Source organism: Lolium rigidum, chromosome 5, assembly GCF_022539505.1.
Source record: "Lolium rigidum isolate FL_2022 chromosome 5, APGP_CSIRO_Lrig_0.1, whole genome shotgun sequence".
NCBI classification, from domain to species: Eukaryota; Viridiplantae; Streptophyta; class Magnoliopsida; order Poales; family Poaceae; genus Lolium; species Lolium rigidum.
This window is the reverse complement of record NC_061512.1, coordinates 32,723,459-32,794,564: the sequence shown is the minus strand read 5'-3', so window position 1 is coordinate 32,794,564 and position 71,106 is coordinate 32,723,459. Positions and strand designations below refer to the sequence as shown.

Below are 71,106 nucleotides of genomic sequence, written 5' to 3'. Positions count from 1 at the left end.
TCACTTCTCTGCACGATTTGTATTTTGGCACCACATCCTCGGAAACTGTTCAAGCATTGAATCTCCAATATATCTCCTTTTATTTAACCGCATCGAACAGTTCACCTCTTCATCCCCTTGTTCCAAACCAGCCGTCAGCCAAAAACCCTCTTCCACTGTAGCCATGTCTTCCTCCTCCTCCCAATCCTCTTCCTCGAGTGAACTAGAGCCGGAAGTCAATCAGATGGCCATCTACGATGTTCTTGCGCCTGAGTATTGGGACGCGAGAGACTGGGACTTCACCATCAAGTCGGAAGACGACGAGCCCCGCACCGTCGGGGAAGAAGACCTCCGGTTCCTCGTTGATGGGGAGCTGGAAGCGGCGTGCGAGGACGACCTCCTCTCATGGGAGGCGGATCTTTCCTCCGACGAAGAGGAAGAAGAAGCGGAGGAGTCTGAGGAAGAAGACTCCTCCTCCGCCGGGTATCCGCCGGCCAAGCGCCTCCGAGGCTGGGCCTGGTCAGACGGCGACGACGACGACGAGGAAGATGAAGACGCTACTGGCGGCTTCATCAGCAGCGGCGAAGAGCCCATCGGTAGCAGCGCCGACGACGGCGACGACGAGGGCAGTGACGGCCCTTAGATTAGGGGGTAGTATAGGGTAAGCAGCAGTGCATTAGGCACTCAGATGACCCCTTTTTGAGAGCAATTAGCTCTTCGTTGTAAAATCCCCTCTGAATTAATGAAAATGCTCTTCCAATTGAACTTCCAATCATCCAATTTCAAAGGTGGTCAACGCCCCCAAGAGCCGATAGCATCGTATCGGCTTTTTACCATCAGACGCCGATAAAGCCAATCTGATAACCAACTAGGCAAGCTCAAGCAACAATCCTCAGATTTAGGCAACAACTTAAAACTTGACCATGGTGCTTTGTTCCTCTAAAGTCGATGACCGTGCATCGGCTGTTTTTATTCTAAAGTCGATGACTGCGCATCGGCTGTTTCCCAAGTATCCCAAGAATTGAAAAAAAAAATTTACTGGCCGAATTCATGTATCGGCCTCCATATCTTACTACTCATCATCCCACATGCTTGGGAAGTACTTCTTGAGATGCTGGCCATTGACAGCCACTGGGAACTTCACACCATCCAACTGTTCTAGCATGTATGCATTACCCTTCAAAACTTGGTCGACTTTGTATGGGCCATGCCAATTTGGAGACCATTTTCCATACACTTTATCCTTAGTCTCCAACGGCAATACAGCTTCCCATACCAGATCACCAACCTGGAACTCCTTTGGCTTCAATTTCTTATTATATGCACGAGCCACCTTGGCTTTATTCTCCTTGATTTTCACAAGTGACCAAAGTCTAAGTTCCGTTGCATCCTCAATACTGTCGCTCATCAAAGCTGCATATTCTTCAGTAGTTAGATCATTCTGAAACGTAACCCTTCTCGACCCAGCTTTGATTTCCCAGGGTAATACAGCTTCTTGCCCATAGACCAGATGGTACGGCGAGGTTTTTATTGCTCCATGACACGACATGCGATAAGCCCACAAAGCTTCTGACAACACTTCGTGCCAACGTCTAGGATTCTCGTCGATCTTCCTCTTAATCAACTTGATCAAACTTTTGTTGGACGCTTCAGCCTGTCCATTCGCTTGGGCGTAGTATGGGGATGATTGATACGTCTCCAACGTATCGATAATTTCTTATGTTCCATGCTACTTTATTGATGATACCTACATGTTTTATGCACATTATATGCCATATTTATGCATTTTCTGGAACTAACCTATTAACAAGATGCCGAAGAGCCAGTTGTTGTTTTCTGCTGTTTTTGGTTTCAGAAATCCTAGTAAAGAAATATTCTCGGAATTGGACGAAACTTTCGCCCAGGGTCCTATTTTTGCACGAAGCTTCCGGAAGACCGAAGACCTAACGAAGTGGGGCCACGAGGTGGCCGGGAGGGAGGCCGGCGCGGCCCAAGCCCCGGCCGCGCCGACCTATCCCCTGGGCCCCTCGTGTGGCCCCTCGCGTTGACCCTCCGCCTACTTAAAGCTTCCGTCGCGAAACCCCGATACCGAGAGCCACGATACGGAAAACCTTACGGAGACGCCGCCGCCGCGAATCCCATCTCGGGGGATTCCGGAGATCGCCTCCGGCACCCCGCCGGAGAGGGGATTCATCTCCCGGAGGACTCTACACCGCCATGGTCGCCTCCGGAGTGATGAGTGAGTAGTTCACCCCTGGACCATGGGTCCATAGCGGTAGCTAGATGGTCGTCTTCTCCTTGTTGTGCTTCATTGTTGGATCTTGTGAGCTGCCTAACATGATCAAGATCATCTATCCGTAATACTATATGTTGTGTTTGTCGGGATCCGATGGATAGAGAGTACTATGATTATGGTGATTATCAATCTATTGTTTATGTGTTGTTTATGATCTTGCATGCTCTCCGTTATTAGTAGAGGCTCGGCCAAGTTTTTACTCTTAACTCCAAGAGGGAGTATTTATGCTCGATAGTGGGTTCATGCCTGCATTTACACCAGGACGATGACGGAAAGTTCTAAGGTTGTGTTGTCTTGTTGCCACTAGGGATAAAACGTTGATGCTATGTCTAAGGATGTAGTTGTTGATTACATTACGCACCATACTTAATGCAATTGTCATGTTGCTTTGCAACTTAATGCGGAGGGGTTCGGATGATAACCTGAAGGTGGACTTTTTAGGCATAGATGCAGTTGGATGGCGGTCTATGTACTTTGTCGTAATGCCCAATTAAATCTCACTATATTTATCATATCATGTATATGCATTGTTATGCCTTTCTCTATTTGTCAATTGCCCGACTGTAATTTGTTCACCCAACATGCTTTTATCTTATGGGAGAGACACCTCTAGTGAACTGTGGATCCCGGTCCTATTCTTTACATAGCATTCAATCTACTGCAATTGTGTTTTTTGTTTTCTTTGCAAACATCTTCCACTCGATACGCTTAATCCTTTGTTACAGCAAGCCGGTGAGATTGACAACCTCACTTGTTTCGTTGGGGCAAAGTACTTTGGTTGTGTTGTGCAGGTTCCGCGTTGGCGCCGGAATCCCTGGTGTTGCGCCGCATCACATTTCGCGACCATCAACCTTCAACGTGCTTCTTGGCTCCTCCTGGTTCGATTAAACCTTGGTTTCTTTCTGAGGGAAAACTTGCCACTCGTGCGCATCATACCTTCCTCTTGGGGTTCCCAACGGACGTGTACATTTACGCGCATCAAGCACTCGTTTTCTGGCGCCGTTGCCGGGGAGATCAAGACACGCTGCAAGGGGAGTCTCCACTTCTCAATCTCTTTACTTTGTTTTTGTCTTGCTTTATTTTATTTACTACTTTGTTTGCTGCACTAAATCAAAACACAAAAAAAAATTAGTTGCTAGTTTTACTTTATTTACTGTCTTGCTCTCTATATCAAAAACACAAAAAAATTAGTTACCTGTCTTTACTTTATTTGTCTAGTTTACTTTTTGCTTCTTGCATCATGTTTCCTTTTAATTTCACCACAAAAGACATACCGGTAGGACGTGGGTCCATAGTTGGGAGAAATAATATAGAAGAATTTTTCAATCATGTTAGTATCACTTGAAGATTTTGAAGATAGACACTTGGTAGAACTTGCACCTACCTATGAAATTGCTGCTGCTGCTTTAGTTCGCATGTTGGAAACTAAATTTGTTAATCTCAATCCTATAATCCAACACATGTTTCTTACACTTGGCGATATGGAAGAAGGGGAAAAGAAAGATTTTGTTTTAGAAACCCTTCTTAGAGAATTTGGTGGTCTAGCAAGAGAGGCTAGAAAGGTTTTTGCTAAGTTTAATATGCTAGGTTCTCATACCAATTTTATTGGTCTCCTTGAAAAAATGGACATGGATAGAATAATGTACACTAATAACATTAATGATGGTGGGGAAATCAAAGCACCAATACCATGTAAACTCCTAGCTATGAATGATGCATTAGAAAATAACTATGCTTGGCTTGTTCCTGAAAATTTGTTCGATGAGAGTAGCAAGCCTAAGACTAATGAAAAGGGAGACGCTAAAACTTATATATCAAATATACTATGCTTGGTTGAGAAAACTCCCAACACCCCTGGTAATGATGTTGATGCTTCTACTCGATGTTACTTGATTTGCACTTTCTGCGCCTAGCTGAAAGGCGTTAAAGAAAAGCGCTTATGGGAGACAACCCATGTTTTTACCTACAGCAATTTTTTTGTTTTGTTGAGTCTTGGAAGTTGTTCACTACTGTAGCAACCTCTCCTTATCATGTTTTTGTGCCAAGTAAAGTTTCTATGTCAAAGTTGATGTTATATTTGGGATTACTGCGCAGAAACAGCATTGCTGTCTGTCACGAATCTGGGCACAGTTCCCTGTAGAAAATTCGAAAAAATCTGCCAATTTACGAGCGTGATCCTCAGATATGTACGCAACTTTCATTAGTTTTGAGTTTTTCCATTTGAGCAAGTCTGGTGCCATCTTTAAATTCGTCTTTACGGACTGTTCTGTTTTTGACAGATTCTGCCTTTTATTTCGCATTGCCTCTTTTGCTATATTGGATTTATTTCTTTGATCCACTAATGTCCAGTAGCATTATGCAATGTCCAGAAGTGAAAATAATGATTGTGTCACCTCTGAATATGTGAATTATTAATTGTGCACTAACCCTCTAATGAGTTTGCTTGAAGTTTGGTGTGAAGGAAGTTTTCAAGGGTCAAGAGAGGAGTATGATATACTATGATCAAGAGGAGTGAAAGCTCTAAGCTTGGGGATGCCCCGTGGTTCACCCCTGCATATTTTAAGAAGACTCAAGCGTCTAAGCTTGGGGATGCCCAAGGCATCCCCTTCTTCATCGACAACATCATCAGGTTCCTCCCCTGAAACTATATTTTTATTCAATCACATCTTGTGTTCTTTACTTGGAGCGTCGGTTTGTTTTCGTTTTTGTTTTTGTTTGAATAAGATGGATCCTAGCATTCACTTTGTGGGAGAGAGACACGCTCCGCTGTTGCATATGGACACATGTGTCCTTAGGCTTTACTCATAATGTTCATGGCGAAGTTTCTTCTTCGTTAAATTGTTATATGGTTGGAATTGGAAAATGCTACATGTAGTAATTCTAAAATGTCTTGGATAATGTGATACTTGGTAATTGTTGTGCTCATGTTTAAGCTCTTGCATCATATACTTTGCACCCATTAATGAAGAAATACATAGAGCTTGCTAAAATTTGGTTTGCATATTTGGTTTCTCTAAGGTCTAGATAATATCTAGTATTGAGTTTTGAACAACAAGGAAGACAGTGTAGAGTCTTATAATGTTTACAATATGTCTTTTATGTGAGTTTTGCTGCACTTGTTCATCCTTGAGTTTGCTTCAAATAACCTTGCTAGCCTAAACCTTGTATCGAGAGGGAATACTTCTCATGCATCCAAAATCCTTGAGCCAACTACTATGCCATTTGTGTCCACCATAACTACCTACTACATGGTATTTCTCCGCCATTCCAAAGTAAATTGCTTGAGTGCTACCTTTAAAATTCCATCATTCACCTATGCAATATATAGCTCATGGGACAAAATAGCCTTAAAAACTATCGTAGTATTGAATATGTACTTATGCACTTTATATTTTATTAAGTTGCTTGTTGCGCGATAACCATGCTTCAGGGAACGCCATCAACTATTGTTGAATATCATGTGAGTTGCTATGCATGTCCGTCTTGTCTGAAGGTCTATCATTTTAGTGGTTGGAGCATGCAAAATTGTTAGAGAAGAACATTGGGCCGCTAACTAAAGCCATGAACCATGGTTGAAGTTTCAGTGTTGGACATATATCCTCAATCTCATATGAGAATAATAATTGTTGCTACATGCTTATGCATTTAAGAGGAGTCCATTATCTGTTGTCCATGTTGTCCCGGTATGGATGTCTAAGTTGAGAATAATCAAAAGCGAGAAATCCGAAATGCGAGCATTCTCCTTAGACCTTTGTACGAGCGGCATGGAGGTACCCCTTTGTGACACTTGGTTGAAACATGGCATGCGAAGATCCGGTAGTCCAAGTTAAGTAGGACGAGGTGCGGGCACTATTAGTATACTATGCATGAGGCTTGCAACTTGTAAGATATAATTTTCATAACTCATATGCTTTATTACTACCGTTGACAAAATTGTTTCATGTTTTCAAAATAAAAGCTCTAGCACAAATACAGCAATCGATGCTTTCCTCTTTGAAGGACCATTCTTTTACTTTTATTGTTGAGTCAGTTTACCTATCTCCTTCCACCTTAAGAAGCAAACACTTGTGTGAACTGTGTATTGATTCCTACATATTTGCATATTGCACTTATTATATTACTTTATGTTGACAATATCCCTGAGATATACATGTTATAAGTCGAAAGCAACCGCTGAAACTTAATCTTCCTATGTGTTGCTTCAACACCTTTACTTTGATTTATTGCTTTATGAGTTAACTCTTATGCAAGACTTATTGATGCTTGTCTTGAAGTACTATTCATGAAAAGTCTTTGTCATATGATTCAGTTGTTTACTCATGTCATTACCTTTGCTTTGATCGCTGCATTCATTTCATATGTTTACAAATAGTATGATCAAGATTATGATGGCATGTCACTTCAGAAATTATCTTTGTTATCGTTTTACTGCTCGGGACGAGCAGAACTAAGCTTGGGGATGCTGATACGTCTCCAACGTATCGATAATTTCTTATGTTCCATGCTACTTTATTGATGATACCTACATGTTTTATGCACATTATATGCCATATTTATGCATTTTCCGGAACTAACCTATTAACAAGATGCCGAAGAGCCGATTCGTTGTTTTTCTGCTGTTTTTGGTTTCAGAAATCCTAGTAAAGAAATATTCTCGGAATTGGACGAAACTTTCGCCCAGGGTCCTATTTTTGCACGAAGCTTCCAGAAGACCGAAGACCTAACGAAGTGGGGCCACGAGGTGGCCAGGAGGGAGGCCGGCGCGGCCCAAGCCCTGGCCGCGCCGACCTATCCCCTGGGCCCCTCGTGTGGCCCCCTCGCGTTGACCCTCCGCCTACTTAAAGCTTCCGTCGCGAAAACCCCAGTACCGAGAGCCACGATACGGAAAACCTTACGGAGACGCCGCCGCCGCGAATCCCATCTCGGGGGATTCGGAGATCGCCTCCGGCACCCTGCCGGAGAGGGGATTCATCTCCCGGAGGACTCTACACCGCCATGGTCGCCTCCGGAGTGATGAGTGAGTAGTTCACCCCTGGACCATGGGTCCATAGCAGTAGCTAGATGGTCGTCTTCTCCTTGTTGTGCTTCATTGTTGGATCTTGTGAGCTGCCTAACATGATCAAGATCATCTATCCGTAATACTATATGTTGTGTTTGTCGGGATCCGATGGATAGAGAGTACTATGATTATGGTGATTATCAATCTATTGTTTATGTGTTGTTTATGATCTTGCATGCTCTCCGTTATTAGTAGAGGCTCTGGCCAAGTTTTTACTCTTAACTCCAAGAGGGAGTATTTATGCTCGATAGTGGGTTCATGCCCGCATTTACACTGGGACGATGACGAGAAAGTTCTAAGGTTGTGTTGTGCTGTTGCCACTAGGGATAAAACATTGATGCTATGTCTAAGGATGTAGTTGTTGATTACATTACGCACCATACTTAATGCAATTGTCCGTTGCTTTGCAACTTAATACTCGGAGGGGTTCGGATGATAACTCTGAAGGTGGACTTTTTAGGCATAGATGCAGTTGGATGGCGGTCTATGTACTTTGTCGTAATGCCCAATTAAATCTCACTATATTTATCATATCATGTATATGCATTGTTATGCCTTTCTCTATTTGTCAATTGCCCGACTGTAATTTGTTCACCCAACATGCTTTTATCTTATGGGAGAGACACCTCTAGTGAACTGTGGATCCCGGTCCTATTCTTTACATAGCATTCAATCTACTGCAATTGTGTTTACTGTTTTCTTTGCAAACATCTTCCACTCGATACGCTTAATCCTTTGTTACAGCAAGCCGGTGAGATTGACAACCTCACTGTTTCGTTGGGGCAAAGTACTTTGGTTGTGTTGTGCAGGTTCCGCGTTGGCGCCGGAATCCCTGGTGTTGCGCCGCATCACATTTCGCGACCATCAACCTTCAACGTGCTTCTTGGCTCCTCCTGGTTCGATTAAACCTTGGTTTCTTTCTGAGGGAAAACTTGCCACTGTGCGCATCATACCTTCCTCTTGGGGTTCCCAACGGACGTGTACATTTACGCGCATCAATGATCTGATCGACTTGATTCCCATTTCCTCGCAGAATTTTCTAAACTCCTTAGAAACAAAAACCGAACCTCCATCGGTCGTAATAGTCTGGGGAATTCCAAACCTGTGGATAACATGCTCCTTCACAAAATCAACAACATCTGACGCGTTTACTGCTTTCATAGGGACGGCCTCTACCCATTTGGTAAAATAATCTGTAATGGCCAGAACCCATACATGACCTTTGCTTGAAGGAGGATGTATCTTGCCGATCATATCCATGCATACTTCGTGGTACTTTCTCTGTGTGTCTGCCCCCCGAGCCGAATCCTTCAAGTGATTGAAGATATCGGCTTGTCAGCCAATTCAAGCTTGTCTCGCAACTCACCATGCTAAATAGCACATCAGTGAACACGTGTGGTGCGAATAATTTTAGCCGATTGCTGGAATCGGCTCCCCTTGCAGTTGGTGATCCGACTACTTGCTGATAAATGTTGGTCGTGGCTTATCCCCAGGACCAATGTCGATCTCTTCTAGTCCATCAGCTGCTGCAAACCCATACCTCAGCTTTCCATCGCCTGCTAAATCGATGATGAACACAGGCAGAAGGCACGTTGAGACTATTTGTGGCCGATTGCTAGCATCGGCCTCCTTTTCCATTGCAATGCTTAACGAGGGTTTACAACTTCTTGGTTCTCTACTATAGCGACGTGGCCTGCTTGAAGGGAGATCCTTGTTTCTTATTTTTTTGGGCCGATCGCAGGGATCGGCCTTGCCACGTACGTCCATAGACTTGGATCTTGCTACTCTGTCAGGCCAGTGGATAAGACCAGCCTCACCCCATTTTTTGTAGCTTCGATGCGCTCATAGCCGTCCAGGTTTATTCCAGAGAGCGGCTCTTGGTCATTTGCTTCCCAGATGTTCATGGCAGCCAAAGAGATATCGATCGAATCATCTGCATGAACAACCTCCACGTCATCTCCATCCCACTGTATGATGCACTGATGCATTGTGGATGGAATGCAACAGTTAGCGTGGATCCAATCCCTTCCTAGCAGAACAGCATAAATGCTCTTGCTGTCGACGATGAAGAAGGATGTAGGGATGGTCTTTCGGCCGACAGTTAAGTCCACGTTCAGAACACCCTTGGCTTCTGACGGTTGGCCATTGAAATCGCTTAGCGTGACGTTGGTCTTGATCAGATCTTCATTGGAACGTCCCAAACGTCGTAACATGGAGTATGGCATTATGTTGACCGCTGCTCCCTGATGTCTACGGGAGCTTCTATTCTTGTAGACAGTGTTGGGCCTCCAAGAGCAGAGGTTTGTAGAACAACAGCAAGTTTCCCTTAAGTGGATTACCCAAGGTTTATCGAACTCAGGGAGGAAGAGGTCAAAGATATCCCTCTCATGCAACCCTGCAACCACAAAGCAAGAAGTCTCTTGTGTCCCCAACACACCTAATAGGTGCACTAGTTCGGCGAAGAGATAGTGAAATACAGGTGGTATGAATAAGTATGAGCAGTGAGTACGGCGCCGGAAAATAGCTTATCGGCGTGCAGTTGATGGTAGTAATATTGTAGGAAGTAAACATGCGAGTAGTACCACAGCCAGTAGTAACGCAATAAAACAAGTAACAAGCAGCGATAGCGATATTTAGGAACAAGGCCTAGGGATTAGACTTTCACTAGTGGACACTCTCAACTTTGATCACATAACGTGAATAGATAAATGCATACTCTACACTCTCTTGTTGGATGATGAACACACTCGCGTAGGATTACACGAACCCTCAATGCCGGAGTTAACAAGCTCCACAATTAATGTTCATATTTTAGTAACCTTATAGTGTAAGATAGATCAAAAGACTAAACCAAGTACTAACATAGCATGCACACTGTCACCTTCATGCATATGTAGGAGGAATAGATCACATTAATATTATCATAGCAATAGTTAACTTCGCAATCTACAAGAGATCATGATCATAGCATAAACCAAGTACTAACACGGTGCACACACTGTCACCTTTACACACGTGCAGGAGGAATAAAACTACTTTAATAACATTGCTAGAGTAGCACATAGATAAATTGTGATACAAACTCATATGAATCTCAATCATGTAAGGCAGCTCATGAGATTATTGTATTGAGGTACATAGGAGAGAGATGAACCACATAGCTACCGGTACAGCCCCGAGCCTCGATGGAGAACTACTCCCTCTTCATGGGAGCAGCAGCGTTGATGAAGATGGCGGTGGAGATGGCAGCGGTGTCGATGGAGAAGCCTTCCGGGGCACTTCCCCGCTCCGGCAGGGTGCCGGAACGGAGACTCCTGTCCCCGGATCTTGGCTTCGCGATGGCGGCGGCTCTGGAACTTTTCTCGTACCGTGGCTTCCTCCGTAAGGGTTTTCGATGCAGGGGCTTTAAATAGGCGAAGAGGCGGCGCAGGAGGGTCGAAGGGGTGGCGACACCATAAGGCGGCGCGGCCAGGGCCTGGGCCGCGCCGGCCTATGGTCTGGGGGCCCAGTGCCCCCCCCTCTGGTCCTTCTCGGGTGTTCTGGAAGCTTCGTGGAAAAATAGGAACCTGGGAGGTGATTTCGTCCGATTCCGAGAATATTTCGTTACTAGGATTTCCGAAACCAAAAACAGCAGAAAACAGGAACTGGCACTTCGGCATCTTGTTAATAGGTTAGTTCCAGAAAATGCATAAATATGACATATAATGTGCATAAAACATGTAGATATCATCAATAATGTGGAATGGAACATAAGAAATTATCGATACGTTGGAGACGTATCAGCATCCCCAAGCTTAGTTACGCTCCGTCCCGAGCGGTAAAACGATAACAAAGATAATTTCTGAAGTGACATGCCGTCATAAACTTGATCATATTGTAAACATATGTAATGAATGCAGCGATCAAAACAATGGTAATGACATGAGTAAACAACTGAATCATAAAGCAATGACTTTTCATGAATAGCACTTTCAAGACAAGCATCAATAAGTCTTGCATAAGAGTTAACTCATAAAGCAATAAATCAAAGTAAAGGTATTGAAGCAACACAAAGGGAGATTAAGTTTCAGCGGTTGCTTTCAACTTATAACATGTATATCTCATGGATATTGTCAACATAGAGTAATATAACAAGTGCAATATGCAAGTATGTAGGAATCAATGCACAGTTCACACAAGTGTTTGCTTCTTGAGGTGGAAGGAAATGGGTAAACTGACTCAACATAAAAAAGTAAAAGAATGGTCCTTCAAAGAGGAAAGCATTGATTGCTATATTTGTGCTAGAGCTTTGGTTTTGAAAACATATAGAGAGCATAAAAAGTAAAATTTTGAGAGGTGTTTGTTGTTATCAACGAATGGTAGCGGGTACTCTAACCCCCTTGCCAGACAAACCTTCAAAGAGCGGCTCCCATTTTATTTTATTTTTGGGTGGCACTCCTTCCAACCTTTCTTTCACAAACCATGGCTAACCGAATCCTCGAGTGCCTGCCAACAATCTCATACCATGAAGGAGTGCCTTTTTATTTTAGTTTTATTATGATGACACTCCTCCCCACCTTTGCTTTCTCAAGCCATGGCTAACCGAATCCTTCGGGTGCCGTCCAACAATCACATACCATGGAGGAGTGTCTATTTTTGTTAATTAATTTGGGACTCAGGAATCCCATTGCCAGCTCTTTTTGCAAAATTATTGGATAAGCGGATGAAGCCACTAGTCCATTGGTGAAAGTTGCCCAACAAGATTGAAAGATAAACACCACATACTTCATCATGAGCTATAAAACATTGACACAAATAAGAGGTAATAACTTTTGAATTTGTTTAAAGGTAGCACTCAAGCAATTTACTTTGGAATGGCGGAGAAATACCATGTAGTAGGTAGGTATGGTGGACACAAATGGCATAGTGGTTGGCTCAAGGATTTTGGATGCATGAGAAGTATCCCCTCTCGATACAAGGTTTAGGCTAGCAAGGTTATTTGAAGCAAACTCAAGGATGAACCGGTGCAGCAAAACTCACATAAAAGACATATTGTAAACATTATAAGACTCTACACCGTCTTCCTTGTTGTTCAAAACTCAATACTAGAAATATCCAGACCTTAGAGAGACCAAATATGCAAACCAAATTTTAGCATGCTCTATGTATTTCTTCACTAATAGGTGCAAAGTATATGATGCAAGAGCTTAAACATGAGCACAACAATTGCCAAGTATCACATTATCCAAGACATTTTAGAATTACTACATGTAGCATTTTCCAATTCCAACCATATAACAATTTAACGATGAGAAAACTTCGCCATGAATAATATGAGCTAAGAACACATGTGTTCATACGAACCAGCGGAGCGTGTCTCTCTCCCACACAAGCATTTATTCAAACAAAAACAAAAACAAAAACATACAGACGCTCCAAGTAAAGTACATAAGATGTGACCGAATAAAAATATAGTTTTAGGGGAGGAACCTGATACTTTGTCGATGAAGAAGGGGATGCCTTGGGCATCCCCAAGCTTAGATGCTTGAGTCTTCTTAGAATATGCAGGGGTGAACCACGGGGGCATCCCCAAGCTTAGAGCTTTCACTCCTCTTGATCATAGTATATCATACTCCTCTCTTGACCCTTGAAAACTTCCTTCACACCAAACTTCAAGCAAACTCATTAGAGAGTTAGTGCATAATCAAAAATTCACATGTTCAGAGGTGACACAATCATTCTTAACACTTCTGGACATTGAACAAAACTTCTGAAAGTTAATGGAACAAAGAAACTCATTCAACATAGCAAAAGCGGCAATGCGAAATAAAAGGCAGAATCTGTCAAAAACAGAATAGTCCGTAAAGACGAATTTTAAAATGGCACCAGACTTGCTCAAACGGAAAAACTCAAAACTAATGAAAGTTGCGTACATATCTGAGGATCACGCTCGTAAATTGGCATATTTTTTCGAATTTTCTACAGAGACTTGTGCCAGAATTCGTGACAGACAGCAATGCTGTTTCTGCGCAGCGATCCCAAATATAACATCAACTTTGACATAGAAACATTACTTGGCACAAAAACATGATAAGGAGAGGTTGCTACAGTAGTAAACAACTTCCAAGACTCAAATATAAAACAAAGTACTGTAGTAAAAAAACACATGGGTTATCTCCCAAGAAGTTCTTTCTTTATAGCCATTAAGATGGGCTCAGCAGTTTTAATGATGCACTCGCAAGAAATAGTATTTGAAGCAAAGAGAGCATCAAGAGGCAAATTCAAAACACATTTAAATCTAACATGCTTCCTATGAAAAGGAATCTTGTAAATAAACAAGTTCATGAAGAGCAAAGTAACAAGCATAGGAAGATAAAACAAGTGTAGTTTCAAAAATTTCAGCACATAGAGAGGTGTTTTAGTAACATGAAATTTTTTACAACCATATTTTCCTCTCTCATAATAACTTTCAGTAGCAACATGAGCAAACTCAACAATAAAACTATCACATAAAGCATTCTTATCATGAGTCTCATGCATAAAATAATTACTACTCCCAACATAAGCATAGTCATTCTTATTAATTGTAGTGGGAGCAAATTCAACAAAGTAGCTATCAAATATAGGAGGTATATTGTAATCATAATCAAATTTATCCTCCATAACAGGTGGTAACAAAAGACTACTATCATTATAATCATCATAAATGGGAGGCAAAGTATCATCAAAGTAAATTTTCTCCTCAATGCTTGGGGGACTAAAAATATCATGCTCATCAAAGCCAGCCTTCCCCAAGCTTAGAATTTTCCATAGCATTAGCAACAATAGTGTTCAAAGCATTCATATTAATGTGTTCCATGGGTTTTTTAATTTTCGCATCAAACCATCCATGTCTTAAATCAGGAAATAGAATAAAAAGGTCATTGTTGTCCATTATGCCTAACTAGTGTAAACAAGAAACCAAATGTCGCAATTGCAGAGTCTAAAGGAAATAGCTTCGAGCACACACACAATGGCGCCGTAAAAGTACTGCTACACTGGAACCGGAGTATGAGTGCCTTTTACCTTTCCTCCCTGGCAACGGCGCCAGAAAAGTGCTTGATGTCTACGAGAGCTTCTATTCTTGTAGACAGTGTTGGGCCTCCAAGAGCAGAGGTTTGTAGAACAGCAGCAAGTTTCCCTTAAGTGGATTACCCAAGGTTTATCGAACTCGAGGAGGAAGAGGTCAAAGATATCCCTCTCATGCAACCCCGCAACCACAAAGCAAGAAGTCTCTTGTGTCCCCAACACACCTAATAGGTGCACTAGTTCGGCGAAGAGATAGTGAAATACAGGTGGTATGAATAAGTATGAGCAGTAGTACGGCGCCAGAAAATAGCTTACTGGCGTGCAGTTGATGGTAGTAATATTGTAGGAAGTAAACATGCAGTAGTAACACAGCAGTAGTAACGCAGTAAAACAGTAACAAGCAGCGATAGCAGTATTTAGGAACAAGGCCTAGGGATTAGACTTTCACTAGTGGACACTCTCAACTTTGATCACATAACAGAATAGATAAATGCATACTCTACACTCTCTTGTTGGATGATGAACACACTGCGTAGGATTACACGAACCCTCAATGCCGGAGTTAACAAGCTCCACAATTAATGTTCATATTTTAGTAACCTTATAGTGTAAGATAGATCAAAAGACTAAACCAAGTACTAACATAGCATGCACACTGTCACCTTCATGCATATGTAGGAGGAATAGATCACATTAATATTATCATAGCAATAGTTAACTTCGCAATCTACAAGAGATCATGATCATAGCATAAACCAAGTACTAACACGGTGCACACACTGTCACCTTTACACACGTGCAGGAGGAATAAAACTACTTTAATAACATTGCTAGAGTAGCACATAGATAAATTGTGATACAAACTCATATGAATCTCAATCATGTAAGGCAGCTCATGAGATTATTGTATTGAGGTACATAGGAGAGAGATGAACCACATAGCTACCAGTACAGCCCCGAGCCTCGATGGAGAACTACTCCCTCTTCATGGGAGCAGCAGCGTTGATGAAGATGGCGGTGGAGATGGCAGCGGTGTCGATGGAGAAGCCTTCCGGGGGCACTTCCCCGCTCCGCCAGGGTGCCGGAACAGAGACTCCTGTCCCCCAGATCTTGGCTTCGCGATGGCGGCGGCTCTGGAACTTTTCTCGTACCGTGGCTTCCTCCGTAAGGGTTTTCGATGCAGGGGATTTAAATAGGCGAAGAGGTGGCGCAGGAGGGTCGAAGGGGTGGCGACACCATAAGGCGGCGCGGCCAGGGCCTGGGCCGCGCCGGCCTATGGTCTGGGGGCCTAGTGCCCCCCCTCTGGTCCTTCCCGGGTGTTCTGGAAGCTTCGTGGAAAAATAGGAACCTGGGAGGTGATTTCGTCCGATTCCGAGAATATTTCGTTACTAGGATTTCTGAAACCAAAAACAGCTAGAAAACGAGAACCGGCACTTCGGCATCTTGTTAATAGGTTAGTTCCAGAAAATGCATAAATATGACATATAATGTGCATAAAACATGTAGGTATCATCAATAATGTGGCATGGAACATAAGAAATTATCGATACGTCGGAGACGTATCACTCCTGTGTCAACCAGCATCTTGCTGATAGGCTGCCCATTGATATAACCCTTCAGGTATAGGGCATTCAGATGCCTATAGCTCCTTTCTCGTGGCTTCTCAAAGATAACTGGCCGTGGCTGATACGCGTAGATGCACACGTCCGTTGGGAACCCCAAGTGGAAGGTATGATGCGTATAGAAGCAAGTTTCCCTCAGTATGAAACCAAGGTTTAATCGAACCAGTAGGAGCCAAGAAGCACGTTGAAGGTTGATGGTGGCGAAATGTGATGCGGCGCAACAACAGGGATTCCGGCGCCAACGTGGAACCTGCACAACACAACCAAAGTACTTTGCCCCAACGAAACAGTGAGGTTGTCAATCTCACCGGCTTGCTGTAACAAAGGATTAAGCGTATCGAGTGGAAGATGATTGTTTGCAAGAAAAAAGTAAAACACAATTGCAGTAAATTGTATGCTATGTAAAGAATAGGACCGGGGTCCACAGTTCACTAGAGGTGTCTCTCCCATAAGATAAAAGCATGTTGGGTGAACAAATTACAGTCGGGCAATTGACAAATAGAGAAAGGCATAACAATGCATATACATGATATGATAAATATAGTGAGATTTAATCCGGGCATTACGACAAAGTACATAGACCGCCATCCAACCGCATCTATGCCTAAAAAGTCCACCTTCAGAGTTATCATCCGAACCCCATTCAGTATTAAGTTGCAAAGCAACGAGACAATTGCATTAAGTATGGTGCGTAATGTAATCAACAACTACATCCTTAGACATAGCATCAATGTTTTATCCCTAGTGGCAACAGCACAACACAACCTTAGAACCTACTGTCACGATCCCAGGTGTCAATGAAGGCATGAACCCACTATCGAGCATAAATACCCCCTCTTGGAGTTAAGAGCAAAAACTTGGCCAGAGCCTCTACTAATAACGGAGAGCATGCAAGATAATAAACAACACATAAACAATAGATTGATAATCACCATAACATAGTATTCTTTATCCATCGGATCCCGACAAACACAACATATAGTATTACATATAGATGATCTTGATCATGTTAGGCAGCTCACAAGATCCAACAATGAAGCACAATTAGGAGAAGACGACCATCTAGCTACTGCTATGGACCCATAGTCCAGGGGTGAACTACTCACTCATCACTCCGGAGGCGATCATGGCGATGAAGAGTCCTCCGGGAGATGAATCCCCTCTCCGGCAGGGTGCCGGAGGCGATCTCCTGAATCCCCAGAGATGGGATTCGCGGCGGCGGCGTCTCTGGAAGGTTTTCCGTATCGTGGCTCTCGGTACTGGGGGTTTCGCGACGGAGGCTTTAAGTAGGCGGAAGGGTAGGTCAAGAGGGCTGACGAGGGGCCCACACCATAGGGCGACGCGGGCCCCCCTCTGGCCGCGCGGCCCTATGGTGGCGGCGCCTCGTCGCCCCACTTCGTTATCTCTTCGGTCTTCTGGAAGCTCCGTGCAAAAATAGGACCACGGGCGGTGATTTCGTCCAATTCCGAGAATATTTCCTTACTAGGATTTCGAAACCAAAAACAGCGAGAACAAGCAATCGGCTCTTCGGCATCTTGTTAATAGGTTAGTTCCGGAAAATGCATAAATATGACATATAATGTGCATAAAACATGTAGGTATCATCAATAAAGTAGCATGGAACATAAGAAATTATCGATACGTTGGAGACGTATCAGCATCCCCAAGCTTAGTTCTCGCTCGTCCCAGCAGTGTAAAACGAATAACAAAGATAATTTCGAAGTGACATGCCATCATAATCTTGATCATACTATTTGTAAACATATGTAATGAATGCAGCGATCAAAACAATAGTAATGACATGAGTAAACAAGTGAATCATATAGCAAAGACTTTTCATGAATAGTACTTCAAGACAAGCATCAATAAGTCTTGCATAAGAGTTAACTCATAAAGCAATAAATCAAAGTAAAGGTGTTGAAGCAACACAAAGGAAGATTAAGTTTCAGCGGTCGCTTTCAACTTATAACATGTATATCTCATGGATATTGTCAACATAAAGTAATATAACAAGTGCAATATGCAAGTATGTAGGAATCAATGCACAGTTCACACAAGTGTTTGCTTTTTAAGGTGGAGGGAGATAGGTAAACTGACTCAACAATAAAAGTAAAAGAAAGGTCCTTCAAAGAGGAAAGCATCGATTGATGTATTTGTGCTAGAGCTTTTATTTTGAAAACATGAAACAATTTTGTCAACGGTAGTAATAAAGCATATGAGTTATGTAAATTATATCTTACAAGTTGCAAGCCTCATGCATAGTATACTAATAGTGCCCGCACCTCGTCTTACTTAGCTTGGACTACCGGATCTTTGCATGCCATGTTTCAACCAAGTGTCACAAAGGGGTACCTCCATGCCGCCTGTACAAAGGTCTAAGGAGAATGCTCGCATTTTGGGATTTCTCGCTTTTGATTATTCTCAACTTAGACATCCATACCGGGACAACATGGACAACAGATAATAGACTCCTCTTAAATGCATAAGCATGTAGCAACAATTATTATTCTCATATAAGATTGAGGATATATGTCCAAACTGAAACTTCCACCATGATTCATGGCTTTAGTTAGCGGCCCAATGTTCTTCTCTAACAATTTTGCATGCTCCAACCACTAAGGTGATAGATCCTTCAGACCAGACGGACATGCATAGAACCTCACATGATATTCAACAACAGTTGATGGCGTTCCCCAGAAGCATGGTTATCGCACAACAAGCAACTTAATAAAAGATAAAGTGCGTAAGTACATATTCAATACTACGATAGTTTTTAAGGCTATTTTGTCCCATGAGCTATATATTGCAAAGGTGAATGATGGAATTTTAAAGGTAGCACTCAAGCAATTTACTTTGGAATGGCGGATAAATACCATGTAGTAGGTAGGTATGGTGGACATAAATGGCATAGTGGTTGGCTCTAGGATTTTGGATGCATGAGAAGTATTCCCTCTCGATACAAGGTTTAGGCTAGCAAGGTTATTTGAAGCAAACTCAAGGATGAACCGGTGCAGCAAAACTCACATAAAAGACATATTTTAAACATTATAAGACTCTGCACCGTCTTCCTTGTTGTTCAAAACTCAGTACTAGATATTATCTAGACCTTAGAGAGACCAAATATGCAAATCAAATTTTAGCAAGCTCTATGTATTTCTTCATTAATGGGTGCAAAGCATATAATGCAAGAGTTTAAACATGAGCACAACAATTGCCAAGTATCACATTATCCAAGACATTTTAGAATTACTACATGTAGCATTTTCCAATTTCAACCATATAACAATTTAACGAAGAAGAAACTTCGCCTTGAACATTATGAGTAAAGCCTAAGGACATATTTGTCCATATGCAACAGCGGAGCGTGTCTCTCTCCCACAAAGTGAATGCTAGGATCCATTTTATTCAAACAAAAACAAAAACAAAAAAACAAACCGACGCTCCAAGTAAAGAACACAAGATGTGATTGAATAAAAATATAGTTTCAGGGGAGGAACCTGATGATGTTGTCGATGAAGAAGGGGATGCCTTGGGCATCCCCAAGCTTAGACGCTTGAGTCTTCTTAAAATATGCAGGGGTGAACCACGGGGCATCCCCAAGCTTAGAGCTTTCACTCCTCTTGATCATAGTATATCATACTCCTCTCTTGACCCTTGAAAACTTCCTTCACACCAAACTTCAAGCAAACTCATTAGAGGGTTAGTGCACAATTAATAATTCACATGTTCAGAGGTGGCACAAACATTATTTACACTTCTGGACATTGCATAAAGCTACTGTACATTAATGGATCAAAGAAATGAATCCAACATAGCAAAAGAGGCAATGCGAAATAAAAGGCAGAATCTGTCAAAAACAGAACAGTCCGTAAAGACGAATTTAAAGATGGCACAAGACCTGCTCAAATGGAAAAACTCAAAACTAATGAAAGTTGCGTAAATATCTGAGGATCACGCTCGTAAATTGGCAGATTTTTTCGAATTTTCTACAGAGGCCTGTGCCCAGATTCGTGACAGACAGCAATGCTGTTTCTGCGCAGCGATCCCAAATATAACATCAACTTTGACATAGAAACTTTACTTGGCACAAAAACATGATAAGGAGAGGTTGCTACAGTAGTAAACAACTTCCAAGACTCAAATATAAAACAAAATACTGTAGTAAAAACATGGGTTGTCTCCCATAAGCGCTTTTCTTTAACGCCTTTCAGCTAGGCGCAGAAAGTGCAAATCAAGTAACATCAAGAGTAGAAGCATCAACATTATTACCTTGAGAGTTGGGAGTTTTCTCAACAATGTATTGTATCTGGTCTATATAAGTAACTCCTCTCTCATTGCTCCTAGGCTTACTATTCTCATCAAACAAATTTTCAGGAACAAGCCAAGCATAGTTGTTTTCCAAAGCTTCATGCATTCCTAGTAGTTTACTAGGTATTGGCGCTTTAATTTCCCTACCATCATTAACATTATTAGTATACTTAATTCTATCCATATCCATCTTTTCAAGTATTTGTTTAAAATTAGGAAAGAAACCAAGCCTCTTATGCTTAATAAAAACTTTTCTAGCTTCTTTAACTATATCCTCAAATTCTCTAACAAGGACTTTTAAAACAAAATTTCTCTTTTCTCCCATCTCCATATCCGAAAGTGTAAGGAACATATGTTGTATTATGGGATTGAGATTAACAAATCTAGTTTCTAACATGTGTATCAAACAGGCAGAAGCACTTTCATAAGTAGGAGCAGTTTTTAATAATGGTATATCTTCAAAATCTTCATCCATACTAACATGGGTGAAAAATTCTTCTATATTATCTCTTCCAATGATACACCCTCGCCCTACCGGTATCTCTTCCAAAGTAAACTTAGGATTAAGCATGATGAAATAAGCAAAAAGTAAACTAGGCAAATAAAATAAAGACAAGTAACTAATTTTTTTGTGTTTTTGATATGGAGAGCAAGACAGTAAATAAAGTAAAACTAGCAACTACTTTTTTTGTGTTTTGTTTAGGTGCAGCAAACAAAGTAGTAAATAAAATAAAGCAAGACAAAAACAAGTAAAGAGATTGAGAAGTGGAGACTCCCCTTGTAGCGTGTCTTGATCTCCCCGGCAACGGCGCCAGAAATTTAGCTTGATACGCGTAGATGCACACGTCCGTTGGGAACCCCAAGTGGAAGGTATGATGCGTATAGAAGCAAGTTTCCCTCAGTATGAAACCAAGGTTTAATCGAACCAGGAGGAGCCAAGAAGCACGTTGAAGGTTGATGGTGGCGAAATGTGATGCGGCGCAACAACAGGGATTCCGGCGCCAACGTGGAACCTGCACAACACAACCAAAGTACTTTGCCCCAACGAAACAAGTGAGGTTGTCAATCTCACCGGCTTGCTGTAACAAAGGATTAAGCGTATCGAGTGGAAGATGATTGTTTGCAAGAAAACGAGTAAAACACAATTGCGAGTAAATTGTATGCTATGTAAAGAATAGGACCGGGGTCCACAGTTCACTAGAGGTGTCTCTCCCATAAGATAAAAGCATGTTGGGTGAACAAATTACAGTCGGGCAATTGACAAATAGAGAAAGGCATAACAATGCATATACATGATATGATAAATATAGTGAGATTTAATCCGGGCATTACGACAAAGTACATAGACCGCCATCCAACTGCATCTATGCCTAAAAAGTCCACCTTCGAGTTATCATTCGAACCCCATTCAGTATTAAGTTGCAAAGCAACAGACAATTGCATTAAGTATGGTGCGTAATGTAATCAACAACTACATCCTTAGACATAGCATCAATGTTTTATCCCTAGTGGCAACAGCACAACACAACCTTAGAACCTACTGTCACGATCCCAGGTGTCAATGAAGGCATGAACCCACTATCGAGCATAAATACCCCCTCTTGGAGTTAAGAACAAAAACTTGGCCAGAGCCTCTACTAATAACGGAGAGCATGCAAGATCATAAACAACACATAAACAATAGATTGATAATCACCATAACATAGTATTCTCTATCCATCGGATCCCGACAAACACAACATATAGTATTACATATAGATGATCTTGATCATGTTAGGCAGCTCACAAGATCCAACAATGAAGCACAATTAGGAGAAGACGACCATCTAGCTACTGCTATGGACACATAGTCCAGGGGTGAACTACTCACTCATCACTCCGGAGGCGATCATGGCGATGAAGAGTCCTCCGGGAGATGAATCCCCTCTCCGGCAGGGTGCCGGAGGCGATCTCCTGAATCCCCCGAGATGGGATTCGCGGCGGCGGCGTCTCTGGAAGGTTTTCCGTATCGTGGCTCTCGGTACTGGGGGTTTCGCGACGGAGGCTTTAAGTAGGCGGAAGGGTAGGTCAAGAGGGCTGACGAGGGGCCCACACCATAGGGCGGCGCGGGCCCCCCTCTGGCCGCGCGGCCCTATGGTGGCGGCGCCTCGTCGCCCCACTTCGTTATCTCTTCGGTCTTCTGGAAGCTCCGTGAAAAAATAGGACCCTGGGCGGTGATTTCGTCCAATTCCGAGAATATTTCCTTACTAGGATTTCTGAAACCAAAAACAGCGAAAACAAAGAATCGGCTCTTCGGCATCTTGTTAATAGGTTAGTTCCAGAAAATGCATAAATATGACATATAATGTGCATAAAACATGTAGGTATCATCAATAAAGTAGCATGGAACATAAGAAATTATCGATACGTTGGAGACGTATCAGTGGCCCGCAATCAAACTGTGCCACTGATACTTCCTCGTCTTTTGGAGCACAAAACTCTGACGGGAGAACGAACACCATGTTTGTATCAGCCGATGTCCCTGCATCGGCTTTTGTCTGCTTGGGTCGCCACACTTTCTTTGGTGGGCGAGCGTCTGTCTCCAGTGTTTGCTGAATTTTCATGGCCAGATCAGGCCGTGCTTTCCTCAATGTGTACAGGTACTGCGCCTCGGCTTCTTCTAGGTTTCTTAGCCGTTGCACTCTGCGCTTTTGGGAGTGGCTGAGTCCATCAGGACACCACCTTGGTCGGTGATATCTATCTTCTTCTTCTGACTCCTCGAAGTCTTCATCTTGGGATGACTCAGCTCGTTTGTTCTGAGGTGGGAGAGGTCCTAGACGCTTGAACACTGAAACTTCATTTGTTCCCTTCCTCTTCTGCTTACATTCTGGGCAGTTCTCGATTGTAGGCAATCGGCTCATTCCTGAGTCCCAGCAGTGTTTGAAGAAAGGACAATTCCAATGCCTGTCCATGTCCTCTTGCTCTCTTGACCTCCCTCTGGCGTGACGCTCATACCCTTCGTATCGACGGTATTTCCTGTTGTCTGCATCAGACCGACGATATCTATCATCATCTACGTCGTAGCGCCGACGTCGGTCGTATTGCTGTTCATATTTGTTAAGGAGGTGCGCGGAAAGTGGTCGTTGGTACCGCACGCTGATCACCTCTTCCTCAGTCAAATACCGTCTGTCATCATGCTGGGGCCGGTCACGTGGATCGGCCTCCTTTTTATCTTTGCCGCGAGAGCGACTGCTCTCTGGCTTATCCTCGCCATGGCGATCCGCAAGCCTTGCCATATTGATATCAAACGAGAAACCTGGCTCGCGTCCGATGCAGTGACTGAGATCGACCATGCTGACTTCCGGAAACGGCTGCGTGTCAACTCTCATGGCAAACTGACCGAAGAGTAATCGGCCTTGTTCTATCGCCATCTGAATCTGTCCGCGCAAGACTTTGCAGTCGTTGGTGGCATGGGTGAATGTGTGATGCCATTTGCAGTATGGCTTGCCGTTCACCTCTTGTACCGTGGGGATTTTGTGGCCTTCGGGTAACTTCAGCTGTTTCTCCTTTAGTAGCAAATCAAAAATTTGCTCCGTTTTGCCCAAATCGAAGTCAAATCCCTTCACAGGCCCTGGTTGTTTCACCCACTTGCAGGACACGGGTTTTGCCCCCGGATCCACTCAGCTACAGCGACCTCCTGATCTCCTGCAGGATCTTCATCTTCGTCCGTCTCGATCAGGGCGACGCGCTTGTACTTGTCCTGGTACAATTCTGGATGGCGCTGTTCATACGCTGTCAACTTCTGAACCATGTGCGCCAGTGAATTGTACTCTGCTTGGAAGGTCACATCTTTGAGCGGCGCTGACAGGCCTGCTATCGCCAGCTCGCATGCTTCCTTCTCAGATAGACGAACCGAATAACATCGGTTCCTGACGGTCCTGAACCTCTGGATGTATTCAGATACCGTCTCTCCTCGCCTCTGCCGAACCTGAGTCAGATCGGCAATGCCAGCTTCAGTAGCTTCTGAGTGATATTGTACGTGGAATTGCTCTTCCAGCTGCTTCCACGTCCGAACCGAATCTGGTGGCAACGAGGTGTACCATCCAAAGGCCGGACCCGTGAGAGATTGTGAGAAGAACCTCACACGCAGCTCGTCTGAAGCTGAGACCATACCCAACTGTGCCAAGTATCGGCTCACGTGCTCAATTGAGCTGGTTCCTTCTGATCCACTGAATTTTGTGAAGTCAGGGAGCCGATACTTAGGCGGTAGTGGGATTAGGTCATAGTCGTTGGGATACGGCTTGGAATAGCCGATCATTGTCTTCTTCGGCAGGATGCCGAACCGGTCTCTCATGATTGCGGTGATCTCATCCACCGTAGGAGCTGCAGTAGTTGAGCGTTCATGACTTGTACTGGTGGCATATTTAGTTAGCCACGCCTGTTTCTCAGCATCTGCTCCAGAACTGCTTCCTGCTCCAGCGACTCCTCCTGCCGTGGCAGTCCTTCCTGCTGTAACCTGGGTCATCCAATTGTTGCAGTCCGGCACGTATGTGCACACGTATCCATGTGGAATTTCCTTGGGTGGCTCATACAGGAATTGGTAGTCGCCAGGATCACCTCCAACCTTGTAGACGACGTATGCCGGTGAACCTTGTTGTTGTGGAGCTGCCGTCGTGTATGGCAGTGGCGGCCTGGTATAGAGCGGTATCTCTCCTTGATGAGTTCCTAGAGCAGGTCCTGACGGAGAGTACTTGTGCTTCATGACTTCTTGCACCACATTGAGTGCGACACGCTCCAGAGTGTTCACCAGGCTCTCAGAATGCCGATGTAGTGAATGAGCAACGGCATAATTGACTTCCTGTCGCAGGGCTCTGGTACGTTCGTCCGAAGGGAGAGATAGATCCAGTCCCTCTAGCGCACCTTCGGGTTGGAACCCTTTGAACTTGATCCCGTGTGAACGGGTTTTCTCAAAAGCGCCGATGAGATCGGCTTCCAAGATGGCCTTGAGCTCATCATATTTCTTCTTATGCTCAGGAGGCAGATCTTCGTACTTGACCGGTTCTTCCGCCATCTCAGATGCAGATGTCGACGTGGTTGCTGCGGAAGATTGTCCCGATGTCCCACCGAGCGTGCTAGAATGTGTTGCCTGCCAAAACCCACCGGCGAGCAGTGGTTAAGCAACACGAAGAGCCGGGAGGCTTCCAAGGCGGCAGTGGGCCCTGGTCCCTCGACGTCGTCCCGCAAATGCTCCGGCACACGACCTAGCGGTTGCAAGGGCGTGCCACCTGACCTATACCTGGTCAGGAAGGTGTTGGATTGCTTCGATTAGGCTCCTGCATGGTAGACACGTAAACATTAAATACGAGCCCTATCGGCTCTCAGGTTGCCCTGTGGATCGGCTCAAAGAGCCGATCGCCCCATGGTTCACGTTGGATTTACAATGACATGGGGATCCTGCTTGATCAAAACAAAGCTAAACCAATCTACGACAGTTTAGGGTTTTCACCGCATAACCGGAACATCCTACGCGTAGTTGGGCCTAGCAGATACGAAAGATGATGAAAACTACCCCTATAAGAGGCCTAAAAACCAACGTTTAAGTCAATTCCCCGAACATCCCTTATAGGAACGGCCAACAACACCTAATGCACTACCGGATCATCCAACCCCAGCATAATCATGCAGATATTAAACTAATGCTTGAAGAACAAGGAGCAACTATAACAGATCGGATCTACTAAGTAACGAACAAGCAAGATGCTGCCCTTACACCTGGATGGGTGTAAGGGCAGCTAGATATTGAGGGACGGCACAGCTAAGCAGATATGCGTAAGAAAAGCATCTATGCAAGCCCCAAAACATCTACGATAAGTAGTGCTACTCGCCATCAACAACGCTTCGAGCACGAGCAGCACAAGGTAAACGAATAAACGTGTGCTTGCCTAGATCGCAAGATGCGATCTAGGCAGCATGATGCTTACCCGGGAGAAACCCTCGAAAGAAGGGGTGGCGATGCGCCTGATTTGTGTTTGTTGTGAACGTGATTGTCCTCCTTTTCCGATAACCCTAGATACATATTTATAGTCCAAGGGACTTTCTAATTCGGGCGTGCACCTAACCGTGCACGAGTTAAACTCTATCTTTTAATCTAAACTAGAATACGATACACTATATTTACAGATACATGGGCAACCTAGCCCAAACTCCTCGCGCAAGGCCGCTTCAAAGACGCTCCACGTGTGTATCCTTCAAGCCCATCTTCACTTACGGCCCACCTCTTGATTTGGCCAAAATCTGGTGATAACACATACGTATCACGCTTGCAAGCTGCTGCCCGAAAGAAAAGATCCACCACTTCCACCTCCTATCCCAGCATAGATCGGTTACTCCTCCTCCTCCGACCAGGCTTGCCGTTGTCAAGAGGGCTGGAAAACCCGATCTATGAGTGGAGGTTTTAATAAAAGTAGTGCTTTTTTATAATGTTAGGTTAGGGTTTTAGGTAGTCGTCTTCTTCTGGTTTCCAAATCAATGAATATTTTACCGTCTACAATAATTGATCTTCTGCCCATTTTTCGACAATGAGATCTTCCTCCTAGCGTTTATAATGGTATTGGAAGGTTAAATGGTTCTTCAGATCTTGCTTCGCTAGATCGTTCTAGGATCTTTTCTCATGGTTGCCGCGAGGATGTTTGTCCTTAGAATATGTGTTCCCATCGCTGCGTCCTTGACAATGGTGATTCGTACTCTCGGGGTTCTCAACGACGTTGACCAGGCCGTTCAGTTGCTTTTCCTTGGCATACTGGTATTGATACTATTGCCGATGTTGATCGACTGATTTGATAGCTGTGCGGGTGCATGTAACATTGGAATTGCGGCTCAAATTAAAATTATGGGAGAACATTCGTTGGTATTTTCAGATATTTGGTTTGGTATCTATCTTTGGCTGCCTTCAGAAAAGTAAAGATTCGTGTCATGGAAAAATAAATAGTTTGAAGACCTTAAGATTTGTTGGTTTCTTTCAAACATTATTTTGTAATATTTGAAGTCGGCTCGTATTTTATTACCATGTACTATTTGTTACTATAAATATATGTGGTATTGATTGGTAAAAAAAATTAAATTCAGTAAAGCCGTGTTTATAAAAAAAATATGCTCTCTCATTCTCTACGTGAGCCCTTGAAAAGTTGAATTAGTCTATAGTTTGAAAAGCCCAAATTTTCTCCGTTGGTGGCAGTGCTACAGAGGGAGGATGGAGGTGCTACATCGGTCGACCGAAGTTGTTACCATCTTTTGGCAGAGGTACAAAGGATAAACGGTGATGCTGCCAACAGTAAGTGGCAGTGCTTCGAACGGTAAGCGGCGGTGCTGCAAGAATAATGGTGCTTCTAGCCGGAGTTGGGATGCTACCGGCGGTGCGCCAGCGAGTAGTTGATGATGCTACGATAATATACCTTTTGCTGCAAATATTTTGTTGCTTTGCTACTAGCAGTCAAAATTGTTGCTACAAAGGCTCCGACAAGGTCTCTGGCGAGGTTGGTTTAGTTTTAGGGAAAATTTGCCACAGGACACCGTTATTTTCTGTCGTTTGCTAAAACACACCGCTCGATTGTGTCTTTGCCAGGTACCATTATAATTCTGTGGCACATTTGCCAGAACACACCACCAGCCTAAAAACGGAAAGTTTTGCACTTTTGCATGTGATGAATGGTTTTGAAGACAAAGTGTAAAGCTTTCCCTTTTTAGCCAGGTGGTGTGTTCTGACAAATGTGCCACAAAATTGTAATGGTACCTGGCAAAGACACAATCGAGCGGTGTGTTTCAGCAAACGTCAAAAAATAACGGTGTCCCGTGACAAATTTTTCCTTAGTTTTAGTAGCACAACGCTTTTGCTACCAGGTCTCCAGCAAGGTTTTCGGCAAGTCTCGGTCAAGGGCTATGCCCGAATGGTTTTTTCTATTTTTTTAGGCAAACCTTTTTACTTTACTGAAGCAAAAACGGAGCTCTGGAGGAAAATATCCTCCGAACTATTGCTAGCACTACCCTTAACAAAATTGATCAACACTAGGATTGATGGAACGCTATCTGATAAGATCATATGTACACACCGTGCATGGTTTCAGGGTCTACTTAATCATCATGCCATAAAATAAGTACACGGGCTGTGCTCCGGTGTCCCCCCCTTGCGAACGATGTTCAGGTGGTAAACGTGCGTTTGGTTCGTGACCAGAAAATATGGATGATCCCATCCCAAAAGCTGAATATTTCTGAGAAAGGCTGGACCATATGATCCGTGAATTTCATGACTAATCTCACTAGCCGCCTGAAAATCCATGGTCGTTGACGCGACTCCGACACCTGCCACCGTCGTATGTGTGGCTCCCCAGCTCAGCGGCGGCCACCATGTCATGGCGAGCGGTGGGCTTGCTTTTCCGCGTGGCTTCCCAGCTCGACATCGGCGGCCTCCAGGGCGCGGTAAGCGACGGGCTTGATTTTCAACGTGGCTCCCTAGCTCGGCGGCGGCGGCCTCCATGGCGTGGCGAGCAACGAGCTTGCTACGTCTGCGCCACACCCAGTCGACAGAAACGGCCTCGCTAAATATGTGTGGGTAGTGACCTTGCTAGGCACGGGTAGGCGGCCGCCCGCTAGGTCCGGCCTCCACCACAAAGGGAAAAAGACCCATTAATTACATATTAACCGGTGTGTTAATGGCATATTTATCCTTTTCTATTAATCGTTAATTAAACATATTTTATCCCATCCCATCACGTACATGTTTGCTCATGAACCAAACACACATGTAATCAACCCACGAAGGGATATCAGCAGATCCTAGCCGTCTAAATAGAGCAAAGTTTAGAGGGGGACACCGGAGCAATAGCCTAAGTACACACTAACACACATACTACTATGAGCGAGAAACTCATTAACCAGGCCTATCATGGGCATCACTATAACTAGTTGACGTTCTCGCAGCACCAGAAGCAGCCGCGTGCGGCCGCCTTCTTGCTCTTCCTCCCTGCACCGGCGTCGTCTTGTTGCACCAGCGGCGTGGCTTCCTCTCTCCCGCTGACCGTGCGGACCTCCAAGCAAGCGCACCGCTCCAGGGACGCGAAGAAGGCCGCTGCGATGCCGTCAGCCACGAGCCCCGCCGCGCGGCCGACCAGGCGCCGCAAGCACCCGTGGCCGGAACTAGCAGCATTCACCGGTGCGTGAGCCTGCGCGCGCTGATGACTGGCGCCGCCGCTGCAGGCAAAGGGGCCGCACCGCGACGACGAGGACGATGCGGCGACGATAGGTGGCGGCATCGGTCCTGTCCTGGTCCTGGTAACTACCTCGTAGCCCGTGGGAGGGGTATAGCTAGTGCGTCAGCTCCTAATTCGATTCTTAGTATACTGGCACTTGGCACTGTGAGCGCCCGAGAGAGGGCCGGGGATGCTAATCTTGGCGCCCACAAGAAGCTTAAAGCTTCCCTGGATTGTACTTTCTGTTCTTTCGGATCTTGCCCTTTTTACCCTGAGTTCTTGAGCTGACCGAACTAAAAACTGGAGTATATATGCAGTATCCTGATCAATAATGTCCACTGAAAGTTACGTACGGATCGATCGATCATCAAAAGACGTAGTGTTGACACTTGTTGCTAATATTCTGTTTAGTCTATGCAACGTAAAAGCAATATTTTTCTCTTCTAAATGGAATGAGCTCAGCTAGCCACTGCATCACCATATCTATTCTCAGGTCATTATCAGTTATACAATTAACACGTCTCATCTAGATGGAAAACGTTGCACACCATGGCAATCAAGTAATCTTCGATGGTAGAGTACGAGAGATTTATTTTTGATCTCAGAGAGGACTAATTTAGAACCCACTAGTGGTGTTTGTTTGTGTGCAAACAAACTAGCTAGCTAAATTTTCTTCGAGCATAAACTTTAATTTAATTAGAAACTTGTTACATATATATACACATATAGTAGCAGAGGGCGAATCCTTCGGCAACAAGTAAGCAGGTCCTAATCTACTATATATGGCCTTGAAAAGCAAACATACATGATCTATCTGACTAATTCAAGCAGTAAAGCAGAGGTGCATCCTTTATGCTAAAGCAGTGGTGCAACATTTTCTGTTCCATCAAGTTGTTGGCACCACTACGCATCCATCGATCGACCAAATTTAGCACACGATACAAATATCTTAATGCATATTGAGAAGAATAACCTAATTAAACAGTTAGAGGTGCATGTACAATTTTTACTTTTTTATTGGAAATGGGGAACATGGCCATGGCCTCACATTTTTTTACTATTATCTACTATAGTTATTAATTAAGATCTTGCAAGATAGAGAGTTAGTTATGGACAGATACATGCATGTGCAGGAGTGCAGGCTCCAAAGCCTAGCTAGATGTATCTTGATGCACGTATCTGTATCCGGAGTTGCATGCATGGATGCAATTCATGGATCGTAGTGAACGTTTGGGCAGCCACATGGGTTTGCCGGCCACAAGATTTGTGGGAAAGCAAGGATGGATTTATGCACTCTCTCCTTTTGAAGCTTGTTATTATAAAACTAGAAATTTCTATAACCCAAGCTCCTTTTTTGGTTAGATAGGGAGGATATGCACCGGCGCGTTTTTTTAGACGGAAGGATCGAGCAGAGCCTGGCTTTCAATTAATAAAGACAAGGCCGGCCACATATGTTCACAACGGTTTACAACAAAAACTTAAAAACAACAAAAGGGACCTCACATTTCACCCAAGCTTGGAATTAAGGTTTGATATTCCCGAAAAGCTATTTATAGATTCTTCTCTCCAGCCGAACAATGCTTGTGACGTAACCCGTTGAAGAGATCAAATTGAACGAAGGTGTAACTTTTTTTTATCAGAGGTTGAATTGATCATCAAAAAATAATTAGGAAAAAATTATCATACGTTCTGGGAAAATAAAACTTTCATTGAAGAGAAGCAAATGAAACACTTTCATAAAAATTCAACTCACTGATTAATATCTTATAACATACTCTATTTTTCTTGGACAAATAAACCACCAAACGTCGATGTTTCTTCCAAAAATATTCGTAGACCTCTCTGTTTTTTTTTTTGAATGGAGGGTATACCCTCAGCCTCTGCATCAAAATGGCGCACACACTTTTTTTGATTAGTTTATTCACTTGAGCCTTACAAGAGAAATACAACGATCAATCTGAATCCACTGTCTTGGTGATAAGAATCACTACACCTACAAACTTGGTGAAGGGGGTGGCCATGATCAAGGCCATATACCTCGCCCTCCAACGCGCATCGTCTAAAACCGGATCACCTGTTGAACAAAATCTTAATATGCACCTCCTGTGCAAGCTATAGAAGTTGCATGAATGGTGGGAGGATGCAACTCATTGAAGATTTGCAAAAGGATCGGGTGTGTGACTCGCTCGCCTCATCCTAGTATCTATTTATATCAAGTTTACATGTACAAATATAATTACAAGATCTCAACAATATGTAACTGACTAGGACTCGATGCCTTGTTGTGTGCGCCAAGATGAGCCTCGTCCAGTTCCTTCTCTAAAACGCCCCCACAATCTGAACGGGGATAGAATAGACGTGAAGACCGGAGCCAAACTCTTTAAACAAGATGCTAGACAACCCCTTAGTAAATATGTCAACAAACTATGATGATAATGGCATGTGTAGAACTCGAACAACACCAAGAGCAACTTTCTCACGAACAAAATGGATGTCTAGCTCAATTCGTTTGGTTCGCCGATGATGAACATGATTGGCCGACAAGTATATGGCACTGACATTGTCACAATAGACAATTTTCGAATTCTCGACGAGATGATGTAACTCCTTTATAAGCTGCCGAACCCGGCAAGACTTAGCGACAACAGTAGCAACAACACGGTATTCTGCTTCGGCACTACAGCGAGGCATTATCGTTTGGCGATGTGTAGACCAGCTAATCAAATTATCTCCAAGATACATATAGAATCCCGATGTGGAACGTCGTGTCCGGGCAACCTGCCTAATCGGCATCCGAGTAGGCAACAAGAGAATGAGAAGAAGAACGATAAAGAGTAAAACCATGATGAAGATTGTATTTGATATAGCGGAGTATACGCTTAATAAGGGAAAAATGTGGTTCACAAGGATCATGCACATGAAGACATACTTGTTGTACATCATAAGAAATATTAGGACGAGTGAGTGTGGTGTATTGATGAGCACCAACTAATTAAGTTGCGATAGAGAGAAGGATCAGAAGCTGGTGCCCAACATTAGAAGAGAGTTTAGATTTTGTATCAATGGGTGTAAGAACAAGATGACAATCTCGCATGCTGGCATAAGAAAGAATATCTAGGAGGTATTGGTGTTGAGAGAGGTGGGGACCAGTAGATATATGAGTAACATATATACCTAGGAAATGATGTAAGGGACCGCGATCCTTCATGACAAACTCACCCCTTAGGGTCGCAGTTATTTTGTCTAGAAGTGCGGAAGTGGAGGTTGTGAGAATAATATCGTCAATATGAAGGAAAATATAGGCGGCATCAGTACCATGGCAAAATATGAACAAAGAAGCATCAGATTTAGACTCAACAAAGCCAATAGAACAAGCAAAGGAGGAGAATCGTTGAAACTATGTGCGTGGTGTTTCTTTAAGACCATAGAGAGATTTGAGAAATCGACAAACATGCGTGGGGTGTTGAGGATCAATGAACCTGGAGGGTTATTGGCGGTAGAGAACTTCATCAAGATGGTCGTGAAGGAGTGTGCTTTTGACATCAAGCTGGTGAATAGGCAAATTTTGGGACAAGGGTAGAGAAAGCACGACACAACTGGTGGCGGGTTTAACCACCGGACTGAAGATCTCATCATAATCAATACTAGGCTGCTGAGAGAAACCACAAACAACCCAGCAAGCCTTTGACGAACAAGAGAGCATCGAAGTTAAATATTTTTTTACGAAAGATCCATTTACCACTCACAATGTTGGCGCGGAACAAGAGTCCAAGTAATAGCATCGAACTCCTCTTGCATGGCATGGCGCCAATTAGGATCGCGGAGATTGTCAGTTTTTAAATTTTTAGTGTAGCTTAGAATTCAAAGAAATTTGCACCGGGATTTTTCATGTTGGTGGGATGCAACATTGGCTACACCCAGACTTTTATCAGAATTTGACAAATTTGTTGAAACTTTGAAAAAAAATCTTTTGAATTTTAATAATTAAAGCCCCAGCTCTAAACTGATTTTCTGCTTGATGGGTTGCTCTTTAATTCGCTAAAAAAGATTAGTTATTACTCCATCCATCTGTAAATAAGTGACATGCAGATATCTTCGTATCTAGAAAATATTGAGTCACTTATTTTATGAAGAAGAAAGTACATAACTACTGTATCAAAAAGCTGCCCTTTAATTATGCTGATATGATCAGGACCCAACCACGTAGAAAGAACAAAAGAAAGTTGGGTACAAATTCCTCATGAGTCAGGAGTGACAAATACATGTTCTTGATTTGGAAGTCTTATGCATGCCGCGGCAGTGGCACTGTGCAATATGGGCATCACTGTTTTTTGAGAGGCGTTAATATTAATAGATAACCTAAACACAAATTGTAATCACACATATAATTATTTTTAGAAAGCTTGATCGAAAATCGAACGCTAATCTTGCAGGGATCGTACAAAACACCGTGCATGGTCTCGGATCCTACTGAATCACGCCATACGTAAGCTCACATACACACATAAATCAGCGAGAAATTCATTGGGCACACGATGTGGGTATGACTAATTGCTATTCTCGCAGCACCCAAAGCCGCCGCCGCCCCTCCTGCCCTTCCCGGCGCCGGCGCGGGCAGTCGTCCTCTTGCTCTTCCTCGCGGTGTAAACGTTACGGGCTGCAGCGGCGTCGTCGCGCGGCATCAGCGGCTCGGCTGCCTCTGCATAGTCGGCGAGGTCGTCGGTCGTGCGGACCTCGACGCAGGCGCACCGCTCCAGGGAGGCGAAGAAAGCCGCGGCGATACCGCCACCGACGAGCCCCGCCGCGCGGCCCACCAGCGGCCGGCCGCACCCCTGCCCGGAGTTAGCTGCCGCCGGTGCCACTGCCTGCGCGCGCTGATGGTCGGCACCGCGGCGGCATGCGAAGGGGCCGCGCCGCGAAGATGGTGCGGCGGCGGCCAGCGGCGGCATCGATCCTCTCCTAGGGGCTATGGTGGCTCCTAGCTCGCTCGTGGGCGAGTGGTGGAGTGTGTCAGCTCGTAATTCGATTCTTGGCGCGCCTTCATATATGGGCTCATGGCACGGTGGGCGTCGGATCGAAGGCGGGGATGCTATTCTTCGCGCCAACTAGGACTTAAAGCTTGCCCTTGATTATACTTTTTTGTTCGTTCCGATTCTCCTCCTCGAAATAGGCTTCCGCCCCGCTATATTAATATAGCACACCGATACAACATAGTAGTCATTGCTGGGGCAAACAGCACAAGCATGCCCAAAAGAAAACACAAAAGAAAGAAAAGAGAAACTAATGTCGAAAGGGTCGGATCGACGAAAACGGGAGTGTCTCGCAACCGCTGCGCCCACCAGAGAATTCCCACCACACACCTAGCACTCTAGAGCCCCGCGTACCAAGCAGCACCTTCAAGAAGGGATTCGACGACGACGCCACTGCTGCCCGGATTGCTCCTAGGATTTCCCCCGGTACGCGCAAGGACATGGGAGCAGACCCTTCAAGAAGGAAGGGTGGCGCCCGCGGGCGTCACCGCGTCGGTGTCGGCAAAGCCGACAGGGATTTCTCCCGACCCTCGCAGCCCCGCCTAGGACGCTCCATCGCGCTCCACCGCACTCACCGTCCACCACCACGCGCCACCACGGCCTTGCAGGCACCACCACCGTCTCACCATGGCCAACGAAGCGAGGTCCGCACGGACAGGAAGGCCAACCGGAAGCGGGAGGCAGCACGTCAGCAGCCGCGTCGGAGGGACCCACCTCCACCACCACCTGCAGACACCGGCCGGACGCGTCGACAGAACAGACTAGGCCCACCTGGCCCGGCCGAGCCCGAGCGGGCTCGTGAAGTTCCATCACCACGCGCAGCGTACGCGCCGCTGACCTCGCCGCCCCCAACTCTAGCCGCACCTTCGTCCGCCCAGAAGAGCACCGCCGGGCAGGGGGCCGGCCCGCCTGGACCCAGATGGGGCCCGAAGGGCCCAGATCTGGGCCAGGCGAGCGCTGCCCCGAGCCACTGCGCCGTCCCGCGACCAAGTGGCCACGCCACCGCCTCGTCACCTGCTGAGGAGACCCGGCGTCTTCCCTACACGCGCGCGGGGAAGAAAGCTCCGCCGCCGCCGGCACCGCGCGGGCTTTGCCCGGCGGCCTGCGCCGACGGCGGCGGCGGGGAGGGGCGGAGAAGAGCTCCGGCGCTAGGGTTGGTCGCCCTCCCGTCGCCCGCGGGGAGCGACGCCTCGCGGAGGGCCGAAACAATGTGGCAGTAGTTTTCAGATAACAGTTGTCTGCGTTCGACCGTTCTTTCCGATTCTGTCCTTCGTATCCTGACCGAACTAAAAACATGGAGCTTGTGTCAAAAAGCACATGAGTACGATCGACTGATCGAGCCATCCTAACTAGACACTCCTGTGGAGTTGCATGCATGGATGCAGGGTGATCATGAGTGTGCCGATCTCAGGAAAATCTAGAAATTGGTAGAATCTATGCAGTATGCTCCTTGTTTGGTTAGACAGGGAGGACGCACCGGCGCCAGGTGGCTAGCAGGCAACAGTTTACTTTCTAGCTCTAGATGAGTCTTTAGATTTATCAAGCATTGATATTTTCGACCATCCTTTACTTTTGTGTATTTAGATGAGCTCTAGACGAGCCTTTAGATTTATCGAGCATGCATGAATCTTTTGAGTTATCTAATATATGCTAGCTTGATGGCCAATTCCCATGCTGCTCTGCAAGATCATGAAATGAATCGGTTTGATGTGTAAAGCTATAACGATCTAACATGTACATAACTAAGTTGGAGAAATCACCAATACGCTTTTTTCCTAGCCATTTGATCTTTAGACATCCCCAACATATCATTCGTCTCACCCCACTTAAAACCCTCGTTACGACCTACCTCTTCTTGGAAGAAAATTGTCTAATGTAATGAGTCTAAATTGGTTTTCTCTTGGATATAATGCGTGCGACAGACTTACAAAAATTAAAACTTGTAAAAATAGCTACGAAATTCACCTCATGAATATCATCGAACCATTAATCTTACAATCTAGCTAGTGACAAATAAGATTGCTCACAAAAAATACATATAACTATTACAATGTACAACTAGGGGCATAACAATACGAGGTTATAATATCAACATAGAATAGAAGATATAAATGCTAACATAAATACGAATCAGACTTAGTTATCCAAGTCGATAGAAATATTTAAATCTAACCATGAAACTTAGAGAAAAGCTAATTCTTGTCTTTCTTAACAAGGTTAAATAACAAATCCACCCTCATACACCACAGTCAATCTTAGATGCTAGACAAAGACGAACATATAAAAAATTAGTTGTATTATCGAATCAAAAGAAGAACACAATCTGATCGACACTAAAATATTCCGAGTTTGAGATGGGAAAATGACACATGTTGAAAAGTTTCATAGAAGACTGAGTAGAAGTACTAGTGCTCAAATCATATAATTGATAATCAACAAAGAATAATCTCTTTTTTTAGATCTAGCAAAGGAAGGGGTTTTCTTACCTTTTTGTGGTAAAAGAATATTTTTTTCTTACCTTTCTTTTCAGTGTGGCATAATGTATCTAGCTTGGATCCCTTGCGGCTTGCGGCTAACTTCAAAAACCAATCTACTAATTATGTGCAACAATGTTTTTATTATTTTCCTTACATAATACTTAAGCGCTTCTCTATTCAAATTAAATACCTAACATTTCATTAGTGGATATGGATAAACTTGATGTGCAACCTTAGAAAGTCTTCTCTTTGGATCATGGGGGCTTGGCCATTAAACATAGCACAAGGTAGGCATTCCTAGTTTTTTTTTTGATAGCAACCTGTACTTTATTGATCAAGCAACCATAGAGTCTTTACAGATAGCATCCCGAATACACTCGGGAGGCACACCACGCCAAATTGACACACTAGAGTAATCAACATAATGAGCTAAAACATGCGCTGCAACATTCTGCGAGCGGTAAACATGAATAATGGAACTATATTGGAAAGAAGAGAGCAACCTCTTGATATCTTCGATCACAGACCCACAAGCCGATCGGTCCTTTCCAGGTGAATTCACACGCTGGACCACCGAAAGACAATCACTTGCGCAGATAAAGTTGTCAAAGCCTTCCCCTCTCGCAAAGGAGAGAGCGCACCTGATCGCCATTGCTTCCGCCATCTATGGGAATGTGACATTTGGGAACTTGTCGCAGTACGCTGCTATGCAGTCCCCAGAGTGATCACGCACCACAATTCCAACCCCCATACTTTGGGAGGAAGAGAACAAAGCCGCGTCGACATTAATCATCAAAGTACCTTCCATCGGCGGAGACCAAGATGCTGCTGAAGAGGAGGTGCGACATCACAGGACCCCACATTTTTAGCCTCCCCCCCCACATAAGCACGTACGAGAAATTCTAATACTCCCTCTGTTACTTGATATAATGTGTATAGTTTTTTTTTTAGAAAAATCTAGAATATAAGGTCCATCGCGTTGCACAACTTGTGTCGATAAATTTTAAAAAAAATTTGATTGTGTTTCCTTATCTTTTGCAAACGCATCAATTGTTAATGGGTAATCCCATCCAAACCTACTGTAATTTTTGCTCCATATGTGTTTCTTTAGTTTTCGTGCCAATAACTATAAGGGAGTTGGTGGCAAGGCTATCCAAGGATAGTATGTCTCATTTTTCGATAAAGGGAGCATACTAATATCACGAAGATACCAATTACACCCATCCTCTACACCAACAAGATATCGATAGACATTAATGATGCACACATCAAAGAAAAAAAACATAAATAAAAACAAAGACCCCGTCGCAGTCATACACTGAGGAGAGACGCCCTCCATTATCGTAAGCACCACCTCGGTGCCTAGCTAGCACCATAGTCAGACGCCGCCAAGCCAGCCTGCTGCCATGGATCTAGCCCCTGCATGCCTGCTTCGGCCCAAGAGGCACAGCTCGAGATGGAGGTCGTTACCATCCCTTTTGTTTCCGTTTCAAGCCATAGTCGGAGGTCCACATCGTTGTCCCGGCGATACCCGCCGCCACAAGAGAGGAAGATATAACATCGCCACTAGGAGAAGGCCGCGCAGCCAACACGGTCCAAGCTTTGAGCTGAGGGCTCAGCCGTGCATCGATGTTTGTTTTTAGATAGGAGAAGAAATGCAGAACGTTGGTTTGGTTCAAAACCTTAGAATATACTCCTCTATAATTTCTAACCTGACACAAAAAAGACGTGGAGGAAAAACGTAAGCAAAAACGGATTTTCTAAACAGAAAATAGGCCCTGCAATAACGGGCTCAATATGAATCGGGCACTCCTTTCGTGCAAAAAAAAAAAATCGGGCACTCCTTTTACTCACACCGTCAGTGTATGTTTGTAGAAGTGATGAATACATCAGTGGACCTTTCACAACATGGAACAAAATGTATATCCACCCAATCCGATTGAACATTAAAATTAAAATATTGGAGAACTTTTGTTTGTATTTGCATGTCTATAGGCTTCTATTAATGTTTGACTTCTATTAGAAAGTACAAGATTGTATCATGAAAGAAAAAAAATTGAAAACCTTAAAGATTTGTTTGTATCGTTTAGACTTTATTTTATAAACAATTCAAGTCATCTCGTGTATCTCTACCATGTACTATTTTTTAATCTATATTTACGGTATTCATTGTGAAATCTATACCTAATAATAAAGGAGCTAAGGTTTCTAGGATTTTTCGTCCAACTTTTTTTTGGACGGTTTTGCCCTCCCACCAATCCACATAATACATCAAAATGCCACCGTACCGGTTCATTTTAGCTTCTCAGAACTGCTCTGTCGCGCATACCGGTTCGTCCCCCTTTTTTCCTCTCCCGCAGACTCCACCCGCCGCGCACGCACTAGGCTCGCCCGGCCGCCATGGGTCCAGATCTCGAACAGGGCCACCATTGGGCTTTTTTGTTCAAAATATCGCAGTGCTGGCTCACGAACGAATATTTCGTGTCAATAGTCCCACCTCGCTCGTCTATAATGAGTTCCACCGATTTATATGTCTAAATTTTCTGGATTATAACGAGCTGATTTGGAACAACAAGAATCAGTAAAGATCGAACGCAGGAATCGAACGTTGCTGAGGGACCCGATTGAAGGAGGGAATTAAACGAATGAAAGGATCACGATCCGCAGAATTTGGTGGAGGAAAATAAAGAAGCAGAATAGAGGAATTGCAGGCTGGTGGCATAAGGTCGGAATCGATCAGACAAAATTGGGAAAAGCCTCAGACCCGGAGGAGAGATCCCGGTGCGAGCGATGGAGCCATGCCCGACAGCGTCGGGCGCCTCATCGGAGGGAGAGAAGGCGGAACGAGTAGATAAGGTGCCGAGGAACTGGTGCAGGGCGGCGTGGTGGTGGTCTGCACTCTGCAGGGGAATGGAGTCTACCGACGAGGTTATCGGATAGGGTTTGGGTGGTCAGCTCGGTTGCTACCTGGGCCAAGCAAGGTTGTGGGCCAGTCTGGTCTGGGCTCTGCACCGGCAGGTCCTTAGGTGAGCTCCTTTTTTGGTCTTTCGTAAGTTGCTATTCTCTAAAGTCTCTAGGATTATCAACAAGCTCCGTTAGAAAAAAAAACAAGCAGCCGCATCATTCTTGGAGCTAATATCTAATGATCTGAAGGATATCAGACGATTTTGAGGAAAAGAAAAGAGGAAGGAAAAACGAATAAAGCCTGATGAGGGGCATTGACTTGGGGAGGTGCCACTGTTGGTCGGACCAAGCTCGATAGGCCAATACTGGTGTTGGCGAACGGAGCAAGGGTCGTGAGGCGCCTCGACGCTGTCGCCATGAACCAGTAGAAGAAGCGCGCCATTGGGAGGGGTGAGGAGCGAGGACGTGAGGTGATATCTAAGCCCCAAGCCACACTAAGTGCTACTGCAGTCCAGGCAGAACAAGCTTGTCCCGTCGTAAGGGTCCTGATGTTTCTCGGCGAGGCGACAAGGAGGCGCTCCTCCGCTATGTCAACTCGAACGGAAAGTGGGTTCTAGGAGAGGCTTTTTTGCCCGTTGTTTCCGCTGGCTGCGATTCAGTAATTGCAGTTTGGGTTCTAGGAGAGGCTTTCTCGCGATGTACAAGTAGAATTCAGAGAAGAAAAAAAATCTGTTCCATGGTTTATATCTCTATGATTTTGGCTTTGCAAAATAAGTGCGAGGAGAGCAAAAACTTTGTTGGCCCTCTTCTTTAATTTCTCAACCGTGAAATCATATTCTGAATCTGTAAAGTGCACACAAAAATAGTAAATATGCCTCCACCTGGAAAGTTTAGATACGCAATTTAATTTTGCACACAGACCTAACGGTTGAGGTTTATGCAGATTAATAATTATGGTAATGGCCTACGAAGCTGAGTTACAACACTAACTCAGTTTAGTTTGAGCAGGCATTTCAACATGTGAACACATCAAACATCTGAGATGACATTTCTACCATGAAAGATCGGTTTTATGGTCTTTCAATAGTTATTAGATCTAATTATTATTAGCTTCATGTGAAGAATCTTGCAAGATAGACAACACGATAGTCCCTATTTGTACAAAATCAGTCTATCCTGTGAGCCATTGTGTTTGTTTTGATATTTTTATATCACAGCTAAATGGATGACAATGAATGTAGTTTTATATCTTGGTAGCATGCAAATTAGAGTTTATTTGGGGATAATTTTGTAATATAGTTAAACTGTAATAGCAGCCAACAATTTATTCGTCTTCTTTTTCTCTTCTTAACGTCAACGGTATATTGATGCGGCACTACCGCATGTACGGTGTAGCGTGATTGAATTGACTGTTAGTTGAACCAGTGAAGGCACGCCTAACTGTTGTTAACTAATCGGATAAATTTATACCAAGCAAAGCATACGCAATGTGTCACAGTAGCATGTAGCATATTACTGATGGATATTTAGTATTAATTACGGTAGTGACCTAGACGAAAAGTGTCAATACAAATACCTTACAGGAGCATTTGAATATTTATTTATCCCGGTGCAACGCACGGGCATTTTTGCTAGTAAATGAAATTTCTGTAAATATGTGAACTAGGATTCGTATTTTCGTTTTTTTAAAAAAACACAATCTCTTTGATTTGTACTGTATTTCAAACAGTTTCACATCCAACAATTTTCCAGCCCTTATCCCCACCTTCTCCCCCTGTCCGGTGACGTCATCGATCGGAGCCGGACGACCCCCGTCTCCGCCCAGATCCCCTCCCACCCCGCCGGAATTCCTCCTCCGGCCATCCTCGTCTTCCTCCTCGCCCGCACCTCCACCGGACTTCTCCTCCGGTAGGTCCACCCGATCCGGACTCATCCTGCCGGTGGTCTCGCTGGCTTCGATCGTCCTCACGGCTGACAATTTTCTTTTCCCTGCAATCGTAACCCTTCTTCCCTCTCCTCCAGACGATCCAGCTTCCCGCGGCCATGCTCCAGCTAAGCTCCGCCCCCGGCAAGGGGTTCTGGGCGCGGCACCGGTGGAAGATGCTGCTCTCGCTCGGCGTCGCCGGCGCCGGCTACGCGGCCTACCGCTTCTACGACGCGCACCAGAAGCAGCTCGTACGCGTCGAGCAGCGCCAGCTCGAGGAGCAAGCCGCCGACGAGCTCGTCAAGAACCAGTGAGCGCACCACAAAACACCAGCTTTTTTCTTTCCACAAGTCCTTTTAGTTACTAGGTTTCTTTGCCTGCCTGTGGTTCTCATTCATCCAGTTCTAGCATTAACTGAGCTATGCATTTTTCCTTACTGGTATGGCATGGTTGCAAGAAAACAAGAATTGATTGATTCATTGATCGCTTGTCTGAGCGAGTGGTGATATTGAGTAGTAGCCTGTGATTCCCGCAAAAATAAATGTAATGTAGCCTGTGATTTATGGAACTAGCAAGATGTTCCGATCAGTTTGTGCCGCATCAGTAAAGCAGACTCATTTATGCTCGTTAGAAGAATGCTACTTTCTGCTATGCTGCAAGCCCACTTTGAAAACGTGCAGAGGGTCTCGGATACTACCGCATCGCATTTATTTTGGTTCGCAGCTATGTTGCTAGAATCCAAACAATCAATTCATTGGTTCCTTATCTACAGTCACCTAGTAGCCTGCGATTCATAGAGCAAGACTTTGAGACCAATCTGCGGCGCATTTGCAAACCAGGCACCTTTAGGATCGCTAATTCGATGGTACTTGATCTCTGTCAGGTTGCAAGCCCACTTCGAGAACGTGCAGAGGATCTCGGACACGACCACGCTGCCTTTCGCCATGCACTACCTCCGTTCGCGGATAATCGAGGAGCTGGACATCTCGCACTTGACCGAGAGGCTGCTGCAAGGGAAGGGGGGAGATTCCGCCGCGCTGACGCCCAAGGAGAAGCTCGACACCTGGGACAGGATTAAAATTCTGAGTATGATCGATACTCGGCCTATCTCATCCTGTTGCATGGCTTGTCATCAGCGAGCATAGGGCATTGATTGGGTATCCATTTTACTAATTCTTTATGCATTTCCTGTGCTATTAGGTTTCACAAGGACAGTGTCTTCATTGTGGGCGATGACATTGCTGAGCTTATATGTTAGAGTCCAGGTTACCATATTAGGCAGACATCTCTATTTGGACTTTGCTCGCGGTACAGATGGCGCACAGTTACAGGTAAATTTGTGCTCGAGTGATCCCCCTGTGCATAAGTCATGGCTGATTCCTTCAGTTTTTGTTTTCTGGTATTGATCATTGCACTTGAGACTCTTAGACCTTTGAACTGCGATATGGGTGACTTCCGTTGAGACAAAGCTGCTGCCTGATACTGAAATATCTCACTTTTGTGTAGGCTGAATCTGACACTTTTAGCAGAAACGGGCATAAAGACTTCCTTGCAACTGCTGACTACCTCGCAACATATGGTATCACTGCATTGATCATGCAAATGCAACATGCTGCAACTGAAATCTTGAAAGAGTAAGTATTTCTTTCCCTGTTCATATGACCATTCTCTTACCAACATGCCAGCCAATTGTCGTATTGCCAACATGTTCAGCACTGAATGAATAAAGAAAAACAAAATGAAGAAGCCAATACAGAAATTGTTGTTGCACTTTTACATGACGAAATCCTTTATAGCAAAGCTCTGATTTGTATGATTGTTCTGTTACCAACATGTCAGCACCAAATGAATAGAGACAAAGAAAATTAAGAAGTCACTAGGAATTTTTTTTTTTTGCGGGAACACTAGGAAAATTATTGTTGCACTCACTCTTACATGACGAAATCCTTTATCGCAAAGCACTGATTCATATGATTGTTCTGTTACCAACATGTCATTCAATTATTGTATTGCCAGCATGTTCAGAAACGAATGAATAGTAACAAACAAAATCAACAAGTCCCTAGGGAAACTATTGTTGCACTTTTACATGACGAAACGTTATAGCAAAGCCCCAGCTCATCAAGAATATGCTGACTTTCTTATTTAGATTATTGTTGCACTTCTACATGACGAAATCCCTTTATAGCAAAGCTCTAATTCATTAATAGTATACTGGATTCTCATATAGCTTAGATTACCTGATGTACTAACATGGAAAAAAATATGCAGGAAGCAATTGAAAGACCCCATGACCATGGACCAAGTATTACAAACGATGTTAGAGATATCGGACCAGTTCATGAGTCTTTGTGACGATAACTCATGGATAAACTACCTTGTACCTGAGAATGCCAATCGTTATGCACAGTTGATGGCTGTGGCCAGTAGCGGCTTTGATGACTCATCTCTTGTAATGGATGTTAGAAAGCTTGATCAGCTAATGACTGAGACACGCATAGTGTTGGCAAGGTAATATAACTTCCATGTATTGTATATTTGTATTATATATATGCTGGTTTACTGTAGTTTGCATCATGATGCTGCTGTTTTCTCAAATCTGTATATTGACACCCATTCATATATTTTCGTTCATCCATTTTCTTTTGAATCGCTCGAACACTACCCTCTGAATTAATGTCATATGCCAATTTATATATAAGCAACTAGTTTGTTCATTTGAGGTTTAAACAATGTATGATGGAGTGGGTTTATCAAGTTGAGATATAGCTGGAGAAAGTAGTACAGGATGAGGCTGCAGTTTATTTTCCCTTTTCCAGTAGCATCCATGATACACCATTGTTATGGGGCTACTACTTTGTAGTGGATCAATTGAAGTACTCTGTATGAGTTCGTGTTTAATTTAAATCACTGTATAATATATTCATATATGGAGTAGAAACATAAAAAGTAACACTACCTCCATCCGAAGGCTCAAGGCTTATATTTAAAAAGAAAATCAAACCAAGTAAAGTTTGACGAAACTTTTAGAAGAATCTATCAATAAATATGATATTTTGAAGATGCCATATTAAAATATATTTCATTATCTATCTAATAATATTGATTTTGTATTTTGCATGTTAATGACATCTGTTAAAAACTTGGTCAAACTTGACATAGTTTGACTTTCTAAAAATAATATAGCCTTAAGCTTTGGGATGGACGTAGTAGCCAGTTCCGTGATGTAACTTACCATATTGGTGTTGATGGGTAGTAGTAGCATTGTAGCTCCGGTATTGATGTATTGTTTTGATCTATTTTGATTGATTTAGCTAGCACCCATCTAAATATTTTGTTTGGTTTTAGAAAATTAACCTAACTCATAGAAAATTAAAGGAAATTCAGGAGAATTTTGAACTTGAAATCTTGAATTGATCGATGGTAACTGCTAGCTCTGATTGGTAGGAAACCAACCATGTTCATCCTTTTTTTAGGGGGAACCATATTCATACCTTGAAATTAGAATGATACTAACCATTTAATGCAAAGCTGGTTACCAGCTGGCCAGCATGTTCATCTCATTTTCTTCTACCATTACAGTTGCTCACATGATTTATGGGCCATTAGCTCTAAAACGTGATGAGGAACATGTTTGATTGTTATGTTGGAGCCGTGTTGCCTGTTTACTGTAGATGATAGTTAACTGTTGAGAATGCCATGCATTGATTTCGACTTCTTTGAGAGCTGCATTTGTCTTTCAAAAGAGACTCCACAGTATCTCACACAATCCAACTGGAACCTCTTGTCTGCAGCGATGATTTCAGAAATATCATGCACATGTCACTGAGGAAGGTAGCTGATCTGGTGATTGAGGACTTGGGTACACAGGTTGGAGCCACGATTCCCCCATCAGGACTTCCCTTGGCGAAGCTCTTGGCCCGAGTAGCTCAACTGAGTTCAGCATTGCTCGAGGAACCAAGCAAGAACAAGCACATCCAGACCATCCGGAGTATGCCGGAGGTGGACCTTTTCTACACATTCCTCTACGCCAACATGCCACCACAAACATGATTGTACATCCATGTGCAAAGGATTATACGTTTCTTCTGATTTTTTTGTCCCTCCAATGGATCTGGTGGTAGTTTATGTATGGAAAGCTGAGCAGCCTGGATTTCTTGAAACCCGGAACAGGGTGGGGAGAGGAGGCTGGCTTTATGCGATGTATATGCTGAAGATGTGCTGTTGTTACTAACAGGGTTGAACTGGATGCGGTTCTTACCCTCTTTTTTTTCCTTCACTTTGTACTTGCCTTTTGCGGTTCTAGTTAGATTTTGATGGCTGTTCCTGCCGCCTCTTTCATATATTATTTTGGTACCATGCAACGGAAGTTGTACCTGGTAAATTTCCAACTCTACAAAAATTGTTCATGTGATGTGTTATCTGGGTATGCTGTTCTGTCAGCTCATTTATGTTTTGCTGTAAATTATCTGGTTTTGTTTGTCGTACACTATCTGAAATTCTGAATGATGATTTCTTACCTTTTTAACAACTTAAACCTCTTTATTTATTAGAAAACCATAGTTATGTCAGGCTAGCAACAAGGGTATAAGAAACTTTGGTGAATCATCAAGCCAAACTTGCTCATCTGATCCCCGGGCTACTCTAGCTAATTCGTGAGCCATAGTGTTTGCCTCGTGATAGGTATGTTCCAATAGAACTTTCGGAAGCTCAGTAGCTAGATGCTCAGTAGCTAGATGATAACAATCGGCAAACATGGCCGCTGCAATGCCGTTTGAGTAGCCTCCCTCCTGCATCGCATTAAGTGATTAACCGCCTCTAGGCAATTTGATGATATTGTTCTATTTAGATTTGAAGACTGTTTCTGCCTGTTTCTTCATATGTTCGTAGCTTGCACAATGGAAGTTGTACCTGGTTAATATTTAGCTCTGCAGATTGATGTTGATCTGGGTTTGCTTTTTCTGTTATCTAAACCAATCTGTACGAAACTGTCTGTTGCACACCATCTCAAATTCAAGCAATGCATTTGGTATCGCAAAGCAAATATGAATAGAGGGAGGGACATGAATAACAGTCTTGAAGGGCAACGACAAATTTTAGCGCACTCACCATGATCAACAAAACTTCCAGTGTCACCAATAGCCCGTTAAACAAAATCATCTTACCTAATGCTTCTGGCATATGTATGATTACAAGACGCAACAGATTAGACTAACGCAGAGTGTCGCAATTGTTCATGATGGTGACAGTAGAGGTATAACGAAGGCACAAAGTTAAAATGCCGTCATATTTTTCACTCTCCTTGTCTTTTACATATCATCAACTTCAGATTCTTCCTCGTCTGTCTCCTTCTCCTCAGTTTCCATAGCATCATCATCAACTTCAGACTCTTCCTCATCAGAGTCCTTGTCCTCGTAGATTATCACAGGTGCTCCCTCTTCCTCGTCGGATTCATCACCACCGATCTGGAACACACATGCATTAATTACACACGCGGTTGCGATGCTGCAAACAGTCGACTTTTCTGCAAGGATGAAACTTACCTCGCTAAAATGGTAATCTAGGCAGGTAGACAATTTGAGTGACGATGCGAAGGTAGATGTTCTTGCATCAATCAACTGAAAAGAAATGCACACCACAAAACGTTACTGTCTAAAAATAAACACCACTGCTTATATTCTCTTCATAGATATGGCTATATGAGCTAGGAGTAGTTTAATTCACACACAAAAGAAATATCTGAGCTACTTTATATCAGCACAACACTGCAGTTGAACTCTGATGGAAATACTCACTTGATAGAGCGAGTTGAGCAGCACCAGAGAGGACTCCTGAGATACTATGCTGCTCATGTGTCGAATTAGCAAAGACTGTAGCCATGGAAGCAAGCAGGCCAGTACCGACCCCCTGCCAAGGCGGAAAAAAGAGTGGATATGAGGCCTCAGTACAAAGCAGAAAAAATGTCTTGAGACTTCGAGTACCCATGATAAATCCAGTCAAACACGCAAGTGAACAAAAAGAATTGCGCTTTCACGTCAACCGAGGTGCGCCCCAGCCATTTCTGTGCTAAATTTGTAAACCAGAGGCTCAAAAAGCAGTATCATACCTAGATTGCATAAGCAATATCAAGGACTTGAGAAGCTTCACAGCGTCTGCTGGTGTCAGAAGTGATACCGACTTCACAATAACCTGCACGTAAGCCAAACATTGGGTATGAAACTGTCATATTCGATGACCTGATTGGTTTGAGAACCACTGGCATATAACATCTGTCAAACTGTGAGTGGGTTGCCCCTAGCAGGTTGATTTCAAACTGGTCATAACTTCAGTCTCAATTTCCAATTTAGCCTGGAGGAATTCGTTTGACATATAGACCAACCGAATCAAACATCGCCTAAATTTGATTAGACTGAAACTCAGTCTCGTTCTCTTTCTCAATGTTTTGACTAAGCCAAGTGTAAGTGCCATGGGAAGCTATAACAAAGTAATAAGCATTGCTTGCACATTGATACACAATAAAACTCCCCATGGAGAAAATTTAAACCCGCGCGAATGCACTCAATCGTACGCGTGAGCCGGAGAACAGCCATCGCGCCGCATCCCATGAACAAAGCTGTGATCCTCTAGCAGAGCTGGTGGTTAAGTAGACTAATGCTAGAACAGACCAGTATGGAACACCAGCCGTTGGTACTGCGGCGCCCTGGCCATAACTTTATGTTCAATTTTGTTTGGCGGAATTCACTGAAAACGGGCAGCTTAAGAACCAGCACAGCAGAACAACGGCTAAATTTGCTCGAACCGAAACTCAGCCTGGTAACCTCTCCGATCGTTTTGACTAGGCCAAGTGTGACTGGCCATGGGTAAGTCGCAACAGGCATTGCTCGCTAATCAATCAGGGCATGGAACTAGGCTAACCAACAACATAATCCACTCATAATCACCAAACATGGAGCAAATCAATCAAATTAAATTTGCTCCCACGCACGACAGGGAGATCAGTCGGTGCGCTGCACCCCACGAATAAAACTGCAACCAACCAACGCGAGCGAGCATCGCAGATACGAAGAAAGCGAGAGAGAAAACAACAAAAAAAAGTGAGCTTTCTCGGCTCGCACCTTGTCGTCCCTGTTGCAGAGGCAGCCGAGCAGCGCGGCGCGGTCGTCGGCCCTCAGAGCCTGCCTGAGCAGGACGTGGACCGAGTCCGCGCTGGGCGGCACCACCACGGCTGTTGTCTCCTCCGCGACTGCCGTGTCGCCGTCCACGTCGGAGGGCAGGTTCAGGGCCGCGAGCTTCTCCGCCATGGTCGGCTCGCTCAGGTCGTACTCCGGACCGGCGCTGTTCGTATCGGCCGTGGCTGGAAGAGAGGGGAGCGGACGAGTGTTAGGAGTCGGCAGTTGGTTGATCGTCGGAACGGAGAGGGAGGGTGTGGACGTTACCTGGTGGCGGGGAGGCGGAGCGGTCGCGTCGCCGGCGGCGGCGCGAGCGCGAGCGCGCGAGGTCTGTGGTGGCGTCCATCCGGTTGGTGCGAGGCGGCGGCGGCGGGGAAGAAGAGAGTGGGGGAGGGAAAAGGAAGAAGTGGCGCTGGTGGATATAGCCCAGCAAGCTATATCTTCGTGTTAGCCCAGACACAGCAAAAGCCCAGTAGTCTTCATGTTTGAACGAGCCTAGTGATTTTTGAAATTTTATCCACGTTACAAACTCGATTTGAAGGTTGAACTTTTTCTGTGCATACGCAAAGACCACTTTTTTTTTTTGCACAACACATGATGTTCTTGCGTCGTCGTCGATCTATGAGTATTTTTTTTTCCTATGTTGCCAATGCCAGTCAGTTACATGAGTTTATTTCAAATGTCAGGCATCCTGCATTTTATCTATCTCATGTTTTTCTTGAACTATACGGAGATAAAAACGTGACAGCAGTGATAAAGTTCAAAGTGAGGATATATGTAGTTCAAAAACTACAGCACCATGGGCACATCGACAGACACTTCAGTTAATTAGCAAACAGATGCATCTCTTACAAGTTCCGAGTCCAATCTGGTCTTTCGTCGCCAGGCACAAACCAGTCGGCCCATCCAAAACTCAAACAACTCACACATTCGAGTCATCACTGTGCTCCAAATAAAAAGGGGAGACAGTTTTTCTAGAGTCCACGATCAAACACACGGGTGCAATTTGCACCTTCGGACGAACTTTCAGCGAGTGTGGTACTCTGATGATATAGAAACGCTTCCACTATATTGCCATTTCCATCTCTATCTTCTTGTGCGGGTTGTAGCCATCCAGCTTGAAGTCCGAAGCCTCGAAAGAATCGATGTCCTTCTTCGAAGGGTTTATCTTCAGAATCTGCACGACAAGGACCATGTAAAATCGTACTAGTACTTTTCTTATCTGCAAATAGTGTGATACTGAATGAAATATGTTTGTTCAGATGTGCTTACTGGGAACGGCTTGGGCAGCTTCTGGATCTGCTCCTCTAGAGCTCGAACATGAGTTCGGTAGACATGGGCGTCCCCTATGACATGGATGAAATCTCCAGGGGAGAGACCTGCATACAGATGTAAACAGATGATACGTGGATAACAGGATAAGACAAGGATGTTAAGCATCTTCAACATTGGAGACAGGGTAAAGTTTGCAGGATGGCCTGTTTCCCAAGTACTACTGCCTACTAAACGCAAGAAATAGGCGGGAAAAACAAAAGCAGCTCTTATGAGTCGCAACTCATCAATTTTCCTTATAGAGAACAGCCTAACACTGATTCATGAATAACTGCAACGGACAGTAAAAAAGGTATTTGAGTTTCAGAAGTCCCCAAAATGTTTCCCTGGCACTTGCACCCAGCATCAACCGAAATTAGCACACCGTCATGCCGCACAGCCGGAGACTAAGTTATTGTTAGCAGTAAACAATGTTTCAACTGAAAATTAAGTGGTGGCCTTTGCAGTTAACGAGAGCGTTCTAAGGAAGTAGGTAAGAACATACCACAGACTTGAGCAATCATACACGTCAGAAGAGAATATGATGCAATGTTGAATGGAACGCCAAGTCCCATATCTGCAGAGCGCTGATACATCTGGCACGATAGCTCCCCATTCTCAACATAAAACTGGAAGAACAAATTTATAATAAGCAACATGATTGTTATCTATAAAATTACCACAAGAAATATGTCTACCTTCCTACCATATTTATAAGGCAGAAGTACATCTAGACTCTAGAGGATCGATTGGTTCCATGCAAGAATAAGAACCAATAGCATTCACATTTGAAGCATATCAACAACATTGCAATTGACTTGCGAAAAGGATACATTCTGAGGGGAGAATAGCTCACCAGGCTTAACATCATAATGACCAGACGTTAAGTGAAAAATTCTTAATGGTTAATCATCCCAAAGAAACTAGACTCGGATTTTACCAAAGCTTAATAATAATATACTAACTTGTGCAAACATGTGGCAGGGAGGAAGGGCCATCTTTTTTAGATCTGACGGATTCCATGCAGACATGATGATTCGCCGATCGTCAGGATTATTCTTGATCTTGTCAATCACATCCATTAGCTGATCAAAACCTTTTCCAGTATAGTCAGCATGCATGTCGGTGTATCTGTATATATCATCATTGCTTAGAAAAGATGGATAGAAACAGTAAGGGGGGATGGGAGGGAGAGAGGGAGAGTGAGCAATGGAACTTACTCAGCACCAAAGTGTCGCCATTGAAATCCATAAACAGGGCCTAAATCACCTTCCTCCCTATTTGCTAAGCCGACACTACAAAATATTGCCAGGTAGATCAGATCTCAGAAATAGTAGTGTCCATTGTTCTTTAGTCGCTTAAATCCAAGAGATATACCTGTCAAGATATTCTCTTGACGCATTGCCATCCCATATATGAATACCCTTTTCCTGCAGAACCTACAAAGAGAAAATAATACATATCGTACCAAAATCAGAGGTCTGGAGCAAAGTAAGTTCATGTGAAAAATTAAAACTACTAACATATATTTTTGCCTGAAGTGCTGGGCATGTTAATAAATACACCTAAAGGAACTGGTACCATTAACTTTCTTTCAGGATATGAGGGATAAGACTTGTCTCAATTAATACAAGAGGGGCACTCAACCCTAGGTGCGTGGAGGATAGCAACTTTTTTGCGCAACTGGCCATCACTACAACCCAGGATCTCAACGGGTACAGAAACTAGATTTGCAGATATGATTCATACAAAAAAAAATGTTAACAGAGCATGTACCCAACTTATTAACTAGCATATAACACATTCACAAACGAGCAACACAAAGAAACCTATTACTTCAGTTAGAAAGCAGGGAGAAAATTCCAAATTTTAAATTAGAGGTCTCTAAGAACAACTACATGCATATCCGGGGATCACGTAACATTTCTATGGGCTTTTCAAAAGCTTGGAAGCCTTGAGCTATTTGTGTGAATGGGCAAGTAAAACTAATGTGGTTCTCTTGAACGCTTAACTGAGCAAACCCTCTCCAAGACTTGCAGACACCACATGAGACTTTGCAATAAAAAAGTTCAAAAAATCTAAAGGTGCTCCCAAACATCTCAATGCAGCAATATGAAAAGGAGAAGTTCCCAACTAGCAATGGAAATCAACTAATGGAAGAAAGACTCCTAAAAATTCATTCAAGTCAAGAGATCATGCACCCAATCTTGCAGGTGTGCAGGTTTTATAAAGTTGGCAGACACCATAATTCTATCTTACAAATAGTGTAAAGCCATGGGAATTGTTTGCCATGGACAGTGGATACAGGGTGCAACAAGATGAAGCGCAGGTTTTTCAGAGTGCATTCTAGTCTGTGGATACAGCCTGGGGCATAAACATGATAAGTGACCAAAGCATTGAGTATAGATACAAAATGAGAAATGATAGCAACTGATCCAACAAAACATTTAAGAAGTACCTTTGCATTTGTCGAGCCACTGATGAACCACAGTAGTTCTTCAAGAACACCACGCCAAAACACCCTCTGGTAAAGAGCAGATGCTATCATATTATTCATTAAAGCAAAAGGGGAATACCAAAGCTCTCAATTCAGAGTTTAACGTAGGCCAAGACAGTTTAAGGACATTAACACTGTTATGCAGCAGTACCCAAGTATCAGCATTCACGATCATCACTACTGAAATAATGAAAGGATAAGCATCTTCCTACCGTGAAGGGTCACAAGCTGCGACAACAGAATACATCCCGCACAGCTTATTTTTCCGTAGTGAGATATATAGCTATTCCTAGACAATAACTAATTAACTATACAAATCAGATAATGCAAAACGCTCTGTGTTGATTGAGCCCATGCAATTATAGTAAGATTGAAAGTACAGCGGTATCATAATTGATTGGATATACAAGTAAGCATCGCAAAATAGAGAAAGCGGCAGCAACCTAGGTGGCATGCATTGACACTAGGTTTGAATCAGTAGGAAGATACGAAAACTGGGGAAACAGATGCGATTTTCAAATCACTGTTTTCCCTTGTTTCTTTACTGTTATTTTTTATTTCTTTAGTAAAAAAGGAGGCAATTCTCGACATGACCAAGTGTTGTTAAGTAGTAATAACAGCTAGGTGTAGTCCAGGGCAAATAGATGCATACCTTTGTTGTCAGCAAGGGGAAGCTCTTCCTTAGGTTAAAGCGCATCTGATAGGAAAAAGGAAGACAAGGTTCGTTCTCTGTTTTTATCAAAGTAAATATTAAGGAAAAATAGAGAAATACCTGACAACCAAATTTAGACAACGTCCCTGTTCCAGTCCTGTCACCTTTCTGAGCACCACGCCTTATAATATCCTCGACAAGGTTGAGGTAGTAATACTCTTCATGGCGCTCGAATATCATCTTAGGGAGAAAAGAGAAGTTCTCGATTTCAAACTTGCTACTCTTGATAACATTCTCAGTTGATTCCTTGCCAATCGAGTCATGAGATTCCAAAACTGATTTCCTCACACGAACATAGGTCACAAAAGAATGCCTAATGTTGCTCTCAACCACTGGAAAAGATGAACACCATGGCTGGAACACCGAGAAGTCAACTGGAGGAATGAAGGTGTCGCACTCAATGTTTGACTGAATGTCAGTTAGATGGATAGCCTCACATGCAGGTCCATTAAGCGAATCCCTGCAGAACGATTTTGCAGACAGGGTCAACAATAGCACTGCAATTCAGCTGAATACATATAACACAGCACAGGTAGAAAAAGTTCCTGGAGAAGGCGACAACTCACCTCAGTATCTGCCCACCCCCTATCAAGAAAACCTTCTCAATAGACAAGCAATAGGGAGTGGACGCCAGAAGTTCCAAGGCAGAGTTCATGCTTCCACAGATAACAACATTCTCGGCAGTTGCAAAATCAAAACTACCAGACCGAGTCAATATGACATTCAGACGGCCAGGTAAAGGCCTTGCTTTAAGGGGTATGCTCTCCCAGGTTTTCCGTCCCATTATGACCGCGTTCTTCTTTGCAGGGTCAGCCGTAGTCAGCGTAAGCTCCTTGAAGAACTTAAGGTCGCGAGGAAGCCTCCACGGCAAGACTCCATCTTTCCCAATGCCCATGTCACGGGTAGCAGCAACGACAACCTGGTAGTTCCTCTGAAGGCCGTTCGTTGAATCGCCATTGGCAAGAGCGGCTGCCATGGCTATAAGCCGAGGTTGATTTAAGCTGTAAGATCTTCTTAGGCTACTGATGGCCAGAGACTGACGTTTTGCAAGCCGAGAAACGGGTGCAGAAGTAACGCTGAAAAATCTCACAGCCTGAATCTGAAGAAGCAAGATGTAACTTGTAAGCTCGTAGTTTAGTCAACTGTAGGCAACTATACAGCACAGAACACTACACAAATAAAAACACAAAAGGCTCACTATTTCTTAGAAAACAATAGAAGCACCATGATAGCACAAGATATATGGTGTTTTCTATACCACTACTAAAAAAAGGAAATGAAGATCACGGGCCATCACAATACAAAGATAAGTGTCCACACAACAGACAATCAAGTAACAATCTACACAACCTCCCGAGCAAAAATCTGCATTCGGTTTGGAACGAAAGGCATTTGACAAGCAATGTGCTATGATTTAGCTAGTAGTGGTATACTTGGGATGCGTGTCGAGAAACCCTAGCGATGCAGGCTCCTGCTCTGAACACCTCTGCCAGTAGCATCTGGATCCTGGACTAACAAAACGAGAAATTCACCTTGTCTGCTTACAGCATTTCAGCAACTGAAACAACAAAAAGCAATGAACTGGCTGAAGCAAGAAAGTAGAAAGAACAGGGTGGCATTATATGCAGTCCTAGGGTGATGGAAATGTCATTGCTATGCGGTGTTATTCAATCAGTTGTTCAGCCTGACAATACTTGGTAGGCCACTTTATGCTACAAATCTCAGTATACACCTGAAAGTATGCGTCAGAAGCACCAACTGCCCAAGGAAGCATACAGAATAATAATAAATAATATAATAACTAAATAAAAGCCTAATCAGTGGTAGGTTACTAGCAGTTTCGTCTTGATCAAAACTCGAGATCAAGCAACAAATCCACTCAACCGAGCAACAGAACTACGCATGGCCAGTGCTCGCTCGGCTTACAGCTCGAGAGATGAACACAACTGCTAGCGGCGATAGATTGGGGGATCTCCGGACGAATGCAACGGAATAGCAAATCTACCAGGTTGCTAGAGAGATGAACACAACTGCTAGCGGCGATAGATATTGGCTAATAACACAATTTCAGCAACTGAAACAATTAAAAATCAGTGAACTGTCTGAATCAAGAAAAGATACAGAATAGAGTAGCGTGACGTGCAGTCCTACAATTACAATGATGGAGATGTTACTGGTACTTAATGTTATTCGGTCAGTTCAACTTTGTCCTACAAATTCCAGTAAAGCTGGAAGTATGGAAGCGCAAAGTACCCAGCAAGTCAGACAGGGAGGTGGTGCGAGATTGAAAGACTAATGGGTGGTATTTTTGCAGAGTTCAACTACGCGATAGATTTATTGCGTGAAGAATTCGAGATCAATCCAACCGAGTAACAAAGCTATGGCCAAAACTCGCTCGGTGCACCCAAATGAACACAACAGCTAGCGTCGAGAGATGGATGAATCTCGGGACGAATGCAGCCGAAGGACAAATCTACCACGTAGCTAGAGAGACAAATGGTTGGCGGATTGAGACGTACCGGGATTCGTCGGCGGTGGCGGACGGCCGCCGCTCGCCGTCGCTCGCTGGGGCCTGGGAGGAGGAAGACGGGAGACTTGCTCCGGCGGCGGCGGCGTGCTCCGTTAGGTGGGCTGGAAGGCTGGGGCCTTTTGGAGGGAGGGATGGATGGATGGGCCTTGAGGTGGTTTCCGCTTCTAGATTTTTCTTTCCGCGGGAAAATATTTCATCTTTCCCGCGCGAATCGAACCTTTAGCTGTCGTGGTTAACTGTAGAATTGCAGTTGCATTTTTTTCGTAAGTAGCGAGAGATTTTGCATTTTTCGTAAGCTTAAACATGATTTTTTTTTTGTTCTTTGGCTGCTACTCAGTCAAGATCCGTTGCACGATTTATTATATTCGAAATCCAAAATAGCAGTAAAGTTTGAGGATGGTAATAAGAATAATATTGTGATCGGTGATAAGCAGATGTCACAAGGTGTGCCGACTGACGGTGAACAGACATCACATGGTTCAGTCAATACAGCATCACGATTTGGTGCAAATTCATACCGCATTTTGGTGTGAGTTCTAGATTTCAGACCACTCCCCTGCCAGCAGTCCATCTTTCGGTAACTACAGGATCAGGAAACATCCATGTAAAAGAACCGATTAACCGACCATGAGCCAAGGGAGAAAAACAGTTAACTGTGACATAACAAACTTGCAATTTTTCTGGGGTAAAGATAAAGATTCAAGTTTTCACTTCTCTCAGCATCCCAAACCCAATCCATCATCATCCATCCATCCAAGTTCAAAGCCACCCAAGGCACACACAAGTCAAAAAGCTGCTGCCAGTAACCTACCACTGCATCTACTAGTTTCAGACTAGCTAGACTAGACTGTCACCAAAATGACGCCAAGAGCCATTGTTTCAAGATTAATTAACAGCAACATGCTGCTACTACTCCTGACAGAGCTTCTGTAAGACTGTAACTATCTCTGAAAACGCAAAAAAGGGGCCTTGATCTGGCGACCTCTGCAGGCATCATTTCTTCTTCTTAAGTTCCATCGCCTCCCTGAAAGTACAGACCCATCAGAACACCAAACAGGCCAATGACTCGCTCAGCTCAGTTTAACAAGGTAACTACTAATCCTTTTTTTCAGTTGGACAAAACTACAAATTGTGTTAACAAAAATGGTGGATCTCTTGTCTTACCAGAAGAGCTTATCCATCTCATCGTTCTCGGGGTCCAACTCCAGGCCGCGTGTGAGCGCCTCGCAAGCCTTCTCATACTCCTGAGGAAACACATTTTAAGTGCATGGCCAGCCAAAATGAAATGCAAGAAATGTGATTTTCTAGTGCACCTTCAGCATCATCAGAGCTTCTCCATGGCGATGGTGTGCCTCTGCCCACCCCTCGTGGCTATTCTTGCATTTGATCGCATCTTTCACAGCCTTCTCTGCATCGCCTAGACGGAGCCAGCAGCGGCTCCGGTTGGCCAGCATTTTACGATCCAACGGATCAGCCCTGAGCGCCTGTAAAAATTGAACTGAAAGTTTGGTCAATAGTATATTTTTACTGCTTGCTAGCTAAAATGATTTTTGTCTTGTTTTATTGTTAGGTTCAAGTGAGGTTGAAAATAAAACTGAAGATTGCTTGAAAAGAAAGAAAATTGGAGGACACATCACCCCAGATTAGTACAGTCACTCAGTTTCATATTAAATCATCAAATGTATTTTCAACAGGTGATATGAATATATGATGTTCCATGCCTAAACTAATCCAAGGCCTATATGTATAGGCAAGAGTGTGCTGGAACTTCATGGCATTTGTTCATCACCTCAAGTTTTTCCTGATTTTGCTTTAGCTCATATTTAACACATCAAGCTTTACCTTTGGAGATGGGAGATGATGATACTAGCTAGTACCTTCCTAACTCAACAGATTATATTCCTAAAAAAGTTGCACAACGGTGTACCTTTGTGTAGAGCACTGATGCATTTGCGTAATCCTGCTTCTCAAATGCTTCATCCCCTTGTTGTTTCAGGACAGACTTCCTCTTTTTAACCGCGTCATCATCCTGAGCAACATACAGTAACATTAGCCATGCATTCGAAAAATCCTGATGCGCAAAAATGATGTAACAAGTGACTTAGTATTTGTGATAGAAAAAGAGAATTATTGCCTATTAACAGAGTTGCTACAAAATTGCATGGGGGAGTTAGAAGTCATGGGGAGCAAGCAATTGTTTTTGCCGCAGCAACATACCATTAGCTGCATGTGCTCCAGTTTGGCATGATTGATTATCCCATCAACGCTCCAGTCTGCCACATCTGGAATTGGGGAGGTGAAAGGATATAGAAGCTCAACGTCTTCCCTTGTACCATACACAGCGGCTAGCTCTATTGGTATTATACCACACTGTCAAGCAGAAGAAGAATGTTTATTCTGAAGCAATACTGAAGATAAAAAAAGACAATAGAATGGTTCCTTGGTAATCTAAGAATTATCCTGCTCCCCATATGGACACGACAAAATGATGCAACACCACCAAAACAAATGCCTAATTAACAGAACAAATGGTCCAGAATGCAGCTTGTACTATTAATTTGGTATCATCAAGTTAGGCCTAGACCGTAGATAGTATCCTGTAACTTTCTATACATATATACCTGATCATAGAAAATTGGCAAACATAAAATAGAAACATCAAATGTTGTGTAGAAACATAAAGGCAACTGATAGTAATCAAACTAATCGTATGATAAAGCAGTGTCAAACATATTAGTCTTGATGCCAAAATAAGCCCATTCAACTGATGCCCAAATGATTCAAGACTCGAGCACTACTTTGGTCGAAATTAGACTTATTGGCTTCCATCCTCTGTTCCCTGCACATATAAACTACTGCCATATTTTTCAGACACTAGATGGCATTATGTTATGTAATTGTGCCACACCAGTGTCACATATATATATTTTGCTGGTGCCAGAAGTCTAGAACTTCTGATGCTGTAAAGTCAATCAGCTCACTATGATATCGTGAAAAACAAGAGAGAATGTCACCTCATCAGGACGATTTGGATCTGCACCTGCCTCCAACAAGCACTTAAGAATTTCAGTTAAGCCTTCGCTTGCAGCTCTTGCCAAGGAATTATTATTAACATCGTTCACATTAGCTCCAGCCTGCCAAATATGTGTGTACAAGAGAAGATAATTAGACAGAGCCGAGCCTCTCTTGCAAGGGAACAACATATTAATTAGTAGATAACGGCTGCTTATATACCTGAATCAATAGCTTGACACAATGCTTGGAAGCAGCAAACACTGCAGCATCTAGAGGTGTTGCCAGACAAGAAGGCACAACCATGTTGACCTGTAAGAACCAAAGACTACTATAAACATTTTCATGCCACAATAATGCGTAAAATGACAGGTCCTTGAGAGAGCAAATTCTAGGCCATGGCCACAAGTAAGTAACTAGTTTCAAGTGAAGGAAATACAGCATAAGTCGTGCAGGGTCAAGGGATAAAAAGAATGGTGTACATCTGCATGGTGCTCCAACAAAACCTCCACAGTACTCTCGTGTCCTTTAAGGGCCGCGAGACACAGCGGTGTCCCCTGTTCTGACTTGCCGTCGACTTCGGCTCCTCTAGAAAGCAGCAGTTTCAGTATCTCGGACTTCCCTGAAGAAGCACAGGGAAAGCAGAAGATCAGAATAATTATGCAAGCAAGCCATGCTTGGACAACCACGGTTTGAGCAGATAAAAAGAGCAAAGCAACGATTTTACATTTTAGAAATTAAAGTGTTGGGGCAACAAATTAAAGACACAAGTTTTAATGGCTAGATTAATATCACAATGCAACATTTATTGGATCAAGTTCTAAGAGCAATTCCAATAGTATAGCCAACTGTTGGCTATAACAAGATGTCATGTCATTTGTAGTCACCATATAGCTAACATGTATAATAGTTGGCTATAAGAATGAACTACTTTACTAACACATAGCCCACATTTCACTCTCACAAAGTGCCTAGGAGCACGTGCAAGAGCTGGCTATTGCATAGTAGCCCACCTCTCTTCTCTCTCCCCTTCTATCTCCTTCAACTCATCTAAGATATATTATTTAATGTCTTATAGCCAGCTGACTAGACTCTATTGTACTTGCTCTAAGTTGCAATTGCTAGAAAGTAATAGCTAGCACACAAGGGAGGTAACATGTGTTGGGAGAGCAAGTTCCAAATTAATGCTAGAATATCAGTGGACAAATAATCAATGCTACTCACATTCCTGGTGCAAGACTAGGTTAGGTTCATAGAAAACTATGAGCAGCTTCCGGAAAAAATCTCAGGAAACAGGACACAGAGCTCACAATCCAGGCAATTAAATTAATCATGGAAAAATGCCAGAGCACTTGATGTTTGAAATAAAATAAAATGCAACCGCAGCAATGGATTCCCCTGTTTGTACTAGCTAGCTTGCTGTAGTAGTACCTGTCATTGCAGCCCGATGGACAACAGTGGCGCCCTCCTCACATTCCTGGTGGAGATCAGCCCCATGGTCAAGCAGGAACCTGACGGCCGGCAGGTTGCCGCCGGCCACGGCGTGCTCCAGGGGCGTCTTCTTCCCTGCACCGCGCGCGCGTAAACAAGATTAATGATTTGCTCGGGGATGCTTCGGATGGGAAGAAAGAAACAGGCGGACGGACGGATGGAGTGAGTGGCTTACTTGGGGATGCGTCCCACATGTTGACGTCCATCCCGAGCGTGTCGACGAGGTAACGGCATGCGTCGAGCCTCCCGAGCCCCCCGACGGCGGCGTGGAGCGCGTTCATGCCGCGGTAGGTGGTGGCGGCGAGCGTGGCGTCCGCGCCCTTGCTCCCCCCGCTCCTGTCCAGGCGCCTCGCGATCTCTGCGTCGACGGATTGGGCATGGCCGGGTTAGCGCGCGTGCGCTCCGCAGCAAGAAAAGCAGAGGACGATTGAACCAATCGATGGAGCCGAGAACCCAAATCGACCGGCGGGGAAAATTGAAGAAAAAAGGCGACTTTTTTGTGGGAGAATCGGTAGATTATTACGTACCCTTGAGGCGGCGGACGTTGCCGTAGTATGCGGCGACGAGGAAGCGCGCCTCCGGCGGCCACTCGTCCTCGTCTGGTAGCCAATCGCGCGCGCAGAAAAAAAGCATGAGCGGTGGATTAAGGGGAGAAGAAGGGAACCAAGGTAGAGTTTTAGCGCGGAGCGGCAAACGGCAGTGGTGAAGGGAAGGAAAGCAGGTACCTTTGCCGAGGGTCTTCTCGAAGAAGTGTGGCAGCGGCATCTCGAGGAGGTCCATGGTCTAGCTCGCTGCTCTCTGCTCTGGCGGCGGCGGCGGCGGAGGCGATTTAGCTAGGGTTTCTCTCTTCCCTCTCTCTCTCTCTCTCTCTCTCTCTCGAAGTGGAAGCAGGAGAAGGTGGGGGATGGGTGTGGAAGGCAGCAGAGAGCGAGCTCGAAACGGAATGGAGTGTGAGTGGGTGCGCGCTCGCAGTCGCAGGAGGGAGACGCAATGAGGTGTCGACACGTCGGGTCTCTGCCATGGCAGCTCTGCTTTTCCCCTTGGACCTTGCTTGACCACTCCCGCGACCGTTTGAATGCTTTCGAATCTATGGCACCTTGTGTTGATCGTTAATTTGTCACTAAATTACGAATTACAACAAGAGTTAGAGAACAAATTAGCAAAAAACAGAACATTAGGGGATGTAGCTCAAATGGTAGAGCGCTCGCTTTGCATGCGAGAGGCACGGGGTTCGATCCCCCGCATCTCCAGTTTCTACTTTTTTTTTTGTTCAATTTCCTTGATTACTTGCTGCTTGCTGTGTTCACTCACCGTTCAGCATTGTCTACCCTTAATTCCAAGTGTTCAACAAGGTGGAGCACCCTTTTCTTAAGGAAAACGCTTCCGTTCGGTCGACCGAAGGGAGCCAGAAAATCGGTCCCTCGCTCGCGCAGCAGCACCTCCTTCGCTCGCCCGGGAATCTGGCCCAGTAGCTGCGTTGCATGATGGCCCACTAGCTGGCGTTGCATGATGGTCCATTAGTCCGCTTTTCTTGCCCCAGCCCGTAACTTGCTTCAAGCCTGTTTTTGCTAAAAGAAAAAAGCTAGGTAGAGGCCTGCAACGCTACTGCTTATTTTTTGGCAGCTTCTTTTTTTTACTAAAAACACATGATTTTATTGTGTTAATCATTTGTTACTTTTGCTAAAATAGATTATTTTTTGTTGTAAATGAACCTGGAGCAAAAAATCATGTGCGTAAATAGCCAATTTTTTTGTTGTTTTTTATATTTAACTATTGTTGTAAACAGCCAACATTTTTATTGGAATTCTTTTGTAGATTTTATTGTCGCCAATAACCAAGTGATTTTTTTGTTGTAATCGTTTGTGATTTTTGTTTAAATAGATATCGATTTTTATTGTAATTCAATATGTAGAAAGTTAATTGTTGCTTGACCAATTTTCACCGATGATGGATTTTTGTTGTAATCGCTTGCGTTTTTTTGTTAATATTGTTAGCTGTTTTTGTTGTAAATCAATCTATGGCAAAAAATGTTGTTTTAACCACTTTATTGTAGTATTCCTTTTTTCGATTTTTTTGTTGTAATAGTAATTTTTTATTGTACGCGGGATGATTTATTTTTGTTGTCATACCCTCTGGCCTAGGGGTAAATTAGCATGGTGGCATATTTGTTGTAATTATTAGGAAGTTACCTGGCCAAATAGATATATATGCTAGTTTCATTGGAAAGATCGGGACTGCGGGTTAATTTACAAAAAACCGAGGGGCTCAAACACAAAACTGCGTCGCGACTTGCTGTGATCGTCGGATCGTGATCCTACGGTGCGGACTACAACCGATTTTTAGCAGCTTATCTGCCGACCGACGGCCAGCGCTTCCCTTTTCTTAAAGAAAGCTTAACTATCCAGACTGGAATCGGCCGGTTGGTCAGTCGGACAAATAGCTGCAAACCCGGCGGTAGGAAAAAAGAAAAGAAAGTTCAAAACAAACCTTCGACAGTTCGACTCATAGTCAAACGTGTGACAATGAGTTAGGCAAGCGTGTGACAAAACTCTGCACCGGAGGAACCGGTACCCTCTAGCGGTAGCTCCCGCGAGCGACCCGGGAGTAGCACCTCCCCTCCCCCTCGTTGCCGCCGGAGGGCATTGTCGGGTCGGGCAAAGCCCGGGCGGCGGGGCTTCCGCTCCCCTCGCGCGGTGATGGCAGAGTGGGCCGCAGCAGTCAGCGGGCCGTGGCGCTGGCGTCGCGCGCAACAGCGTGGTGGCTTCGCGGTCCTCAGCGTGCGCGGTGCGGTGGCGTCCCTCGGGCGCGGGCAGCGCGAGCTTGGCGGCCATGTTCTCTGCGAGTGGACATGAGCACCTTGCGAGTGTGCTTCTTCTGCGCGTCCATGGCGGCAAGCTTGGCCGGTGGGGTGCCCGCCGATGTGGGAGGTGGGATCTGTGTGGGGCGATGGTATTTGGCTCAAATTGATGTCTGAAATAAACAAGCAAATTGCATGATCATATAGCCATCATATTGGCTTAAATTGAGGTATGAAATAAGCCCATCATATTGTGCACATGGTATGGCACAAAATATAGTCCAAAAGGGACACAAACATGACCAGAGCAGCAAATATAGTCTAAAAAGAGGCCATGATACTTGACAATGGCGACGCAGATCAGGCGTCTCGCGCGCGGATTTCAGCGCGCTACTTGAAGAACTAGGCCTTGGTGTTGTTGTACATGCCGCCTAAGTCGGCCAGCATGATCCTTGTGTCTCTGCCCGGATCTTGGCTTCAACGTTCATCCTTCTAGCCTCGGCGTCACGCATTTTGGCCTCGATGTCCAATCTTTGGACTTCAATGGGCTCTTTGGTGAGTTTGAGGTAGATGGCATTAGAGACCTCCGTTTCCATGCGCCTCTTCTCGTCCCTTTTGGCCAAGGCGGCTTGAGACTCGGCCATGATTTTCTCCAAGGTCTAGCTCAATGCAAGGGCTGATGCCCCTCGGGAAAATCGGCCTTGGTAGCCTTATGGTCTAGAGACGAGGTGGAAGAGCTTTCTGCCTAGGTTCGTCGTCTTCGCCGTCCACGACCAACGTCGTTGTCCTAAACCCGCTCAATGTCCGTTGTGTTGCCCGTTGGAGATGCCTTAAACAGGTCTATGTTCTAAAATAGACATGGATTGGTAAGTTGCCAATTTTGGGAATTGGAAAATAGGGGTTTGATTTAGATTTTAACCCTAAATTTAGGGTTTGATTTAGACCTTTTCTTAATAATAAAAAAAGAAACAAATTTGAGGGACGCGATCGATCGGTCAAGTAGTGGAGTTGCTGCTTTGTTCAGATCGACCGGCCACATCGATTCCAGGCGTTTCCCAGATCGATCTAGCTTTGTACCTGAGGAGGCAAATCAGCACGTGTCCGTCTGGGTTCCGAGCCGTATTCCCCTCGCCTCTGAATTCAACTGGAGTTGGAGTAGCACATCGCAGACCTTCTCGATCTCTCGTCGCTGCCGGCGCCGGATCAGCCGAGCGATCATGGCCACGCGCCGCCGTCACCGCCGTCAAAACAAGTCGCCTGGAAATACCCCACAAATCTGGGCAGATGGAGATGGGTCGACCGCCTCGCGACGGGCTAAAAGAAGAAAGACCTCGTCGTGCCAACAAGAAGAAGAAGATGAAGTGTATGCAGGGCCAAGCCTTCCAGAGGTACGTAATTTCATAAAAATCCCATGCAGCTAGTAGGAATACCATGTACGTACATATGACGTGCCATCTTGATGATGTAAGCTGCACTCTCATATGCTCGATGGACACTCCTTTTTGGGTAAATATGAAACCGATTCTTGAACTTCAGGTGCTTTATACCTTACAAACTATTGGTTCATGTGAAGATCTGTTTTCTTTTTCCTCACAAAGGGCAGTATGCCATTTATATCAAGACGATACCAATTATGTCTGGCCTCTACAACAACACCATATCATGTATCTAGTTAGATCTAGCACCTGGCTCGCCATGCAACTCCGTGTTATTAGCCCTAGTGAACATTTAACCCATGCATGCATGTGTGTTGCAGGACATCTGGTGTCACATACATTCCCTACTGCCGCTGCGAGACGCTGCCCGAGCGGCCTGCGTCTCCCACGCCTTACGTTGGTCCTGGAGACGCCTCCCCAACCTCACCTTCAGCGAGGACTCCCTTGGGTTGGATAGAGGAACACACCGAAAGAAGGGGATCTCTAGAGATTTCACCAAAAAGGTTGACAAAATCTTGAAGAAGCACTCCGGCACCGGCATAAAGACGTTGGAGTTTCGCATGGCCCCTCATTACAAGGCGAGGAACCATGGAAGACTCGACAGATGGCTTCAGATGGCTGCTACACCCGGGATTGAGAAGGTCACCCTTTTCTTGTCCTCGAAAGATGGCACATATGGGTTCCCTTGCTCGCTTCTGTCCGACGGGAAGGGAGACTCGATCCGTCATCTTGAGCTCGCCAATTGTTTCTTCTATCCCACGGCTGGCCCTTGGTCCTTGAGGAACCTCACAGTATTAGACTTGAGTTTTGTGCATGCCACAGGGGAGGTGCTATGGTGCCTTCTCTCCACTTCTTCGGCCTTAGAGCGATTTTCTCTCAGGTATTGCAGTGGCATAATCTGCTTGAACATACCTGGCTCTCTCCAACGGCTAGAATACCTAAAGGTGGACGGATGCGACGATCTGCAAGCGGTACAGAGCAAAGCTCCCAATCTATCCAGGTTCAACTTTGGAGGTAAGAGCATGTCTAGTAGAACCCTTAAAACTGTAAAAGTTTTCTAGGATTTACAGGCCGAGATTTGCAAGTTTTGGACACATTTACAGGTTGAAAAACAGGGGCAAAGAATAGAACCCCTAAACCCTCGGTTTAGGGGTTCTATTCTTTGCCTCAACCCCAACCTCTAAACCTGTCACATATTCATCACAATATGACACAAAAACACAATGAATCATCAAACATACTACAAAAGTAATAATCATGGATGCATGGTTTAGTAGTTTTTACATCACATAATCATCATCTTGCCCATCTCATTGGCACCATCACCAAAAAATTACACGTCGGTGCCATATGCTAGGCCACTCCACCACCATCAAACCCCACCATCATGCGAGTTGTCGACACCGCCATCGCTCATGGTAGTGTCAACTACAAAGGTAGAGGAGGACCCTCGGAACATCCTCTTCCTCTCGGCGATGTCCTCCTTGTACTCCTTCCACCAATGCAATTGCTCTTCATCCATGTCTTTCTTGCACATCATCATGTGCTCCTTCTCTTCCACCATGAGTTCTTTCCATACCTTTGCTTCTTTCACCTTGAGCATCCTCTCCTCCAAGTCGGCCTTGCGGGCTGCCTCCTCACGCTTTGCTTCAATGTGTGCAAGCTTGACCACCTTCTTTTGCTCGGTGATGAGAAGCTTTGTCTCCAACGCCTTGGTTGCCAAAGCCTCTCTTGCCTTCATCATATGATCCATCTTCTCCCTTAGGCTAGCCACCTCTCCTTCCATCTTCACCCTAAGCTTGGCCTTCTTGGTTCCCTCGGGCTTGTTCAAGTTCCTCTCCTCAACATCCGGATCATCCATGTCAAGCATTGCGGACTTCTTCGGTGCGGTTTCATCATCTCTCAACTTCCACTTGTCATATGTTTGAAGAATTGACCAAACATGCTTGAATGGGAATTCTTTGCCCTTGGAGCCGGCCATCTCCTTGTACCTCAAGCCGGCAATCTTCTCCTACAAACCAAGCAACACACACAACACACATGAGAGAAACCATACAACACACATGAGAGAAACCATACGATGTGAGGTTTGCAAACTTACATAGTCACTCTCCACGGTGCCACTCGGCGGCGCATCCATCACTTGGTCCATGGCGGCACTCCAACGCGCACATGCCGGCTTCATCAAGTCCCACCGGCCTTGAAGCGACCGGAATGAGCGAGAGGCGAACCCACTCCTCTTCGGCTTCATCTTAAGGTAGGCGTCCTCGATGCGCTGCCAATACCGTTTACCGGTTTGGTCGGTACCGGTGCCCGCATCCAACCCCACCGACGCCCAAGCTCGAACCAAGAGTATATCTTCCGCGTCGGTGTAGTTCGACGAGCGGACGGGGGGGCGAGCAACGGCGGTGAACGCCTCCTCTTGTATCTCTGTGATGTCTTCATCATCATCATCCTCCTCCTCCTCATCTCCTCCCTCCGCATCCTCTCCTCCCTCCAAATCATCATCCCTATAGGGATCAAGCGGTGGAGCGTTGATGTCCACCTCCACCTCATTGAGCATGTCCATGAAGGACACGGCGGCCGGGGCGGGCGGCACGGCGGCGGCCGGGGTGGCCATTTCGTCGAACACCTCCGGGGCGGCCGGGGCGGGCGGCACGGCGGCGGCCACTGGCTGCTTCGCCGGGGCCCTCCTCTTGGCCACGGCCTTCCTCGGCGCCGGGGAGGAAGCCGCCTTGGCCTTGGCAGCACGAGGACCACCGGAGGGCACCTTCGCCGTGCCGGGGAGGTGCGGGTGGTGCGGCCGGTGCGGGGGCGGGGCGGGAGCGACGGCCGGTGCGGGGGCGACGGCCGGCACGAGGTGATGCCCCGCACGCCGCCGCTTCGCGCCGACGTGGGTCGCAGCGACCACGGCGGCGACGTGCGGGTGGGCGGCCGGTGCGGGGCGGGGGCGGGAGCGACGGGCGGCGGGGCGGGCGGCGGGCCGGGGGCCGTCGGCGGCGCGGCCACGGGCGGCACGGGCGGGGCGGGGAAGGCGTCCATGGCGGCGGCGGCCGGTGCGCGGGGGCGGGGGCGGGGCGACGGGCGGCGGCGGTGGGTGGGTGGGATTGGGAAATTTCCCTCCCACCCGAAACGAAATGGAAATGCAGTTTAGAGGGTCAACCCCTCTCCAACCCGGTTTTGTCAGGCCAAGAATAGATTCCCAGGTCGGACACGGGAATTTTTTACGATTTTACAGTTTTAGGGGCTCTAGTCTTTGCGATTTTTTCGTCAAAAACTGTAAAAAGCGGTTATTTTTACAGATTTAGGGGTGTAGGGGCTCTACTAGACATGCTCTAACCACCGTCGGACGCATATCTCGCTTGGAGAAACCCTGCGAGTGAAGGAGCTATACATGGACTATTCTAGCTATGCTTGTTGTAGTCGAGCTGAGCTGGTACCCAGCGGTGCGCCAGATGCTGAAACCGCCACTGTGCATCCAATCACCAAGGCACATATATATGCTCTACAACCTTAAGTTTCTGGCTGTACTGTTGTGGACACTACTAGGGAAAGGCTTATAGCCGCACTTCTTATCGCCGGCAAGTCCAATTTAAAGATGCCGGCGGTAAGTTACCACCGGCGAGTTGAAATGGGGTTGCCAGGGGTAGTGTCGTTACCGCTGGCGAATTGGAGCCGAAAATGCCGGCGGTAAGGTGGGCCGAGACAACCCGGATGGGCCTTCAATTACCGCCGGCGATTTGGACTTGAAAATGCCGGGGGTAACACAATTACCGCCGGAGAGATGGAGTTGCATGCGCCGGGGCTAATTTGGGCTGTTGTGGGCCAAAATTAGTTTTTTCCCTTTCTTTTCACTTCTCTGTATACTTGGCCAATTCCTCCTCCACTCCTCACGCAACCCCTCCTTTTCCTCCTCCACTCCCCCATCCTCTTCCTCCTCTCCCACCCGGCGGCGCCCCAACTTCTCACCCTCCCACCTCCACCTCTACCTGGCGGCGCCCCCCACTCTCCACCATCTTCCTCCCCGAGAGGCCCCAGCACCCCGAGGAAGAGCGGCGCGCGCAACCAGGAGCAGCGGCATGGCGTGGCGCGGCACGATGCGGCGACGGCAAGGGGCGCGTCGCGGCGCGGCATGGCGATGGCAAGAGGGGTGACGCGGCCACGACTGGCGGCGCGACGCGGCGACGGCATGGCGTGGCGCGGCGCGATGCGGCGACGGCGATGGCGTGGCGCGGCGCGATGCGGCGGCGGCAAGGGCGCGACACGGCGGGCCACGGCAGGCGGGGCGACGCGGCGACGGCCGGCGGCACGGCGTGGCGGCGACCGAGAAGGGCGGCGCGGCGGCGGCCAGCGGCATGACGCGGCAACGGCCGGCGGCGGCGACGGCAGCGGTGCGGCCGGGCTTGGCGAGCATCGGGACTTGATTGCTTTGTTTTAGTTCATAGGGACTTAAGCTGAAAAGTGTGTATAAAAAATTAAATAAACGGGACGAACGGTGGCCTGGTGAGTGACCGTGGCCTTTTTTTGTACGCCAAGAGAGTATCGCCGGCGAATATGGCAATACGCCGGGGATAACAGCACCTTACCACCGGCGAAAACGAATATGCCGGCGGTAAGGCATTACCACCGGCGAGGTGATCGCCGGCGAATGCGAAGGCGCCGGCGGTAGCTAATTCTATGTGCCGGCGGTAAGGTAATTCCTAGTAGTGGGATATCTATACCTAATAATAAATAAAATAAGGTTTCTTGTTGGTCCGTCAGATTTTGCCCCTGTTTTTCGCTAATATTACACCATATGCCACCGCCAAGTGAACGTAACGGTTCGTCCGTACGGTCCTGTGTATTTGATCTACGTACGCGAGTCAAGTTCCGTGGCCCATCAACTGGTGGCCAGGCCCAATCTATGCCACAAACCGGTTCCAACTTCATCTTCTCCAACGCAACGCTTCACCACCGGACTCCTCACGCTTCTCCAATACGCGTGCGCCGCCAGGCTACCTCCGAACGTCGCTCCTTTCCTTGCCTTCCTTTTTTTGTCCCGTGGAAGGAAATAACTCTCTATGTTGATTTTTTACACCTTTCATAGCCGGTGTGTTTCCTACTAACACACCCCTGGTTGCCTATATATACAGGAGATCGACCACCGCTTCTCCCGCACGAACACAACGAAGAGCGGAAACGAGGAGACAAGATCGACGAACAGGAAAATGAGGAGACCATGGCCAAAGATGAATTCACTCGAAGCCCAAGGCAACTTCTCCTTCAAATCCGATCAGCACGAGGCCGAACAGCAGACAAACATGTTATCCGTCGAGATTCTGCAGGCGGTCGCTCGCCTTAGAGCACATGAGGATAGGCACGATGCCGCGGCCCGGACGCGGACAGATGGAGCTATTGTGGTCCAAATTTACGGCGGAAACTACTTCTATTGGGATCTGCTCGCGTAGTGGGCTGGTCACCGCGCGTCGATCACGGCGGAGACGGCGTTCCTAGCACCAGACGGCTCCGGTGCGGCCTCTGCCCAAATCGATGCCGGGCTTGCGGCCTCCGCGCGACGCGATTTCCTTGATGTCCCAGTAGAACGAGCCAGCAACTTGCCGGAGCAGCCTTATAAAACGCGTCTCCGCGGCACTGGTGCTCGGCCGTCCGGTATGAACAATTTTGTCTCGTCAAGCTTTCCCACCTGCTACTTTTGTTGGTGCAAAATTCAGATTTACTCTGGACGAGGAGGGGAACCGCGTGGCTGCTGTGGCACCGTGCTGTACTCCCTCGGGCGGGAGGGGCCGACCGAGGTCGGTGGCTTCCAGGTCAATGTATGTTAGCGCTCACCGGGCGTCTCCAGATAGCACAATCGTACCGCGCAACTGATTGTAAGAGTCATGTGTTCGCGAGTTGGTTATCAACAGGGGTGTGTTGATGGGTAATTAAAAATGAGGTGTCATGACAATAAATAACTAGCAAAGGTCAATCCTATGTCTATTCATACTTTTCTACTGCACACCAGATATTTCACACAGATGTCTGCTAATATGTTTTGTCGAGGTACATCTGGAAAAGAGACTACCACTTCAAGGGAGCCACAGGTTGGCATGAGTCGCTACGACTAATTAAAGACAAAAACAAAAACAGTTAGCATTCCGATTGGATGTAGTGGATATTGCGCCATTGCCTTCACTCCAGCACCAACTTCTTCGCTGTCAACAGACCTGAGATCATGTCCGTCATGCATGGCCGTCCAAGGAGACGGCATCTTGCGCAAAAACAAACAAGACATAGCAATAAGA

At 45.2% G+C, this 71,106-nt stretch overlaps 4 protein-coding genes and 1 non-coding gene across 5 annotated transcripts; 2 read left to right on the top strand and 3 right to left on the bottom strand.

Moving 5' to 3' along the window:
- The first annotated feature begins 41,715 nt into the window (after positions 1-41,715).
- On the top strand, positions 41,716-46,309 carry LOC124652477 (peroxisome biogenesis protein 3-1-like). Its single transcript, XM_047191492.1, has 7 exons — positions 41,716-41,851; positions 41,966-42,177; positions 42,751-42,953; positions 43,068-43,198; positions 43,374-43,501; positions 44,139-44,378; positions 45,662-46,309. Exons 2-7 carry the CDS (start codon positions 41,987-41,989, stop codon positions 45,918-45,920), a joined length of 1,152 nt encoding a protein of 383 aa, XP_047047448.1. The 5' UTR covers positions 41,716-41,851; positions 41,966-41,986; the 3' UTR covers positions 45,921-46,309.
- Positions 46,310-46,956: 647 nt separating this feature from the next.
- LOC124655824 lies at positions 46,957-49,382 on the bottom strand. The gene is made up of 6 exons (XM_047194660.1): positions 49,304-49,382; positions 48,983-49,221; positions 47,974-48,056; positions 47,663-47,774; positions 47,411-47,485; positions 46,957-47,332 (listed from the first exon to the last, which is right to left on the bottom strand). Exons 1-6 carry the CDS (start codon positions 49,380-49,382, stop codon positions 47,177-47,179), a joined length of 744 nt encoding a protein of 247 aa, XP_047050616.1. The 3' UTR covers positions 46,957-47,176.
- Positions 49,383-50,070: 688 nt separating this feature from the next.
- Positions 50,071-55,076, bottom strand: LOC124651986 (bifunctional dihydrofolate reductase-thymidylate synthase-like). The gene is made up of 11 exons (XM_047191008.1): positions 54,990-55,076; positions 54,123-54,649; positions 53,617-54,016; positions 53,497-53,541; positions 52,806-52,871; positions 51,725-51,786; positions 51,568-51,642; positions 51,313-51,478; positions 50,853-50,976; positions 50,309-50,415; positions 50,071-50,213 (listed from the first exon to the last, which is right to left on the bottom strand). The coding sequence occupies exons 1-11, from the start codon at positions 55,053-55,055 to the stop codon at positions 50,103-50,105; spliced, it is 1,749 nt and encodes a 582-aa protein (XP_047046964.1). The 5' UTR covers positions 55,056-55,076; the 3' UTR covers positions 50,071-50,102.
- A 1,830-nt stretch (positions 55,077-56,906) lies between these two features.
- LOC124655822 (poly [ADP-ribose] polymerase tankyrase-like) lies at positions 56,907-61,369 on the bottom strand. The gene is made up of 11 exons (XM_047194659.1): positions 61,117-61,369; positions 60,765-60,947; positions 60,530-60,664; positions 59,581-59,720; positions 59,321-59,410; positions 59,101-59,220; positions 58,304-58,456; positions 58,014-58,115; positions 57,400-57,570; positions 57,251-57,330; positions 56,907-57,110 (listed from the first exon to the last, which is right to left on the bottom strand). The coding sequence occupies exons 1-11, from the start codon at positions 61,367-61,369 to the stop codon at positions 57,080-57,082; spliced, it is 1,458 nt and encodes a 485-aa protein (XP_047050615.1). The 3' UTR covers positions 56,907-57,079.
- Positions 61,370-61,766: 397 nt separating this feature from the next.
- On the top strand, positions 61,767-61,839 carry TRNAA-UGC. Its single transcript has one exon. It is a non-coding gene; the product is annotated as a tRNA-Ala (tRNA).
- Positions 61,840-71,106: the final 9,267 nt, after the last annotated feature.

Excerpts from the sequence above, each read along its gene's own strand:
- LOC124655824 (XM_047194660.1), bottom strand. The coding sequence starts at position 49,382 with ATGGACGCCACCACAGACCTCGCGCGCTCGCGCTCGCGCCGCCGCCGG. Across the intron at positions 49,222-49,303 it reads CTCCGCCTCCCCGCCACCAG|CCACGGCCGATACGAACAGC; the intron begins GTAACGTCCACA and ends CCTCTCTTCCAG. Across the intron at positions 47,333-47,410 it reads TAGATTACCATTTTAGCGAG|ATCGGTGGTGATGAATCCGA; the intron begins GTAAGTTTCATC and ends TGTGTGTTCCAG.
- LOC124651986 (XM_047191008.1), bottom strand. The coding sequence starts at position 55,055 with ATGCTACTGGCAGAGGTGTTCAGAGCAGGAGCCTGCATCGCTAGGGTT. Across the intron at positions 53,542-53,616 it reads TGTCTAAATTTGGTTGTCAG|ATGCGCTTTAACCTAAGGAA; the intron begins GTATTTCTCTAT and ends TTTTCCTATCAG. Across the intron at positions 50,977-51,312 it reads CCTGCCACATGTTTGCACAA|TTTTATGTTGAGAATGGGGA; the intron begins GTTAGTATATTA and ends TTGTTCTTCCAG.
- LOC124652477 (XM_047191492.1), top strand. The coding sequence starts at position 41,987 with ATGCTCCAGCTAAGCTCCGCCCCCGGCAAGGGGTTCTGGGCGCGGCAC. Across the intron at positions 42,178-42,750 it reads GACGAGCTCGTCAAGAACCA|GTTGCAAGCCCACTTCGAGA; the intron begins GTGAGCGCACCA and ends GATCTCTGTCAG. Across the intron at positions 44,379-45,661 it reads ACACGCATAGTGTTGGCAAG|CGATGATTTCAGAAATATCA; the intron begins GTAATATAACTT and ends TCTTGTCTGCAG.
- LOC124655822 (XM_047194659.1), bottom strand. The coding sequence starts at position 61,369 with ATGGACCTCCTCGAGATGCCGCTGCCACACTTCTTCGAGAAGACCCTC. Across the intron at positions 60,948-61,116 it reads CAACGTCCGCCGCCTCAAGG|AGATCGCGAGGCGCCTGGAC; the intron begins GTACGTAATAAT and ends CCGTCGACGCAG. Across the intron at positions 57,111-57,250 it reads GAGATGGATAAGCTCTTCTG|GGAGGCGATGGAACTTAAGA; the intron begins GTAAGACAAGAG and ends CTGTACTTTCAG.